At 44.5% G+C, this 72,089-nt stretch overlaps 1 protein-coding gene across 1 annotated transcript; it reads left to right on the forward strand.

Moving 5' to 3' along the window:
* The first annotated feature begins 1,932 nt into the window (after positions 1-1,932).
* On the forward strand, positions 1,933-41,366 carry snap47 (synaptosome associated protein 47). The gene is made up of 5 exons (XM_085992525.1): positions 1,933-2,679; positions 4,404-4,951; positions 18,922-19,421; positions 28,013-28,125; positions 33,871-41,366. Exons 2-5 carry the CDS (start codon positions 4,458-4,460, stop codon positions 34,015-34,017), a joined length of 1,254 nt encoding a protein of 417 aa, XP_085848651.1. The 5' UTR covers positions 1,933-2,679; positions 4,404-4,457; the 3' UTR covers positions 34,018-41,366.
* The last annotated feature ends 30,723 nt before the right edge of the window (positions 41,367-72,089 follow it).

Below are 72,089 nucleotides of genomic sequence, written 5' to 3' on the forward strand. Positions count from 1 at the left end.
ACAGCTCCCCTTACTCGGCTATGTCTTTTCCTCCCGCCCGCACGGCCCAACCGGCGCTGGGTACACCCCGTTAACGGAGGACAGTTCAGCCGCTGGACTGGCTCTCGCGCAGTCCCTCTCTCCGTACCCGGCTCTGTCGCTCTCTCACCCGCACGTTCGGTGCTACCGGCCCTGGGTACCCCGTTGGTGGAGAACAGTTCAGCCGCTGGACTGGCTCTCGCGCAGTCTCTCACCCCGTTTTCGGCTGTGTCTCTCACCCACTCCCGCACGTTCGGTTTTGCTGGCTCTGAGTACCCCGTTGGTGGAGAACAGCTCAGCCGCTGGACTGGCTCCTCGCAGTCTCTCTCTCCGCACCCGGCTCTCACCCGCACGGTTCCCGTTCGCCTCCCCAGCCCTCTCGCAGACCGGTGTTTTCCTCCCCGGCTGCGGCTGGGTTTCTCTTCCCGCGCCTACTCGCAGGCTCAGCGCTTCGTGGCTGCGGTCGCTGCCCGGATTTTTCCCGCCGATCGCGGTCCGGCTGTCACCCGACGCCGTTGGACCCGACTTTTGGCCGGCACAGCTCCCCCTCGACCGAGGTCGAGTGCTCTGCCCTTATCCTCTGGATACTTCTACACCTTCCCCTACTCACAGTCTCTTCGGCCGCCTTGTTCCCTGCTGATCGGCTCACTCCGCACCGTGGTAGAAGGGTAGTCAGTGCCTGTTGCTAATGGAAGCTTTTGTTGCTAAAGTCTTCCACCTTTCTCCTGCTGCAGCCTCGTGTTTTCTTCCAGCAGCACGACGAGGGCGGTTGCCTCTCTTCGACGCTCTTCTTGCTTTGGTAATCTTGCCGCAGGGTACGATCGGACTCGTCGCCACTGTAAAGTCTGTGGGTTGTGCAGTTAATAAATACACAGACTTCAGAAATAACAACAAACAGGTCTTTACTATTCGAAGGTCCGGGCGAATCTGCCCAATAACTCCTGGCACAACACTTATATACTGGTGTGGTCACTATCGGTATTACAGTATACAGAAGCCAAACAAATAGTGCCACACCTAAAGTAGTTCCCTTAAAGGTGAACGGTTACATTCAATAGTTCCCTTAAAGATAGACGGGTACATACACTACAATTACCATCTCCTTTTGCCTTGCACCATCATCCCTTTAGTCTCTTAATCTCTCCTGCCTTCCATCCAATCACAGACCTTCCCTTTTGTTCTGTCCTCCCCCCTTTCCCTTCCCCTTCCCCTACACTTGCTTAAAAACCTGTTCCATCTCCAACTTTTTCCAGTTCTGACCGTGTTTGTCTCTCCACAGTTGTTGCCTGACCTGCTGGGTATTTCCAGCATTTTCTGTTTTTATTTCAGATTTCCAGCATCCGCAGCATTTTGCTTTTGTATCAGATTGACCGGAGCCGAGGGAGGGGCGGAGCCAGGTTCAGATTGACAGGAGCCGAGAGAGGGGCGGAGCCAGGTTCAGATTGACAGGAGCCGAGGGCGGGGCGGAGCCGAGCCAGGTGCAGATTGACAAGGACCAAGGGAGGGGCGGAGCCAAGATCAGATTGACAAGGATCAAGGGAGGGGCGGAGCCAGGTTCAGATTGACAAGGACCAAGGGAGGGGCGGAGCCAAGATCAGATTGACAGGAGCCGAGGGCGGGGCGGAGCCTGTGGAAGATTGACAGGAGCCGAGAGTGGGGAGGTCAGGTAGGAGCGGAGAGCGCCTGTGTGACTGACAGAAGCTGGGAGACGGTTGACTAACAGGATCCGCAGAGGAGGCGGGGTTTGTGTGACGGAGAGTGGAGCGTGGCCGAGGAGTGACTGCAGGGGGCGGGGCCCGGCGGGCAGCGGGCGGGGCCTGGGCGTGCAGCGGGCGGGGCCTGGGCGTGCAGCGGGCGGGGCCCGGCTGGTTGGGGCGGAGCCAGGGCGGGGGCGGGGCCAGGCTGAGAGACAAACACTGGGTAGAGGGAGAGCGTGAGACGGAAACTGGTCGCCTGTAGTCCCGGAGATAGGGCAAGGGCCTGAGACAGGGACACGGAGCGAGTGCTGCAGGCCGGCAGAGAGGGCCTGGGCTAAGGCCCGCAGTGAGCTGACACCGTGAGGGAGCGGGAGTGTCCGGGCCAGGCACTGAGAGGGAGGGTGGGAAACCCTGGAGATTTCCTGCAGGGAGAGAGAATCTCCTGGGAGAAATCCTGCAGGAGAGAGGAGAATATTTTGGGAGAAATCTTACAGGAGTGAGGGAAATATTTTGATAAATTCCGCAGGAGGGAAATACCCTAAGATAAATGTTGCAGGGGACAGAAGAAGAACATCCTGAGATAAACCCTACAGTGCGAGAGGGAAGCATCCTGGACAGAAGAAGGTTGCAGACTCCGAGGCTGAAGAGAACAAAATGGAATAGACTGACAGGCAAATAGACATAAGAGAAGTACTAGGGACCAGTATACAGGAAAAGAAAAGCAGGGAGACTGGTGGCAGGAGTGCACAGGAGCTAGAGCAACTAAAGGAAGCCACATAGAGCAACCGCAAAAAGAAACACCGGATAGCATAGGGAAAGACAAAAACACAGAGCCCAAAAAACAGGAAATATACAGAAGAGAGCAAGGAGTAACGGATGCATAATATGCAAGAAAATGCAGAAAGGAGATTGAGTTGGAAATACAACACAATTTAGGCGAAAGGAGGTACAGAGACGCACAAAGGTAAGTAGACTGAAAAAAATAAGGAGCTTGATGTGAGGAAAAAGTGCTGAATTACAGACTGACAGGAGTTCCAAAGAGAATAAGGGAAAACAATAGGCATAGATATCAGCAATGGATGCAAAGAAATGTGCACTGTAAAGAATAGATTGTCAGCCTGCTAACTCATTGATATATAGGTCAACATAGACAAATGAAAGTATAATTACCAGGAACCTACAGACATAAGGTAGAAATGTGAGGAACTGTATTTAGACTAACAAACTAATCTAATATTCTGCACTACTAGAAAAGGGAGGGGAGACAAGTACATATGTAAGTATTGGGCTAAATCTTTTCTAACTGATTTCTGGTATTTTGTCTGCTCTTATGCATTGAAAGATCCTGACTTGGGAGTGGGGTGGGGTAGAGAGGGAAAGTTGTAGCGGAACTAAATGAAATGTCACTGGTGAGGAGGATTGCCAAGTCAGGCAAGTGCTGCGTAGAACTCACTTCTTGATGATTATGCATTCACGTTTAACTCTATACACAAAAATTCCACTGTGTAAATTTACCTAATCATATAAAAAGGATATTGTTGCTCTGAAGGCAAAGAGGTGGACAGTAAAAATGATTGCAAGGATTGGAAAATTTAAGTTATGAGGAAAAGGTGAGGTAATTGGGAATGCCCTCTTTGGAAAAGGGACTTTGAGGTGATTTTAATGGAAGTTTTCAAGACCTGAAGGAAGATGATAACTGATGGTACACGTTCAACATGGTGAAGAGTTCCAATTTTAGAAACACAAGATAAATGAGGAGGTTATAAGTAAGAAGGGAGGTCAAGTTAAATCTTTTCACCCAAAGAGTAATAGAGTTGTGGAATAAGTTACAACAACCACAACTTGCATTTATATAGTGCCTCAGACAAAAATTGACAGAGCCAAAGAAGGAGCTATTTAATGGTGATTAAAAGGTTGGTCAGAGGTTGGTTTTAATCAGGCTCTTAAGAGTTGAGAGTGAGGCAGAGGGGTTTAGGGAAGGAATTCCAGAGCTCAGGCCCTAGATAGTTGTAGGTACAACCACCAATGGTGGGGCGAAGGGAGTGGGAGATGTACAAGAGGCCAGAGTTGGAGGAACGCAGAGTTATTGGATGCTTATATGGCTGGAGGAGATTACTGGAGCGATGGGGAGCAGTGAGGTCATGAAAGGATTTGAACACCGAGATTATCAGGAAAGGCCATTGAAGTGGACAGTATGAATGGGTTTGAGACAATTTAGATTTGTTTTCGTAGAGGGGGATTGAGGGACATTGAAAGGAGGCGAGGCAGATCTGTCAAAATGGGGCAACATTGGGTTAGTCTTTTGCTGTTTCTGAATATTTTAAACATGTAATTATTGCTTTTTGGTATCTTGTGACCCCCCTGCCAGAAAGAGGCCACTCAGGTTGGCATATGGGGCAGATTTGTCTTGTGTGCCTCTTCGAGCTGGCAAACTTCCTGATTCCAACATAATGAAATTTCAGCACGGCTTGCCTCTTTAGTAGACTGCTTTCTCACTGCAGAAAAAATCCTCACACCAGAAATTCTGATCAAAATATCTAATTTTAAGAAAACAAGAACTTGTGTAATCTTTTATCGTCCTTGTAAAAGGGCCCTGACATTAAAGCTTCCCCTGTTAACCTGTTAAAGCTGATCTATGATTTCTTCTGCTGAGCACTAACTAAATTTCCCTCCCCCATCCATCCCTAGATTTCCTCATATTGATCGACACACACCCTCCTGGGAGGGGCGGCTGCTGCTGTGATGAATAAAGACTTGTGCATCCATTCCTGGCCTGGGTCTTACTATCTACCCAGTGAGAAACGATGGGTTTATGGCAAACTGTCGCTCACACCGTGCCAGCTGGCGTTCACATCCGACAAAGAGGGGCTCACGCTGACCAGCTTCAAGCTCTCCTCTATCACCGGCATCAAGAAGGAGGCATCCAGCTTCATATTCAGCTCGCTCACCGTGCTGGTGGGCGGCAGCGAGAAGCACTGGTTCAGCTCGCTGCAACCCAACCGGACGGTGGTGTTCAACGTCATCGAGCACTTCTGGCGGGCGCAGCTGCTCTCTTCCGAAGGGGTGGAGGTTGACCCCGGGCATATGACGAAGGGGAGGGAGCTGATTGGCCTGGCTTCCAGCTCTCGCCAACGCTTGGGAGACACGGCCAAAGTACTGCATCATCAGGGAGAGCAGTTTGATCGCATCATGAAAGGGCTGGACAAGATCGAGTCGGACATGGATGTGGCAAATAGGTATTGGGGTCGTGCGGTGTTTTTTTTTTAAAGAAAATGTGCAAGTTTTTTTAAAAAAAACGAGGGAGCAAGCCCCCAGAAAGGGGAGCTAAAGAGGCAGTACAGTATCCAGTAGGATGTACACTGAGTTAATGGGAACAATTCAGTCCCAAGTGCTACTGTATAGACTGCATGTCTCTGTGCCAGTTCTTACACCTTGTACAAGACACGTTGGGAGCAATTCACTCCTCCAACCTCTTCCTTATGCGTCTGCCCAGAATAAAATCTTGTCCAAGTCACTTGCAATTTCACTTTAACTGCCAACTATCTAATCTTTGACCCTTCATTTGTCACAATACTTCTGCAGCTATCAGTCTGCTCAACCATTCCTTCACCTCCAACTTTGATGCCCCCTTTGTTCCCAGTAAAACCATTACTCTTTCCCACCCTGGTCATTCCCCAGGTATGGCCCTCTTTTAACTCCCTCAAGTTCAAGAGGTACAGACTTGAGCATATCTGCAGCATAATTGGTCTAGCCATCCATTGCCATATCTGACTGGACCACATCAAGCACTATCAGGCCAAATCTGCTTGCTATTCCAGGTTCATCCTGGAAAGCAAAAATAACTGCCCCCACCCTCCCCACCGCGCTTCTCTTCTCATGAACAGTGACGTACAGGAAAAGATTGACTGGTCCATCCAGCCTGCCCCACACAACTACAGTCCCCACCCCACCTGGAAGCCATGTCATCTCCTGGGAGGGGCAAAAAAAACACATTAAAAATCCAGGCCAATTAGGGAAAATAATCTGCAAAATTCATTTCCGACCCCCTTAGGCGTTCAAAACTAGGCCAGGAGACCATCGTGGCCCTGATTAACGTCACCTGTTGTACGAGGTGATCTCCGCCCCAGCAGTATGAGGTGATCTCCACCCCCCAGCTAGAAACAGTCCAATTCCCCCAAGACACTTGCAACTGCGAGAACTCTGTGTTCTTCCAACTCTGACCTCGTGAATCCCCCAGTCCCTTTGCTCCACCATTGGCACCCGTGCCTTCAGCCGATTTTGGCCATGCACTCTTGAATTTTTTCCATAAATCTCTGGCTCTCCACCTCCCTCTCCCCCTTTAAGATTCTCCTTTAAACCCGCCTCTTTGACCAAGCTTTTAGTCACCCCTCTTAATATCTCCTCCTTTATTTCAGTGTCGATTTTTGTCCCATTACACTTCTGTGAAGCGACTTGGGCCGTTTTTCTAGGTTAACGGTGCATTATAAATACAAGTTGTTTGGTACCGTATAAGGTTGCGTGTTTTTCTGTGTCAGTACCTGCACGTGTACAACACACAGTGGGATTAAAAGAGCAATTTACGGCTCGTGTGCAATTTAGTACATGGATAGTGTAAACTATGTTTATATTGGAATGGAGGAGCTGGTATTTTGGAATAGAGCTGGTTGTGTTAAGTGTAGAGATTCAGATTTGCATCCCAGTGCTAGGGGTTGACCGGATACTTTCACTGGTTTGCAGCCAAAAAACATTTGTGCATGAATTTTTCTGTTTTTGTTTGCAACTGAACCTATTGGGACAGTGGGGTTCTGAATCAGTAACCTCTGCACCAGCAGAGCTGGGTCTGGCTATAATGGAAACTCCAGTGATGGGAACTCACCAGGGAGCCTGCAGTAGCAGCTGTGCCAGTTCAAAACAGCCCTGTGTTTGTGCTTTATCATATACTTTTATCTAATATAAAACTTAAAAGTGAATTGGCACTAAGATTGTACTTTTTAATTGTAATGATTTGACTTTTTACACTGCTTCATTTAATTTTAATATTTTCATTTTTAATAATTTAAATAACTTTCTATTTGCATAAAGTTGCCTCAAGCAAAATTTAATGGTGGGACTCCTAATATTGGGACTTGTACCACAGTTAAACTCTTTGGGTACGGTTCTGCTACCCGCTATCAGTGACAGTGCGTAAACTTAGACAGTGAATGTCAGTAGGCTATTTGACCATAGCTGCTCAATCCTGTCCAACCTGAATTATTATTCATTCTCAAGATGTGGGTGTCGCTGGCAAAGCCATCATTTATTACCCATCCCTAGTTGCCCTGCAAACGTGGTGGTGGGCCGCCACCGTCGCCTTTCTTGCAGTTTAATACGGCTTGCTTAGTCACTTCAGAGTCGACCATAGTGGTGTGGTAAAGACCAAGTAAGGTTTCCTTCCCTAAAGTACATTAGTGAATAAATTGTGTTTTTACACCAATCCGACAGATTCATGGTCACTTGTACTGATACTGGATTTTTATTTCTATTTTAAACAGAATTCAAATTTTCAAACTGCCGTGGTGGGATTTGAACTCTCATTCTCTGGATAATTAGCCCAAACCTCTAGATTACTAGTTCAGTAACATAACCACTACACCACCGTACCGTCTGAGTGCACTTTCCAGCAGGGGATCTATTGGATAGCAATCAGATGCTGGTATCCGGGCTAAGTTTTTTTTTTGAGGGGACAGAATGCCCCAGCACCACCTGGCTGGGATCCAGATTGAGACCGCCTTCATTTGTATGGGTTCGTCTCTTGCTGTGCAGCGTAGTTACTAAAAGTTTCAAAAAGACAGGCAGACTGGAACAGGAGGGGGGTAGCCCTGATAATTAACGATGATTGAGGACAGTCGTGAGAAAGGATCTTGAAGTAGAATCAGTATGGGTGAAGATAAGAAATAACAAGGGGCAGAAAACCGAAATAGTTTATAGGCCCCCTAACAGTAGCTATACAATTGGATAGAGTATTAATCAAGAAATAATAGGAGCTTTTAACAAAGATAATGCACTATACGGTAGCATAGTGTTTATGTTACTGGACTAGTACTCCCGAGACGCGAGTTCAAATCCCACCACAAGCTGGGGAATTTAAATTCAGTTAATTAAATAAATCTGGAATAAAAAGCTAGTATCAGTAATGGTGACCATGAAACTATCGGATTGTCATAAAAACCCATCTGGTTCACTAATGTCCTTTAGGGAAGGAAATCTGCCATCCTTTCCTGGTCTGGCCTATATGTGACTCCAGACCCACAGCAATGTGGTTGACTCTTAACTGCCCTCTGAAATGGTCTAGCAAGCCACTCGGTTGTACCAAACCGCTACAATAAACAATAATAAGAATAAAACCGGACAGTGCACCTGGCATCGACCTCGTCACCGACTTCTGACACAACAGAGGCACACCCAGCCCAGTCGAACCTGCAAAGTCCTCCTCACAAACATCTGGGGACTTGTGCCAAAATTGGGAGAGCTGTCCCACAGACTAGTCAAGCAACAGCTTGACATAGTCATACTCACAGAATCATACCTTTCAGCCAATGTCCCAGACTCCTCCATCACCATCCCTGGGTATGTCCTGTCCCATTGGCAGGACAGACCCAGCAGAGGTGGCGGCACTGTGGTATACAGTCGGGAGGGAGTGGCCCTGGGAGTACTCAACATTGACTCCGGACCCCATGTCTCATGGCTTCAGGTCAATCATGGGCAAGGAAACCTCCTGCTGATTACCACCTCCCTCAGCTGATGAATCAATACTCCTTCATGTTGAACACCACTTGAAAGAAGCACTGAGGGTAGCAAGGGCACCGAATTTACTCTGGGTGGAGGACTTCAATGTCTATCACCAAGAGTGGCTCGGTAGCGCCAATACTGACTGAGCCGGCTGAGTCCTGAAGGACACGGCTGCCAGACTGGGCCTGCGGCAGGTGGTGAAAAAACCAACACGAGGGAAAAACCTACTTGACCTCGTCCTCATCAATCTACCTGTCGCAGATGCATCTGTCCATGACAGTATTGGTAACCGTGACCACTGCACAGTCCTTGTAGACACGAAGTCCTGTCTTCACACTGAGGACACCCTCCACTGTGTTGTGTGGCACTATCACCATGCTAAATGGGATAGATTCCAAACATTGAGTCTAGAATTTGGGTCCATAGTTTCAGGATAAGGGGTCGGCCATTTAAGACTGAGATAAGGAGGAATTTCTTCATTCAGAGGGTTGTGAATCTTTGGAATTCTCTACCCCAAAGGGCTGTGGATGCTGAGTTGTTGAGCATATTCAAGGCTGAGATAGATAGATTTTTGGACTCTAGGGAATAGAGGGATATGGAGATTGGGCGGGAAAGTGCAGTTGAGGTTGTAGATCAGCCATGATCTTATTAAATGGCAGAACAGGCTCGTAGGGCCGGAAGACCTACTCCTACTTCTAATGATTTATGTTCTTATGTAACAGATCTCGCAGCTCAAAACTGGGCATCCATGAGGCGCTGTGGGCCATCAGCAGCAGCAGAATTGTATTCCACCACAATCTGTAACCTCATGGCCCGGCATATCCCTCACTCTACCATTATTATCAAGCCAGGGGACCAACCCTGGTTCAATGAGGAGTGTAGAATAGCATGCCAGGAGTAGCACCAGGCGTACCTAAAAATGAGGTGCCAACCTGGAGAAGCTGCAACACAGGACTACATGCATGCTAAGCAGCATGCTATGGACAGAGCTAAGTGATCCCACAACCAACAGATCAGATCAAAGCTTCGCAGTCCTGCCACATCCAGTCGTGAATGGTGGTGGACCATTAAACAACTAACTGGCAGAAGAGACCCCATGAACATCCTCATCCTTAATGATGGCGGAGCCCAGCACGCGAGTGCAAAAGAGAAGGCTGAAGCATTTGCAACCAGAAGTGCCGAGTGGATGATCCATCTTGGCCTCTTCCTGAGGTCCCCACCACTACAGAAGCTAGTCTTCAGCCAATTTGATTCACTCCATGTGATATCAAGAAACAGCTGAGTGCACTGGATACAGCAAAGGTTATGGGCCCTGACAACGTCCCGGCTGTCATGCTGAAGACTTGTGCTTCAGGACTAGCCGCACCTCTAGCCAAGCTGTCCCAGTACAGATACAACACTGAGGAAAATGCCCAGGTATTTCCTGTCCACAAAAAACATGACGCATCCAATCCGGCCAATTCTCGCCCCTTCCGTCTACACTCAATCATTAGCAAAGTGATGGAAGATGTCGTCAATAGTGCTATCAAGCGGCACTTACTCACCAATAACTTGCTCACCGATGCTCAGTTTGGGTTCCGCCAGGACCACTCGGCTCCAGACCTCATTACATTCTTGGTCCACACATGGATAAAGGAGCTGAATTCCAGAGGTGAGTTGAGAGTGACTGCCCTTGACATCAAGGCAGCATTTGACAGTGTGGCATCAAGGAGCCCTATAAAACTGAAGTCAATGTGCTGGAGTCATACCTAGTACAAAGGAAGATGGTTGTGGTATTTGGAGGCCAATCATTTCAGGACATCGCTGCAGGAGTTCCTCAGGGCAGTGTCCTAGGCCCAACCATCTTCAGCTGTTTCATCAATGACCTTCCCTCAACATAAGGTCAGAAGTGGGGATGTTCGCTGATGATTGCAGTGTTCAGTTCCATTCACAACTCCTCAGATAATGAAGCAGTCATGCGATGTGGGCATCACTGGCAAGGCCAGCATTTATTGCCCATCCTTAATTGCCCTCGAGAAGGTGGTGCTGCCTTCTTAGAACATAAGAAGCAGGAGTAGGGCAATCGGCCCCTCGAGCCTGCTCTGCCATTCAATAAGATCATGGCTGATCCAATCTTGGCCTCAGCCTCAACACCACTTTCCAGCTCTCTTCCCCATATCCCTTGACTCCCTTGTCGTTCTTGAACCGCTGCAGTCCATGTGCTGAACATACTCCCATCGTGATACTTCCTTGTAGTAATTTGATACAACTGAGTGGCTTGCTAGGCCATTTTGGAGGGCAATTAAGAGTCAACCACATTGCTGTGGGTCTGGAGTCACGTATAGGTCAGACCAGGAAAGGATGACCAAAAACTTAACTAGACCAACCGCATCAATACTGTGGCTAAAAAGAGCAGCTCAGAGGCTCGGTATTGTGTGGTGAGTGTCTCCCTTCCACCATCGACAAGACACAAGTCAGGAGTGTGATGGAATACTCTCCATTTGCCTGGATGAGTGCAGCTCCAACAACACTGAAGAAGCTCGACACCATCCAGGACAAAGCAGCCCACTTGATTGATACCCCATCCACCACCTTAAACATTCACTCCCTCCACCACCGGCGCACGGTAGTTGCAATGTGTACCATCTACAAGATGCACTGCAGCAACTCGCCAAGGCTTCTCAGACAGCACCTCCCAAACCCGTGATCTCTACCACCTAGAAGGACAAGGGCAGCAGGCGCATGGGAACACCATCACCTGCAAGTTTCCCTCCAAGTCACACACCATCCTGACTTGTAAATTTATTGCCGTTCCTTCATCATCGCTGGGTCAAAATCCTGGAACTTCCTTCCTAACAGCACTGTGGGAATACCTTCACCACACGGACTGCAGTGGTTCAAGTAGGTGGCTCACCACCACCTTCTCGAGGACAGTTAGGGATGGGCAATAAATGCTGGCCTTGCCAGCGACGCCCACATCCCAGGAACGAATAAAAAAAATTGTAGGGGACTTTAATCTTCATATAGATTGGGCAAATCAAATTGGCATGGTTAGTCTGGAGGACGAGTTTATAGAATGCATTCAAGACAGTTTCCTAGAACAATACATCATGAAACCAACCAGGGAAGCAGATCTTGTTTTGTGTAATGTGACAGGGTTAATTAGTAATCTTATAGTAATCTAGAGAAGTGATCATAATATGATAGATATTCACATTGAGTTTGAGAGTGACATCCTTAAGTCCAAAGCTAGAGTCTTAAACTTAAAGCCAATTACATAGGTATGAGGGGAGAGTTGGCTACGGTAGATTTGGAAATTAGATTAAAAGGTATGATGGTAGATAAGGAATGGCAAACATTTAAAGAAATATTCCAAAATTCTCAACGAATATACATTCCATTGAGAAATAAAAACACCACAGGAAAAGTGATCCATCCGTGGCTGATTAAATAAGTTAAGGATAGTATTAAATTAAGAGGCTCATAATTTTGCGAAGAATATTAAGTAGTAAGCCTGAGGATTGGGAGAGCTTTAGAAACCAGCAAAGGATGACCAAAAAAATTGATAAAAAGGGAGAAAATAGAATGAAAGTAAGTTGGTAAGAAATATAAAAACAGATTGTAAGAGCTTCTACAAATATGTAAAAAGGAAGAGAGTAGCAAAAACAAGCGTTGGTCCCTTTAGAGGTTGAAACAGGAGTAATTATATTGGGGAACAAGAAAATGGCAGAGACTTTATACAAATATTTTGTATCTGTCTTTACTGTAGAAGAAACAAAAAGTATACCAAAAATAGTGGGGAATCAAAGGACTAATGAGAGTGAGGAACTTAAAGTAATTACGATCAGTAGAGAAAAAGTACTTGAGAAACTAATGGGACTAAAAGCCAACAGATCCCCTGGACCTGACGGCCTACATCCTAGGGTTCTAAAAGTTGTGGCTGGAGAGATAGTGGATGCATTGGTTGTGATCTTCCAAAATTCCCTAGATTCAGGAATGGTCCCAGCAGATTGGAAGGTAGCAAATGTAACCCTGCTATTCAAGAAAGGAGGGAGAGAGAAAGCAGGCCAGTTAGCTTGACATCATTTGTTGGGAAAATGCTGGAATCCATTATGAAGGAAGTGATAACGGGACACTTAGAAAAATCATAATATGAATAGGCAGAGTCAACATGGTTTTATGAAAGGGAAATCATGTTTGACAAATTTATTAGAGTTTTTTGAGGCTGTAATTAGCAGGGTAGATAAAGAGGAACCAGAGAATGTAGTATTTGATTTTCAAAAGGCATTCGATAAGGTGCCACATAGAAGGTTGTTACGCAGGATAAGGTCCCACATAAGAGATTAGCGTGCAAAATTAAGGCACATGGGATTGGGGGCAAGGTATTGACTTGGATAGAGAACTGGTTGGCGGACAGAAAGCAAAGAGTTGGAATAAACGGGTCGTTTTCCGAGTGGCAGGCAGTGACTAGTGGGGTACCGCAAGGATCGGTCCTAGGACCCCAGCTGTTCACAATATATATTAATGACCTGGACGAGGGAATTGGATGTAATATCTCCAAATTTGCAGACGACACAAAGCTGGGTGGGAGGGTAAGCTGTGAGGAGGATGTCGTGAAACTCCAGTACGATTTGGACAGGTTGGGTGATTGGGCAGAAACATGGCAAATGCACTATAATGTGGATAAATGTGAGGTTATCCACTTTGGTGGCAAAAACAGGAAGGCAGATTATTATTTGAATGGCAATAGATTGGGAGAAGGGGAAGTGCAAAGAGACCTGGGTGTTCTTGTGCACCAGTCGCTGAAGGTAAGCATGCAGGTGCAGCAGGCGGTTAAGAAGGCAAATGGTATGTTGGCCTTCGTAGCAAGAGGGTTCGAGTACAGGAACAAGGATGTCTTGCTACAGTTGTACAGGGTCTTGGTGAGACCGCACCTTGAGTATTGTGTGCAGTTTTGGTCACCTTACCTGAGGAAGGACGTTCTTGCCATGGAGGGAGTGCAGCGAAGATTCACCAGGCTGATACCTGGGATGGCAGGAATGACGTATGAGGAGAGATTGTGTCAATTGGGCTTATACTCACTGGAGTTTAGAAGATTGAGAGGGGATCTCATCGAAACCTATAAAAGTCTGTCAGGCCTGGACAGACTAGATGCAGGAAGGATGTTTCGGATGGCCGGGGAGTCCAGAACCAGGGGTCATAGTCTAAGGATAAGGGGTAAGCCATTTAGGACTGAAATGAGGAGGAACTTCTTCACCCAGAGAGTGGTGAACCTGTGGAATTCTCTGCCACAGAGGGCGGTGGAGGCCAGTTCATTAAATATATTCAAGAAAGAGTTGGATATATTTCTTGAGGCTAAAGGGATCAAGGGATATGGGGAGAAGGCAGGGACAGGGTACTGAATTTGGATGATCAGCCATGATCCCATTGAATGGCGGAGCAGGCTCGAAGGGCCGAATTGCCTACTCCTGCTCCTATCTTCTATGTTTCTATGGGTTTGGGGGTAATGTATGGATGGAGGATTGGTTAACGGACAGAAAACCAAGTAGGGATAAATGGGTCATTTTCAGATTGGCAGGCTGTAACTAGTGGGGTGCCACAAGGATCAGTGCTTGGGTCTGAGCTATTAATGACTTAGATGAAGGGACTGAGTGCAATGAATCCAAGTTTGCTGATGATACAAAGCTAGGTGGGGAAGTAAGCTGTGAGGAGGACACAAAGCGCCTGCAAAGGGATATAGACAGGTTAAGTGAGTGAGCAATAAGGTGGCAGATGGAGTATAATGTGGAGAAATGTGAGGTTATTCCCTTTGGTACGAAGAATATGAAAACGGAGTTATAGGGGTCGATTTTCTCGAACCTGTTAGGAAGAAGGCGGGACTTCAACTTTCGGGTTTTTGACCCGCCTACATCGACGTCCGGCCAATCCGCACGATTTCCCCTTGATTGACCTTGTTGAGCCCGCCTAGCGGGCTCAGCAGGCCAATTAAGTGCCACCCGGCAACAGGTGACGTCACAGACTGAAATTTCATCTGTCAAGAGTTCTTGACAGATGAAATATCAGTGTTTCACAGCTGTTTGAAGCTGTGAAACACTTGACAGTCTGAGTTCTGACATGAGTCCTTCTGCACAGACTCAGAACTCTTACCGGCACTCAAAGCTGAAGGCTGTCACTTTTCACAGATCGCAGCCGTTCAGCTTTCAGTGCCGGGTGAGTGATGCGCTTCCGACGGATACAGGAAGAAAGGCTGTTAAGGTAAGTACAGGTAAGTAAAAGTTCTTTACACATTTTAGACACACCAAACACACTTAACCTTTGCACTCATGCACCCATCACTCACCTAAGCGCCGACATCGCGACTCCTTCAACCCGACAGCCCGACTCCTCTAACCTGGCGTGGTTTGGAGCCGTCGGGAAACCCACACGAAACCCCTCAAAATAGGGATTAGGCTAAAAACTGCCTGTTAACAGGCAGTTAATTGGCACTAATCCTTTCCCGCCTGGTTTCGGCGGGTTCCAGTGCGGGGCGGGTACCCGCCGCCCCTGAAACTTACGTGGGGCGGGGTTTTGGGCGGGATGGTGTTGGGACCCCCGAATTTGGGATTCCCCCCCCCACATGCCTGAAACCCCGCCTGATGGCTCCAGGAAAATCTAGCCCATAGTCTCAAGATAAGGGGTTGGCCTTTTAAGACTGAGATGAGGAGCAATTTCTTCACTCGGAGGGTTGTGCATCTTTGGAATTTTCTGCCCCAAAGGGCTGAGTCGTTGAGTATATTCAAGGCTGAGATAGATATAGATTTTTGGACTCTAGAGGAATCAAGTGATAGGGCAGGAAAGTGGAGTTGAGGTTGATGATCAGCCATGACCAGATCCTCGGGGAGCTATGGAAATTTGTTTTTGCTTTCTGCAGGCATTTCTAAGGTACTAAAACACAGTTGCAGTGGTGGTAGATTTAATGTGGATTTGCTGCAGGACCACGTACGTTCCTTCACACCTGCAGTCTGACCTAGTTTTTGAGGGATTGCATTGTACAAGGACAAGTTTGACTCAGTCTGTCACTGTGCCTTACCTGGAGACAGCTGCACTGTGGTGGTTAACCAAAGGGAATTAAATATTCTTTGCCCTGTGTATATTATATTTTTCTGGAATACATAAAATCTACTAATATACCTCTTGGGCTGTTATTCCTGGGCTGAGGAGGCATAAGAACGATTGGAAGAATGGGTCTGAGGCAAGCTGGGGAGCAAGTGGCAGGCAAGAGCCTAGACTTGTCAGAGTCTGGGAGATCCATTGTTTTGGGAGGGAGAGCAGGTCAGCTGTGGAGTGAAGTGCAATCTACCAGTGCAGTGTGTTTTCCCGGAATTAATTCTCTGGATATTATATTGCTTGTTTTTTGGGATGAGGGCAATGCTGGCAAGGTCGGATTTAATGCCCATCCATGGCTGTCGTGAGAAGGTGAGGTGAGCCTTTTCCTTGAACCGCTGCAGTCCTTGTGCTGACGGGCTCCCATGAAGGTGTTGGTGCAGGGTAGCAATGAGGAAGGAGCAGCAATATATGTCCATGTCAGAATGGTGTGTGACTTGGAGGTGATGCGTTCCCATGACATTGGTGGTCTTGTCCTCAGTGGCAGAGGTGACTGGGCTGGGAGGTGCTGTCAAAGTAAACTTGCACTATAGATAGTATACTGCAGGAAGAGTGAGCCAGTGTGGAGGGGTTGAATCTTGAGTCTAGTAGCATGGCTGCTGATCAAGCAGACTGTGTTGTCCTGGATAATATGGAGCTACTTGAGTGTATTTGGCTCTGCATCCATCCAGGGGAATAGTGAGTATTCCATCACATTCCAGACATGAGCCTTGTAGATGGTGGAGAGGCTCTGAGAGAACAGAAGGTGAGCCACTCATCGCAGAGTATCCAGCCTCTGCCATGCACTTGCAGCTGCAGTATTGATCAGGCTGGCCCAGTTCAGCTTGTGGTCAGTGGTGACCTCCCAGGATGTTGATGGCGAAGGACTCTCTAATAGCGGTGCCATTGAAGGTTGGGGTGGTAGTTCGACCTTTTCTTGTTGCTGATAGTCATTTGCAGACATATGTGGCATAATAATTGTAACCCGCTACTTCTCGGCCCTGAATATTGTCCAGGCCCTGCTGGAAGCTGCCATGGGCTGCTTCATTATCGGAGGAGCTGTGAATGGAGAATGGACAACTGATCATCCTATAGCCACTCTACAATCATAGTCTTCCAGACACATGTTTCATGATCTCAATAAATGTGAGAAGTCACATTGGGATTGATATAATGGAAGGGAATGATAAAGGGTTTGTTTGTGCTTCAGTCAGAGTGCTGTGTTCATCTGGATTTAATTACTTTTTTTATCTTTGGAGAGACACATTTCACTTCAGTGATCCCTGAATGCAAGGATTTTTTTCCCCTGCCCTGACTAAATATGTTTTTTTGTGTGTAACTAGTGCTGTGCCAATTAAAGGAAAGGTGCGAGGGAAGCAGTTGCTGTACAAACTTTTACCCTGTCCGGTGTACATTAGGGGGCACACAGGCTGACAGCTGACATGTCTGCAGCACTCCTCATGGTACAGAAATATGCCTGAGCACTTCACAGGGCAGAAGGAAAAAGTGGACACCGAGCAGGTGGGGAAAGGTGAAAGGATAAAAACGCAGTCAGAAAGAAGGGTATTTAGGAGGTTTTTTGAAAGCAGGGAGTTCGAGGGAAGGGACTGAAAGAGAACACACCACTGATGGAACTGAGGATGAGGAGGGTACGGTAGTGTAGTGGTTATGTTACAGAGCTAGTAATCCAGAGGCCGTGATTTCAAATCCCACCATGGCTGGCCTATATGTGACTCCAGTCCCACACCAATATGGCAGACTCTTCACTGCTCTCTGAAGTGGCCTGGCAAGCCACTCAGTCCGGTCAACCAGGGATTTCCAGCAACGGCCACAGCCCGGCAGTGATTTTTTTTAAAAACGGCATTGAAGGAGCGGGAAGTGACTGCAGGGCCATGCGCTGAAGGAGGCTCAGACAAAACCAGTATGAAAGTCAGGACAAAGATCTTGTCGCTGCAGCAGATTAGGAGGAAACAGAGACCCAAAATGGCAGGCCACAAGGAACCCGAAAAACAGACTACAAAAATTGTAGGTTGAGATTTTAGGAGATTGGGGATGATTTTATGCAGAAAGCATTCCTTCCAACCTTCCCATTCTCGTTTTACCTGAAGACGCTAAAACTGTTGCATTCTGCTATAAATTCAGTCTAGTGGTGTTTCGTGCCTAGAAATATGAGATTTAGTTTAGTCTCTGCACCTTGAGATTTAGTCTAATTTTATTTAATAGTTTTCAAGTGAAATCTATTTGTAATTTTATTCCAATTTTTATTCCCCAATAGTCAAAAAATGTTGTTCCAGGTACGGAAGTGTAATGGTTATATTGCTGGACTATTATTAGAGAATATGAGTTCAAATCCCACCATGGCAGTTTAAGAATTTGAATACAGTTTTAATAAAAAGCTGGCACCGGTAAAAGTGACCAAGAAGCTGTTGGATTGTCGTAAACAGAACTGGTTCACCAATGTCCTTTTAGTGAAGGAAACCTGCTGTCCTTGCTGGTCTGGCCTATACACGCCAGTGTGGTTGACTCAAGTGACTGAGCAAGCTGCATCAAACCGCAATAAAGAAGACGGCCCACCACCACTTTCTCAGGGCAACTAGGGATGGGCAATAAATGCCAGCCTTTGCCAGTGATGCCCACATCCCAAGAATGGATCGAAAAATGAATTAAGAAAAAAATATGATTCTGAATTTGGTTTCAGTTTTAAGAAATTTACTGATTGATCTTAAAATTTAACACTGAGTGAGAGTGCCTTATCATTTTTTGTTTTCGGGATGTGGACGACATTGGCAAGACCACATTTATTGCCCATCCCAAGTTACCCTGAGAGAATTAAGGGAATTAACCACGTAATGTTGGACTGGAGCCACATGTAGGCCCAAGCCAGGTAGGCGTTGCAGGTTGCCTTGCATGAAGGATGTTGGTGATCCGGTTGGGTGTTTACAACAAACTGACAGCCTCCCATGGTTATTTTTTTGGTGCAAACCCACAGATTTATTGAATTCAATTTCACAACTTGCCATGCTGACTTTTGAACTTGTGACCACTTGATGCTAGTTCAGTACCGTAACCACTAGGTTAAAATAATTAGTTAATGCTTGCTCTAAAATATTGCTGTCAAGTGTTTATGTCTTTTTACCAGGGGATGGAGGATCAGAAGACCTACCCTTAATTTCTCATTTTATTGAGCATTTTAGTCGAGTTCATGAACACTGCTTGAGGCATTCTGCGAAGGTTGACACGAGGCTTAAATCCTCTCTTTGCCCCTCCATGCTTGTGAATCGAAACTTCTGTAATAAGATGACCAGTGAAAAATCTTTCTTTAATTTCCTCGTGACAGGCTGCTAACTGAGTTGGAGTCTCCACCATGGTGGCCGTTCAGCAGTCGCCTCCGAAAGACTCAACAGGAAGCGAAGAATCAGCCGGAATCCCCGCCCTCTGCCTCGAAGGCTTTTGGGAAGGAAGGCTTGATACTAAAAGTCCCTGTCCTTTACTCCCAGGGTCCGGACCCCAACCTCAAACAAGGAGCACTCGCGGTCCTTTGCTCGGGGCTGGAAATCAGCGATTCAAACTCGCAACTTGTGCACAAGTACCGACGGGAGGAGGTTGATGACGTTAAAGTGCAGAGCCCTTATGAGATGGTTGTCCGCCAGAGGTTCATTGGGAAGCCCGACATCTCCTTTACCCTGCAGTCTGCAAGGATGACTGATGTTGTTTCCATTGTCGAGATACAATATTCCAAAAAAGTGCAATTCAGGGAGGACCTGTTGGGACTCTTCAGACCAGAGGACTCCCCTGTTTCAGAGAACCTCGGCATGGGTGGCTCCATATGGAATGCAGGTAGGGAAAATTTCAGTTCTTAAGGGCCATGGTCACTGTGCTTGTGTATAGAAGAGTTGCCACAATACAATGGCGCTTCTGAATAAAAGGTTATTATGAAACTAGGAACATGTGAGAATATTTAGAGACAGGACAAGCCCTTGGACTCAAACATGCCTACCTATTTTATATAGATAAACCCCACTGATCCGCTGCCTTATTGCAATATTCGAACCCTACTCCCTCTAGACTAAAAGTCGTCTTTTGAACTTGTATACTGTTTGCTTCAACAGCCTTCCCATGGCAACTTATTCTACAAGCTGATTACCATTTCTGTAGAAAAAGGTCTGTCTAACATCACCTCATACTCCCAACATTTTAATTTTTAAATTGTGTTGAGGGAATGAGCCATAAAACCGATTCAGAAAAATACACCATCTTATGAAAGAATTCTGGCCTTATTAAAACAGGACAAACTGGGTTTGGAAATTTAGAAACCGAACGATGAACTAGCTGTGAAAGCATTCTGGCTATTGAGATAAGGTAGTTGTTGACCCTGAATAAATAACCTTATTGAAACAGAAGGTGCATGGCTCCGACAGGCTGACCCTTTTGGAAAAAAACAATGGTTCACCCTGGATAAGGTGTTCTAATTTACACTTCGTAAAGAAGCACATAAAGTAAGGAACATCTGCCCTCGTAAAGATGACATCAAGTAAGAACCACCTGCTGTCACACTGTTTTTTACATGGTAAACTTAGAACACCTTGAGATGAGACACGAGTCTGGCAGGGGTCAGCCGAAAAATTACTAGAGATAATTAGCTTACATCAGCAGGAAACCTTAAAGGAAATACCACTGGAAAAGGGTATAAATATTGAACTCTCAAATGGGATAACAGACTCGCTTTAACCGGGCAAAGCGATTCTCGGCTTCAGAGGCGGCTCTGTAAGTCTCCAACTCTTTGTACCTCGGGGATCAAAGGTATTTAATTTTGGTGGATATCCTGTAGAACACCAAGAACTGTAAAACTGTAGCGATGTTAAGATTTGAAAGTAAGGTTCTCTGATAAGATTGTAAGCTTTCTCTTTTTGGAACTGTTAATGTTGCGATTGACTCACCAACTGTAAATTACATGTCGGTTCTTTAATAAATCTATATATTTTTAGAATTGTCTCAAGACTTCTGTATCAAGAACTTGTGAACTCAATCTCTGTACACTCTTTGGTGAGGAGTTGCAGAATTCTGGGGGAGTTTCCGGACCCTCATAATATCCAGAACGTTACAGTCTAGCTAAACTTATTAAAAGTGCTATCTGGAGGACAGTAACATTCTCTGGTTGTTCCTTTCCTTTAGGGGGAGAGATAGTCCAGACCTTTAGACCCAATTAAGCGTCTTTAGGATTCGGCTACCTCAAACTTTAGTTGAAAGTGAACTTCTTGAGAAATACGCCTGATCCGGGGTAGCCCTAAAGGGGCTAGGACTGGTAATTATCCCTTCAGTGTTGCCTGGTGTTTAAATTCATAGAATCATAGAATGATACAGCACAGAAGGAGGCTATTTGGCCCATCGTGCCTGTGCCGGCTCTCTGGTAGAGCTATCCAATTAATCCCACTCCCCTGCTCTTTCCCCAGAGCCCTGTAAATTTCTTCCTTTCAAGTATTTATCCAATTCTCTTTTGAATGTTACTATTGAATCTGTTTCCACTACCCCTTCAGGCTGTGCATTCCAGATCACAATAACACGCTGTGTTTTTTAAAAAAAAAAAAAGTTTCCTCATGTTGCCTCTGGTTCTTTTGCTTAATTCTGAGTCCTCTCTGGTTACGACCCTTCTGCCACTGGAAATAGTTTTTCCTTATTTACTCTATCAAAACCATTCATGATTTTGAACACCTCTATCAAATCTCTTCTTTTTCTCTGCTGTAAGGAGAACAAACCCAGCTTCTCCAATCACTCCACGTAACTGAAGTCCCTCATCCCTGGTACCATTCTAGTAAATCTCTTCAGCACCCTCTCCAAGGCCTTAACATCCTTCCTAAAGTGTGGTGCCCAGAATTGGACACAATACTCCAGCTGAGGGCGAACCAGTGTTTTATAAAGGTTTAGCATAACTTCCTTGCTTTTGTACTCTATGCCTCTATTTAGAAAGCCAAGGATGCCTTATGCTTTTTTAATAGCCTTCGCAACTTGCTCTGCTACTGTCAAAGATTTGTATACGTACACCCCAGGTCTCTCTCTTCCTGCACCCCCTTTAAAATTGTACGATTTAGTTCATATTGCCTCTCCTCATTCTTCTTACCAAGATGTATCACGTCACACTTCTCTGCGTTAAATTTCATCTGCCATGTATCTGCCCATTTCACCAGTCTATGTCCTCCTGAAGTCTTACACTATCCTCCTCATTGTTTGCTATATTTCCGAGTTCCGTATCATCTGCAAACTTTGAAATTATGCCCTATATACCCAAGTCCAGGTCATATATATCAAGAAGAACGGTGGTCCTAATACCAAACCCCGGGGAACACCACTGTATACCTCCAGTCTGAAAAACAACCATTTATCACTACACTCTGTTTTCTTAGCCAAATTTGTATCCATGCTGTCACTGTCCCTTTAATCCTATGGGCTTTAATTTTGCTAACAAGCCTATTATGTGGTACTTTATCAAACACCTTTTGAAAGTCCATATACACAACATCAACTGCACTGCCCGCATCAACCCTCTGTTACTTCATCAAAGAACTCGATCAAGTTAGTCAAACATGGTTTGCCTTTAACAAATCCGTGGTGATTTTCATTTATTGGCCCATACTTTTCCAAATGCCAATTAATTTTGTCCCGAATTATTGTCTCAAAGTTTCCCCACCACCGACGTTAGGCTTACTGGCCTGTAGTTGCCGGGTTTATCCCTCTCTCTTTCTTTTAAACAGGGTTGTAACTTATGCAGTCCTTCAGTCCTCTGGCACCACCCCAAAATCCAAGGAGGATTGGTTGATTGTGGCCAGAGCCTCACAATTTCCACCCTTCCTTCTCTTAGTAACCTAGGATGCAACCCATCCAGACCGTGTGACTTTTCTACTTTGAGGACTGCCAACCCTCTATTTTTATCTTATCCAATATCGCTGCAACCTCCTCCTTTACTGCTACATTGGCAGCATTCTTTTCTCTAGTGAAGACAGAAGCAAAGTATTCATTTAATACCTCAGCCATGCCCACTGCCTCCACAAGAAGATCTCCATTTTGCTCCCTAATCGAATCTGCACCCCCCCCCCCCCCACCACCCCTTTCTGTGACTAACTTTTACTATTTATGTGTTTATAAAAGACTTTTGAGTTCCCTTTTATGTTGGCCACTAATCTATTATCATACTCTCTCTTTGCCCCTCTTATTCCCTTTTTTAGATAGCCTCTGCACTTTGGATATTCATCTTGATTCTCTTCTGTATTATGAATCTTACAATTGTCATAAGTCTCCTTTTTCTGTTCCATTTTAACCTCTATATCTTTAGTCATCCAGGGAGCTCTAGCTTTGGATGCCCATCCTTTTCCCCCCATGGGAATGTGTCTACTCTGTACCTGAACCATCTTCTCTTTGAAGGCCTCCCATTCTTTACCATAGTGAAGATTCAATGTAGAGTAAAGGAATTTGGTTCACAATGAGCTGACATCATCGACTCCCTACAGCGCCTTTCACGACCTCGGCAGCGCAAAGCGCTTTCCAGCCAATGAAGCACTTTTGAAGTGTAGTCAATGCTGTAGTGTAGGAAACATGGCAGACAATGTGCGCATAGCAAGGTCCCACAAACAACAATGAGATAATCACCAGATAATTTGTTTTAGTGCTGTTGGTTGAGGGATAGATATTGGTCAGGACACCAGGGAGAACTCCACTGCTCTTCTCCGAAATAGTGCCATGGGATCTTTTATATCCACTTGAGAGGGCAAACGGGGCCGCGGTTTAACGTCTCATAAAAGTACTCAGTACTGCACTGAAGTGTCGGCCTAGATTTTGTGCTCACATCTCTGGAATGGGGCTTGAACCCACGACTTGGAGGCGAGACTGCTGCCACCGAGCCATGGCAAACACATATATATTTGAAGTAATGGAGTGTAGCTGCCGAGGCCAGCTCGTGTTTTTCATAGAAGCCCATTTCAGGCAGTATGGATGAAAATTTGTACCAGGATGACTAGCTTTTTGGCATGAGGGGGAGACGGGTTGTTAATGTGAATTGGGAGGGGTCATTTGGGAAGGAAGAAGTGGAGAATAGAGAGTGGGAACTGTTTAAATGCAAGTTCCTTTGTTTTTTAACAAAGCTCCCTCTTTCCATCCAACTCGTTGCACTACGAGGATTTAAAATCCATGCATATGTTTTGCTGTTGCCTTGCATTCCAGAATGAGGGTAGACATACAGCGAGGGAGATGGAGAATGAGGTTGTAGGGTCACTAGTTGGCACTCACTGTCTGGGCTGACGCATGAAGAATTTTCGCTTAGACATGTTATTGGAGGGTGCCTAGCAATTGTGGATCCCTATCTCAGCGAGAGTCTGTAATTTAGTTTAAAAATGCATTTTAAGGTAAGGCATTGCTTTCCCCGGGGAGAAACCGAAATTTTGAGTGTGTGCATGCGCATTTAGACTGTAACCTGACAACTGGGGAAAGATTATGAAACTATAAACTTGTTTATGGAACTATCGCCTTCCTTCCCCATCTCCCATCAGTTGTGATCATTGTTGTCACTAGGTACTAAAAAGGAAAATTACACCTACGTCACTTCTTTTATGATGCTCTTATACCATAATTTCAAATTGCTTCTATAATTATTAGCACCTTTTGTGACAGACCTGTAATTCACCTTTTATATTACACAACTCAGAGTACTCTCTCCAGGCACAATCTGATTTGGGATGGACAAAATCTGTCATTGTACTGCTCTGACACGCCTTCCTTAAATCACCCCCGCCTCAGCACCTCTTCCTCCTTTAAAGAGCCTGATAAAAATCCACTTCTTCGATCGTGCTTTCGGTCTTACCCACTAACTTTTCTGTTTTTCCTTCTTTTCTTCTGTGAAGCACTTGAAGATGTCTATCTATGTGAAGACTGTTACAGAAATGTAAGTTGTGACTGGTTATAACCATTGATGTAGATGTAGTGTGAAAAGGTCACACGCTATTAAAATACAAGTGTTCATGTCCTCTTGTTCTGCAACTAAAGACCGATCGAAGTTTACAGCACAGAAGGGGGCCATTCAACCTATCCTGTCTATGGCAGCTCTTTGCTGGAGCAGTCTAAAAACTAATCCCACTGTCTGCTGTCTCCCAGTTGCCTCATGTTTTAATCTACTGTAAATGTTTATCTACTCTTCCTCTAAAAGATGCGCTGATTTCTGCCTCAACTACTCCCTGCGGGAAAGCATTCTATACGCTTAACTCTGTCGAGGAATTTCTCCCAACTCCTCTCTCCGCTCTCTTGGTCTCTTGGTAGCTTATGTACACTTGAACCAACCCTTTCGGATAAGACATTAACTGAAGTTCCTCATCACTGACTTCCACAGCCAGATGATGGGGTGAATAATAAAAGGCTTATTCACCCTATCAAAAGCCTTAGTAATTTAAAAAACCCTCCAATAAATCTTAGCCTTCTCTGTTCCAGTGGAAATAAATCTAGTGTTTCAGGTCTCTCCTCATAAGTATAGCTTCTCATTCCTGGTATCATCCTGGTGAATAAGTATTATTGGCCTTTTTTTAATGGCTTTATTATCTAGTTGCATTCACACTTTCAAGGAATTATGTATTTGAATCATTGGATCTCTCTGTTGTTCCCCACCTTTCGGTGTCTTTCCATTGAGTGTGTACACCAATTCCTTACTTTTCCTCCCAAAATGCATGACTACACTCTTCTTCACATTAAATTGCATTTGCCACCTGCTTACCCAGTCTGGTAACCTATCTATATCCACAGTTTAATCTGGTTACGTACACTTGAACCAACCCTTTCGGATAAGACGTTAAACTGAGGCTCTGTCTGCCCTCTTGGGTGGATGCATGCTTCCGTGGCACTATTCAAAGAAGAGCAGGGAGTTCTCCCTGGTGTCCTGGTCAATATTTATCCCTCAACTAACGTCACTGCAACAGATTATATGGTCATTATCTCATTGCTGTTTGTGGGAACTTGCTGCCCACAAATTGGTTGCCATGTTTCCTACATTACAACAGAGACTGCATTTCAAAAGTAATTAATTGGCTGTAAAGTGCTTTGGGATGTCCTGAGATCGTGAAAGGTGCTATCTAAATGCAAATGCAAGTTCTTTATTTTTATCTTTTCTTTTCCTATCTTCCTTTTCTTTTCTTTTCCATTCTTTGAACAGCATTGGGGTTGGGGCTATAATGCATATAGGGGGAAAAATTCAGTATCACCCCGTTTGGGGCGCCATTATCGTCCGTGCGCAAAGTTTAGCGCCTGGTGCTAATTATCGCTTCCAAGACCAAACTTGGCTTTTATCGTCCCTGGAGGTGATTGGAGTGCTAAATCGGGCGCTTCACACCTGTCTTAAGATGCAAAGGCTGAGGAGCGAGGCGCTACCTCACCGCTGGCGAAGCAAGGAAGGGCAAATCAAAATAAATCTGCAAAGTGCTGCTCAGTACTCAAAACTCCTTCACACAGAGTTGAATCTCTCCAGAAGTTTCTCTCTCTCAGAATACGTGGTGCAAAAATGTCAGCGACCAAAAAAGGCAGGAAGCGGTCGCCTTTAAGTAGCGCTCCCCCAGTCCCTTTCTGACAGCAAAACGCTCCCCTCAACCTGTCGTTGCTAGCGGCAGGCAGTAAGGCAGGAGGCGCCACTCGACTGACGTCACAATCTGCCGGCGCAGGAGATCGTGGCGGTAGTGTTTAGCGCCGCTGCAAAAAGTCTAGTTAATTTCATGAGCAGCGCAAACATCGCCGCGTCCGGGCGCTAGTTGCTTTGCGCCCCATTAGCGCCCTCTTAAGGTGCTAACGGGAGGCGCAAACAACTGAATTTTCCCCCCATAGTCTGTTATGCATATTCCACTGCCCTGAATTTGTTTGGAAGATTTATACTGTCCAAGTTGACAGAAGTCTTGTGCTGAGGAATAAGATTTATCTTTTCTGCTTTGCATCAGGAATAGTACAGGTTATGTTAGTGTTGCTTATAATGATGGTCAGGGGAGGGGATAATCCAGAGGCTCACCTGCATTCTTCGGTAGGCAACCTGCTCCATGTATTTTTGTGTTTGAATTAGTATTGGTGCCAGACTTGGATAGATTAAAATCTGTAGAAACAGCCCTTGCAGGAGAAATTTGAGAAAGTCTTGGCAACAATTGTTTGTATGATGTGGCTACAGAAACGGGCCAGTTATTCAAACATTTTCATAATTGGCGAATGGACTAAATTCCCATCCATTCAGACCTGGTATACATAGGAAAGTACAGAACCAGAAAAGGCTCTGCACTTCATCTGGCCAAAAACTAATACCTTATAACCGCTGATTCCCTCAAATACCTTTCCAATTCTTTCTTGAATTTTTCTGCAACATCTGCCTCTCAGACTCCATTTCCACCCTCTGTGTAAAGTAGTTAAACCTAAACTGTCTGGGCATCATCCGTTTTCTAACTTTGTCCATTGGCTCTCGAGTTTGTGGCAATCTCGAACATATTATTGGGGTTTGATTGCTCCATTCCTTCAAGAATCCTGGATAATATCTGCACTGAACCTTCTATCGAGAAAATGTGCTCCTGAATAAGAGAGAGAGAGAGAATAAACCAGGATGAGGATTGTAATATTGTTACTGTGCCAGAGTTTGTGGGATGGAGCTAGGGCAGTTGGCATGGGGAATTTTGGAGAAGTAGGGCCTGGAGGTGCTGAAGGTATGGATGAGGGTTTGTGTGGTGGAGATGATTTATGGAGGTGTAAGTAGTTGCAGTCTTGGTGATGGACAAGATGTGAAGTTTGAAGAGAAAATGTTAATACTCCTGTGTGGTGCAAAGGAATAATCCCTCGGCATCATTTTGACAGTGCTTCTTAATCCCCGTTTTCAAAGAAACACTTCTACTTCAAGAGTGGACTTTTGTTTCCTCTAGCAGCGATCCTTTTTTAAATATCCTTGTGTCGTCAAGCGGATAGATGTGGACTTTGTGCAGTAGTGTAAAACTATTGATAACGAATTGGCAGGCGATTTTATATATCTCTCCATTTTTATTTCCATTGACTTCAATGAACCAGTGGTCAATTCTACGATAATCACCGTGTAAACAGTGTCCCGACTTCAGTCCTCAATTTGCCTTTCACTGGCTTGGACTGTTCCCTATCCTCCTGTCATGGTTTAACTTGAAGTAGTGTTGTATACGTATCTTTCTATACTATGTACTGTCCTGTGAATGCTATAACATCCTCTCTTCGTCACCACCTTTCAAGTTTCTCCTGCCTTTCCTCACAACTCCATGCTAGCAATCGGCTCTGCTGGCATTTCTCTGCACTGCCTCCAGGGCTTGGTTGTGTTCCTTGTGTCTGAGTGACCGAAACCAGACACAGTTACTCCAGGTGCAGTGTGATCCCATGAAATAGCAGCAAATGACCTGTGTTTGCATTTCTTTCTGCAGCGACTGGCTTCTTGGACAGAGTGATGCATCCTGTTTCAGCGAGCGGTGGACAGATGTCCCAACAAATGTCTGAACAGACGGTCTCTGAGGCCGAAGCTCAAGAGCTGAGACAGGTGAGTGCGTTCCGCTCAGTTATTTTCCATTTATTGACTTAACGCTGTGTGATGGACAGGCTCTTAAACCTCAACCCCAGTTCCATTTTTCATGTAGACTGTATTGATTAAGTAACTAAGTGCATTGTACATTTTTGAGATCATTGTTACTTTTGTTAAAGTGTGATAACTAATTTTCAGAGTTGTACATTTAGCCCATGTAAGAAGGAAGTGACTGAAAAATGAGACTGGATAGTGGGCCATGATCCTGAAACCATGGAGCAAAATGCTGGTGCAATTATCTGCTGCTCAGCCTCTCTGCTTGCCTTCACTTAGTGAAGAAACAAAATCACACAGTAGAGAGTTCTTGCCGCTATGCTTTCACTCTCTCGTGCAGACTTTTTCATTCTCTCTCTCGTTCGCGCGTGCTACCTTGCGGGCTTTCTCATTCTTTCTTTCTCTCGCTCACTCACTTACACTGTTTCTTTCTTCCATTAGATCAAAAGGGCAAGAGCCTGTATACTGTTTTTCTTGTATGAAATATCTAAAATAAATATATATTCATATAATGCCATTCTGCATCATCGAAACATCTCAAAACACTTCACACCACTGATTATTGATGGGCAGTGACTGTTGTTATGGAGGCAAACACAGCAGCTATTCTGCAGCAGCATCTTGCAAACAGCAACCAGTTCATTATCTACTTGTCACCCTCTTTTCATACTTGCTTTCTTTCATTTGCATACAGGTTCCTCCTTGCGGAATTCCAGATGTGGGATTAAGAGGGTGTGTGAGCTTTGTCTTGCCCCTTGTGCCCTTTGCCCTTCTGAATATGTGTGCTCTCTCTCCGGCTGTCTCTTGCTCATTTGCTCTTTCATGCACAGTCCCTCTGCTGCTCTTGTGCGAGCTGTGTTTCGTATGCATGCTTAGTTTCTGTCTTGTGCAAACTTGCCTCCTATTCAAAATGATTTTTTTTACACTGGAGAGTTTCTGGTGATTTGACTCTTCTCTGGAAGGCACTGCCTCCTTCTGAAATAGGAGTTGTCTTCTGATACCATTCCCGAGTGGCTATTCTTCATCTGTGAATCTAGATAGTGAGTGTCGAAGGTACTATACTGTGCATGGCGTCTCAATTGAGCCCAATCCTGTCCAACACCTACACATAGTATGGGTCACTGGAAACTAATCAGGAGCTAGAACCCTGGCTAATTGAATTTTTTTCCCTCTCCAGTTCAGGGTACAGAGGTCAATTGTCTTGCCACTCTTGCTAAAATCTGATAACTCAGGATGATCTCTACTGCTATACCACATTAGCACTTAGGACCTGAAAGCAGTTTGATTTCCCATATAACTCTTCTGTGTGTCTCGTTCCTTCAGTTAAGAGAGAAAGACTTGCATTTATATAGTGCCTTTCATGACCTCAAAGTCCAAAGCACGTTACAGCCAATGAAGTACTTTTGAAATGTAGTCACTATTGTAATGTAAGGAAAGGCGCAGCCTATTAGTGTGCAACAAGCAGCAGTGAGACTAATGGTGTTGGTTGAGGGATAAATATTGGCCAGGACACTGGGGTGAACTCCCCTGCTCTTTTTCAAATAGTGGCATGGAATCTTTTATGTTCACCTGAGAGGGTAGACGAGGTCTCCGTTCAACATCTTATCTGAAAGCCAGCACTTCTGACAGTGCAGCATTCCCTCAGCACTGCACTGAAGTCTCAGTCTGGATTATATGCTTAAGTCCCTGGAGTGGGGCTTGAACCCCCAACTTTCTGACTTGGGTACGAATACCACTGAGCCACGGCTGACATTTTGTTATACATGTGTGAGTAGTTTTTCGGGTCACAAGTATGATTACTGTCCTTTTTATCTAGCAGAGAGTATTTGTGACAGTTTCTTTTTAATGGTTTTTAGCAAAATGTCTTTGGGTATAAGGGTAAGGGAGACACCGTCTGCCCTCTCATGGACATAAAAGATCCCCTGACATTACTCAAAAGAAGAGCAGGGTAGTGGGACTAATTGGATAGCTCTTTCAAAGAGCCGGCACAGGCATGTGCTGTAAGATTCTATAAGAGCAGCGGAGTTCTTCTGGTCCCTTGCCAACATTTATCTCTCAACCAACACTTTTTTTTAAATGTAGATTATCTGATTAGCTATCTCATTGCTGTGTGACAATTGGCTGCAGGTGTAATACATTTCCCTACATTACAACAGTGACTACACTTCAAAAGTACTTAATTTGCTGTGAAGCGCTTTGGGACATTCTGAGATGGTGAAAGGCACTTTATCAATGCAAGTTCTTTCTCTTCAGCTCTTTTTTCCCTCTTGCCCCTTTTGTGCTGTCTCTCTCCCTCTTACCCTTGAACTACATCAGTTTCTGTGAAGAAGTGATTGATAAAACCAGACACCAGAGGGCTCCAAATGCATTCCGTAAGCAGTCCTGCTGAAACACTGAACCTTTTTAATGTGCTGCAAATCTTGGGATGGGCTGCACTAAATTTTTCCTCTCGCTGAATAACTGAAGGATTACGAGAGCCGTCTTGTTTGCAGAATCGTTGGGTACATCCAGATCGCACTGTGCTGAGCTGGAGCTCTTCACCCCTATTTAAAGCTACAGTACTGTATTTAACTCGACACAAAAGATACTTCTGAGAAATGAGCCTGCAGAGAATTTAAAGAGACGCTCCCATATTCAGTCCCTCCTGTAAAAATCCCAACTGAACAATCAAAAAGTATAATATACAAGTACCATCTCTCTTTGTTTAAACTGGTTAGGCACTGAAAGGAGGAGATGGAAAGCACTGAAATAGTATAAGAGCCATGTCACTCATTGGCCGGAGAGGCTGAGATCTGATGATTCGGCTATTTAAAGAGCTAGTAAACACCAAAACACACAAGAACAGAATATGGGAGGTAAAATCCTGAGTGGCCCAGCTAGGGGATACCTGTTTAAAATTGATGAGAGCTGATTGGGGAGGGGGTTGCGGGGGGATGTTCAGATTTTCTGTAAAGGTTATGGATTCGTGGCCGGCTCGGTTTGAGCATTCCGCCTGCTCGGTCCCTGCAGGTGGCTTCTGCTGGTACTTCATTTTAAAAGTGCTGGGTTTCCTGTGGTGTAACTCTGCGCGCGCGAGTCGGAGGATCTGGTAGAAGCTTCTGGGAGATGTGAGACGCACAATGACGTGGGTGGGGAAGAGGGTTTTCTTGTAGTGTGGCTGAAGTTTTGTTTTGCGCTGCACACCTATTCATAGTAAGATTTGCTGCTAGATTTGTAGGACAATGATGTGGTATATCGGCTGTTTTTAAAAAAAAAACACAGATCTGATTGGAGTGGAAAGAATACGAGAGGAGGAGGTCTTGAATGCAAATAGTTTTTTCTGTAATCAATGGGGGTTTTATTTTTCTTTCTCCTGTGTGTCAGTAACCAGAGGACACAGATTTAAGATAATTGGCAAAAGAACCAGCGGCGATATGAGGAGAACTTTTTTTTACGCAGCGAGTTATTATGATCTGGAATGCACTGCCTGAAAGGCTGGTGGAAGCAGATTCATGAATAACTTCCAAAATGGAATTGGAGGGCTATGGGGAAAGGGTGGGGGAGTGGGACTAATGGGATCGCTCTTTCAAAGAGCCGGCACAGGCACGATGGGCTGAATGGCCTCCTTCTGTGCTATACCATTCTATGACTCTTGCCGCTCCTCCCCTGTGTGTGTGCTCCCTCCTTTCCTTTTCTCTCTCCTCCCCCTCCCAACAGGTGCCTACCTCTGTCGCCCCTTTTTAAAGCACTCGGTGGCCTCTGCATGCACAGGCCGGATTGATATTGGTGGCAGCAGCAGGTGCTGACTGACAAAAAGTATTTGAGACAGAGGTGCTTTCATCCATCTCGCCCTCCCATTCATCTTCCGAGAGTCCGATGAGGAGTAGCACAGTGTGTTCCTCAACAGCAGCGCTTTTGTTTTCTATATATTTTATTTTATTTTGTTTCAAAATCTTTAGTGTGCCAACGTTGATGTGTAGTTCTGCTCTACCGCTCCTAAATACAGACCACACAGTCCAACAGAGGAGAGGCACTTATTTTTCTGAAGGTGCTGAGTCCCTGCTGGGGCACATTTCCACAGGTGCCCACTGTCTCCTGCTACCTCACCTAAAGTGATCATTCTTCATGCACGAGCCCAGACAGTGAGTGTCCACAGGCCATTCTACTAAGGAAGACATCACATATCATTTCCGATTTCCATCCACTTGTATGCATTCCAGCGAAGGTCACTAGAGCAATCAGAAGCAGCAGCCACAACTAAGATTTTAAAATGTCTTCACTGAGGAATTGTCTTGCCACACACTCTGGCTAAAAACAGATATAAGCGACTCACATTACATTCACTGAGACAAAGAGGACTACGTGGAGATTTAAGAGGTTGTAAATTCTGAAAGGTTTTGATAAGGTGAATAGAGAAAGACTATTTGGTTGGGGAGGCAGTGATGAGGGGCCATTTATTGAAAAATCATGTATCTAAATCCAAATTATTTTTATACAGTGATATTGTTTCTTCGCAACACAGGCTTTACTTGGGCAACAACCAGCAAAGAAACCGTACCTTTGTGACTTATTGTTGTACATCATGCCAGTGCTTTCTTGGAAACTGACCGCTGAAGCAATCCCCCAATGGAATTTAAAACACTGACATATGTACTCCTCCACAGCAAGCACCCTTCGAGCCTGTACCCCATATTGCTCTGCTGCCCTGTTTTAATTGTGACAATGAAAAGCAGCTCCAGAACATAAGTCTCTGAAGCTGGCAAAGCCAGCTGGTTTTACCCCAAAAGGCAACTTCCCACATTGACAGCTAAGCAGTACTGAGTCATTGGTTTGTTAGTCCAGTTTCCACCGCCCCCGAAAGTACTCTGTCTCACTGTGGTTACAGTTCCATGGTGTTGGTATTTCTCCAGTACCTCATCCAAGTACCGTCCTTTATAAGTGAGCCTAGATAATGAGTGGGGCGTAGCACAGCACAACTCTAGCCTTAAAACCCACCTCTTTCACTAAGCTTTTAGCCACCCTCCTATCATCTCGTTCTTTGGCTCGGTGTCCATTTTTGTCTGGTTAGCTTTTGTGAAGTGCCTTATGATGGTTTTCTACATCAAATAAATGCAAGTTGTTGTTGAATGCTATTGCTTTAGAATATTTCATAGCTTGTGGTATTCCAGCACACTGGGGAAAATGGAACAGTTTGTTCATTATCTGGAATTATACAGCTTTTGAATCTTGCTGTGAGCTCCTGTACAAGTGTGGCAGACATTGGGAAAATACACTCCGGTCTGGTACTGTACAGCTCATGTGGAGCCTGCTACAGCTCATGTGGAGCCTGCTCCAGGCCTATGTCCCAGCTTGTACCCTCCACACTTCTGAATCCTGAGTATTGTGCTCCGCCTCCTCTCTCTCTCTGCTTCAGTCAGCCCTGCAATCTGGAATTCCCTTCCTAAAGCCCTCTGCCTTTCTACCTCTTTCTCCTCTCCCCTCCACCTCCCAGAAACCTTTTACAATCTCATCTTTTCAACTGTGCTTTTAGTTACCTTCCCCCAACTCAGCCAGCTCTCCCAAGAAGTGCCTTGCGATGTTTTGTTGCATTAAAGTCAGTTGCCAGCTCCTGTAGGCTACGAAGTGGATGAAAATGAACAATCCACTCCCGTGTGGTACTGTACATATCTTGTGTCCGTCTGTGTTGGTGCACACCTGGAACGATTCACTTGCATCCTGCTTTCATTTTAGATCCTGCGGAAGCTGAAGAGTATCGCACTGGACACTGAGGACGAGCTGGAGCGCCAGGACGAAGTTCTGGATGTCATCAGTTCCTCCACAGACCAGGCGACATCCCGGATAAACATGAGTCACAGGCGAATGCGGAAACTCCTGTAGGACTTGAGCTGACCAAGTGCTGCAACACTCAGTCATATTCGGTGAGGCTTGCTCTTCTTCAGAACCTCAGCATTTGGAGAGAATGCTTCGAAGTGCTGGAACAGTGGCTCAGGATGGCAGTCGATCAGGTGCACTTTACTCGTCCTGTCCTTCGATCGGTTCGCCCAGTCCCTAAAGCTTATAGGGAAAGACATGTTTGTCTGTACTTGGCTTAGGACTGTTGACAAACTTCATATAAATTGTTGCAACAATCTGTGGCGAGTCTGCAGTTCTAGTGTCTTGGCCGTAGAAGACTCCTCACCACCTACATGTCAACATTCAAAGAGAAGCTAGGAAAATGCTCTTGTCAATCAGAGACAATTTCCATGGCAACTGTCTTACAGTCTAATGCTCATCTTGTTTTAGAACACTATAAAAGTCTAGCCAATGGTAGGAAAGCTTGCAAAATACTTTCAAATTCAGATGCTGATTTGCAACCTGTAATATGTAGCTTGTTTAAAAACATAATTAATTGAATGTAGAATTTTTATTAGTGCACTAATATCGGCTGATTTTTTTTTTTTTTAAAGGAATATAGATCGAAGTGCCCCTGAGGCAGTTTACCTGTGTGTTGAGAATGCCTTTCCTCCCGTTTACAAATTTACAGCTGACACCCCACAGCTTTAGCATGCAGGGGGAAGTCTTGCAGAGCTGTTGAGCGTGCCGATAAGTGTCCTCTTATAGCTTGAAGCTTGGACAAATTCCACCACCGCATCATTGCTGTCTCCTCTGGCTTTTCCTGGTCAATCCCACCCACCAGAGATCAATAGAAAGTGCCAATAATACACAGTTGGTGAAGCAGCACATGGAAGAGAAAAAGATTAATTTTTCTGATGAGATCCATCACCAAAGATGTTTCTCTTTTGAGATACTGATGAGATTCTGCCTTTAATTTCAGATTTCCAGTGGTTGTGGCTCTTCCTTTCATCTCGTGCCTCAGAGGACAGGTTTGATTGGTCATAATTAGGGCTGTAACAAAGCTCTGTTTAGGGGGCTGGGGAAGAGAGAGTTGAATTTTTGGTCATTGCTGTATGAGTGAGTGGTGGAGCTAGAATTGTGAAGGATCAGAGCTAGAATAATGGGAAGTGTGTTTGAGAGGGAAGGATAGTAACCAGGCCTAAAATCTGACACTATTGGCAAAGGATCCTTAGCTAAGTCAGTCGTTACAGACGCAGTTTTGTGTCACAATGGTAGCACCCATTGTAAGGCGAGTTCTGTCTGTTGGCCATCCCGTCAGTTACAGCTTGTGGGTGTCTTGGCCTAGCCTGCACCCCCACAGTAAGGAAAATCCAACAAGTCAACCTGGGCCATACTCTGCAGTCTACAATCAACCGCTAATTGGAAGCAAAAAGTCAATGCAGTAATGATGTTTATCCCTCCCTAGATATCTCTAGTATGTGAACATAATGTCACTAGGATTTCAGTAAATGGTCAGTGGGTGGGTGACATTTTCACACTATGCATTTGAACTGTGGGGAAAGAAACCCAAAATTACAATTACCGATTTGTGCCCTTTGAAATTTGGGTTGTTCCTGAAGAGAGAGTTTTGTGGTATACAGCACAAGGGTGAAGTACTTATGATTACAGCTCTACCACTGCCACTGGTGACAGTAGTGGTGAAGCAATTTAAGATGAAGAATTGAGCATATCACACAAGATATCTAAAACAAAGTAAAATGTCTTGCTTCAAGTATATAGTTTATTGGTACCGATATGCTAAAAAAGCACTGTAGTATTTACTTGGCAAGCTAGTGACATCTAGGGTCAGTGTGTCAATACTACATCGACCTGTATGGTTCGAGCAGTCTCACCAAGACAGCTTGGGTCCTTTCTATGGCGTTCAACTGGAATTTTGTTCATATGCTGGGGGATGTGTGCTGTCTCTTGGGCGTTTCCTCTATTTGCTATTTCTTTATAGGCTTAATTTCCTGCCTATTCCTACTAATTGTTAGCTGCAAATGCATTTATTAGGATGGTGCATGGCCTCAAAAAAGCTTTACTAGATTGCCAATACATACAGGATTTACTGGTGAAGTTGTAAGCGTACTGTTCATACCCCAATATAATGTAATGCTAGTTAATATATTCTCCTTTTGATGATAATTGTCCTCCATGGTACTTTTGTGCATGGTATGTAGTCAGCGCGTGAGTGCTCGCAGCTTTGCTTCGGAGATGTAAAGGAAAAAGTAGGAGAACCGATGGGGACTGGTGCACCATCACAGTCTGTGATAAAGTCCAGGGTATAGATTGCGCTTTGGTTTTAGTGAGTATAAATGGAGCACTTTGTATGCTGAGGGGATATATACACTGGCATGGCATATTTGGTGGGATCTCCTATATAACTTTAAAATGTCTCTTAACTGCTTGTTGTTGTGAATCATAATATACTAGGAGTAGGAAATGCCAGAAATGTGCAATAGATAGAAATGCTTAATATTAGGATGTTGGATTGGCATTGTTTACAGGGATATATCTGTGCTGCAATATAATCATCTTGGTTTTTGGATGGGTATGGGGGTGAGCTGAACTCTCTCTCATTCCCACTCCTACTGCTTCCAAATTGGGAGATGAAATACTGTGTATAGAAGCACTTTGGATAATTGACATTGAGAGGGGTGCCTACCCATGTGCTATGATGTGCCAAGCCTGTTCTTGAATGGAATGGGGGTGGGCAGTTAGGTGCGGAGTGAGGACCAATTACTCATACTGACCCCACCCTCCACGCACAAAGCCATGAGAGGAGAAGGTGGTGCAGGAAGGAGAAAGACTTCAGACAATGACTGAAAATGGTTGAAGCTCTGGCAGCTTGTGCTTTTAGGCATCGATTGGTATGAGTAAGGGAGCAGGTAGAGAGAAACAAAATGGATATGAAGTTGACCTGCATATGTTTACTAGTTGCATGTCAGGTTTTATAGTGGGAGGAACCAAAGTTATAAGTTTTGCTACGAAAGTGGATGTTGCTGTGATCCTGGCAGAGCCTGTAGTAGGTTTCTCGGTCTCCCTGGAGCAACATGACCCTTGCACAGAGATTATGCTTTTCAACTCTGCAAAGTGCATTAGCAAGCTGCTGCTGGTAAATGGTGCCTAATCTGCTGTTACTCACTGGAATCCAGTGCAAGTTCTTGACTTCCACTAGTTCAGTGTTTACTATTGATAGTCCCACCAAGCTGATAAACGCCTGAGATACGTGGGTCTTAATTGGTCTTCAACTGTACCTTATCTATATATCGCACCTTATTTTCCCATTGATCTCGGCCTTCATAAATACCAACCCTACCATCTTCTCATTACAGCATCTGGCTGTGAAACCTGAATTCTGTGTCCTGGCCCTAACAACTTTTCCAGACAACCCATTACAACCTCTATTGCAAAGAAATACTTCCTGATGTCAGTCCTAACCTTGCTGTTCACAATCCTGACCCTGTGTATTTTGTCCTGCAGCCCCGGCTTATATGAAAGTATTGTTCCAAACTTGCTCTTTGTCCTGTTCTCTATGGTCTATATAATGGCCCACAAATTCGGGTCGGGGGCTTCCCGCGGGTGCAAGCCCCCGACCTGCACTTACCTTGCGCGCCGGCCGTTGAGCTCTGGACCCCTGTGGAATTCCGATCCGGGGCCTGGTCCAGCTGCCAGCGTGCAATGTTTGCGTATCCCAGGGGTGCAGTTAGTTCGATGCGTCCCCTGGGATCTCGTGGGCCATGGAAAGCCAATCGGAGCAGGGAATGCTCCATTCATAAGTCTGACAGGAAGTGCTGTCAAGACTTCTAAATACTACGGCCCCAAAATAGCACTAAATCTTCAAATAAATTTAAAAAAAAAAAAAAAAACATCATTTTTTAAATAAACTATAAATTACATGAAATAACTATTTTAAACAATTTAAATTTTTGAAATAAATAATTTTATTTTCTAACGGGGCTAAAAATAAACTTACCTTGCTTTAAAGTATTTAAAAATAATAAACCTGTGGAAAAAATGTTTTAATTTTAATTAATTCACCACTTACCTTGTAAAAAGCAGGCCTTACGCCTGCTTTTTACATTTCTAACTTCTGCAGGCTTATGCTCCGGGGAAAACCTGTTTATAAAAAAAAAAAAACGAAGTTCAATACGCACGTGCAGCCTCCCCCGCGCACGCGTTCGGCCTCTGAACCTCTTCGTTCAGAGGAACGGAAGTGCCGGTTTCCCGTGCATGCAGGAAACCGGCACTTCCATTGGGCCTACGGGTGAGTACCCCGTGCATACTCACCCGTGGAGACCTGAATTTCTGGGCCATTAATGTGTTCTCAGAGACATCTATCTTCAAGATGCCCATCTTATCTAGATCCTCAGGTCCTGCTTCTAACTCAAGGGATCAGCCGTGTCTCATTTTTGTCTGTCTCACTGTGTTTGTCTCTTGTTGAGCTACACATTTGGCTGCAACAGTAAGGGGAGTGGAATGAAGCTGGAAAACTTTTTCTCGAGCCACTTGAATTTGCACAGCTATGTCCCTTTTTTTGTAATTTTGTTTTTAATTCTTAACATGCTTGCTCAGTGTAAGACGTCCATGTTTTATACCTGGTATCAGCCTGTGGACCTCCCCCTATCATATATAGCAGGGTTTAGATGTAAAGTTCCCACCTACTCTGCCCCAACAAAAAGTGCCTTATTCCTAAATTCAGAAGAATCCTTTTTTCTTGCACCAACTGTGACATTTCCATTTCCCCACACCCCGTGGCCTCAGTGAGTGAGATTGCCAATTCAGCGATGTATGTGGGTAGTGTATTGTGCTCTTGCAGCCACCAGGAAACAGTTGTAAACTGTCCAATCTCCTTTCATCTCTAACCTGATCAGCCAAGAGAGAGGCACAATTCAGCCTGGGCTGGATTGGAAGCCAAGTGTTCGAGTTGAAGGGACTCCCACACTACCAAGTTCCCTCACTGTTCACTTTTTGAAGTTTATTTTTGTGAAGAGAGTTGTTGAAATTTCCATTAAAAAAAAAATATATGTAGTTAGTTTGGAGATGTACAAACTATTCGCTAGAGTTTAGAAGAATGAGAGGGGATCTCATTGAAACTTATAAAATTCTAACAGGACTAGACCGACTAGATGCAAGAAGGATGTTCCCGATGGTCACAGTCTAAGGATAAGGGGTAAGCCATTTAGGACTGAGATGAGGAGGAATTTCTTCACCCAGAGAGTGGTAAACCTGTGGAATTCTCTACCACAGAAGGCAGTTGAGGCCAAATTATTAAATATATTCAAGAAGGAGTTAGATATATTTCTTAAAGCTAAAGGGATATGGGGAGAAAGCGGGGACCGGGTACTGAATTTGGATGATCAGCCATGATCTCATTAAATGGCGGAACAGGCTTGAGGGGCTGAATGGCCGACTCCTGCTCCTATCTTCTATTTTTCTATGTAAACTATGATCCATTGGTCCCTGGCTCTCTGGCCAAGAAGAACCGGGTCCTTGGTCTCTGGATATCTGGCCGTGATGTCTCAGTCCATGGTATCAGGATATCACAGAAACCCCACAGTGCAGATAGAGGCCATTTCGGCCCATTGAGCCTGCACCGACACATATCCCACCCGATCCCCGTAACCGCTACATCAACACATATCCCACCCTATCCCCGTAACCCCACGTATTTAATCCCCCTAACACTAAGGGTCAATTTATCATAGCCAATCAACCTAACCCGCACATCTGGCTGTGAAGCCTTAATTCATGGTCCCTGGCTATCTGGCTGCAATGTCCTAGATCTGGATATCTGGCCGTGGTTATCTGGCCACGAGTCTCCGGCCTATGGTCCCTGCCTATCTGGCAACGAGTCTCCGGTCCATGGTCCCTGCCTATCTGGCTACGTATCTCCGGTCCATGGTCCTTCGCTATCTGGCCACGAGTCCCTGGCTATCTGGCCAGGAGTCTCCGGTCCATGGTCCCTAGCTATCTGGCTATGATTCTCTGGTCCATGGCTATCTGGCCACGAGTCTCCAGTCCATGGTCTCTAGCTATCTGGCCACGAATCTCCGGTCTATGGTCCTTGGCTAGCTGGCCACGAGTCTCCGGTCCATGGTCCCTAGCTACCTGGCCACGAGTCTCCGGTCCATGGTCCCTAGCTATCTGGCCACGAATCTCCGGTCTATGGTCCTTGGCTAGCTGGCCACGAGTCTCCGGTCCATGGTCCCTAGCTATCTGGCCACGAGTCTCCGGTCCATGGTCCCTAGCTATCTGGCCACGAGTCTCCGGTCCATGGTCCCTAGCTATCTGGCCACGAGTCTCTGGTCCATGGTCCTTGGCTATCAGGGCACGGGTCTCTGGTCCATGGTCCCTGGCTATCTGGCCATGGGTCTCCGGTCCATGGTCTTTAGCCACTTGGCCACGAGTCTCCTGTCCATGGCCCCTGGCTGTCTGGCCACGAGTCTCCGGTCCATGGTCCCTGGCTGTCTGGCCACGAGTCTCCGGTCCATGGTCCCTGGCTATCTGGCCACGAGTCTCCGGTCCATGGTCCTTGGCTATCTGGCCATGAGTCTCCGGTCCATGGTCTCTGGCTTCCTGGCTATCTGGCCACGAGTCTCCGGTCCATGGTCTCTGGCGACCTGGCAACGAGTCTCCGGTCCATGGTCCCTGGCTATCTGACCACGAGTCTCTGTTTCATGGTCCCTAGCTATCAGGCCGTGTGTCACTTGCCCTCCTCCAATCCTGAGACAGCAGAGCAAATTCAGACAGTTTAAGTCTGTAACTTATCTTGTAGGCGGACATAGGATTTAATTTGTTAATTACAAAAGCTTTTTTTTTTTTTTTTAAGTCTTTCAGTTATCTTCTGGGAGATTTGATTTTATGCGTATTCCTTGAGTTCAGCATTTTGTTTTCTATTTCTTATTGTGTGGCCCGAGAGACTCCATGGTACGCAGCCCACAAAAATAAAAGTTTGGACACCCCTGACTTAACTTGTACTCGATGCTCCTGAGAAGTGCACTGCCAGACCAATGAAGGAAACAGAATTCCTGCCAGACAGGGTCATTCTGCAAATTACAGCACTGATTTTTAGCTGGAATTATATACATGTAGTCATTTTTTTTTGTTTGTGTGGTCTTTAAGATCAACCGTTGATTATAACGATAGAGGGAGTCGAATTTCAAGTGGTTTCAGGTAATTGTCTACAGACTCTCCGTGTTTACGAAAAGGGTTTGTAATGGGAGCAGGCATATTAAATCTCTTGCTTTCAGTACCATATTACTGATTTGCTGTATGGAAATGTACACTCTGCCTGTGTCATGTTTGCTTTGTACAATAATTACCGAAATAAATCTACAAACCACATTACAGAGGCTGCGTTGAAAGTTTTTGGATGTGTCCGTTACGGCTCCCTTGCCTATGTGTTTACACAGTTCTCCTGTGTTGTGTTCTGGGAGGCATAGCAACAGGGTACATTGGGAGGCTACTGACTCCATCTCTGTCTCAAGAACACAGAAATAGTTGGAAGATTTATTAGATGCTCCCAAGGGTAGGCTCAGAGCCTTCCCCTGCGAGCCCCAATCATTCTCCGTCAACCTTGGTCCGGCAGGTGCTGGTTGATTCTGCATTTCCGTGTGTAAGGAACAAAGTTTTAAAACCAAAAAATTATTTCCACTATAATTATATCCACTATAAGCCCACTGACTCCCACAGCTACCTGGACTACACTTCCTCCCACCACGCTTTCTGTAAGGACTCTACTCCAATCTCCCAGTTTCTCCGTCTCTGCCGCATCTGTCCGACGATGCCACCTTCCATACCAGTGCATCCGATATGTCTTCCTTTTTCCTCAACTGAGGATTCCCCTCCACCATGGTTGACGGGGCCCTCGACTGTGTCCGTTCCATTTCCCGCACTCCTGCTCTCACCCCTTCCCCTCCCTGAACCACGATAGGGTTCCCCTTGTCCTCACCTTTTCACCCCACCAGCCTCCACATTCAACGGATTATCCTCTGCCATTTCCACCACCTCCAGCATGATCCCACCACCAAACACATCTTCCTCCCTCCACCTTTCATCATTCTGAAGGGCCCATTCCCTCCGCGACACACTGGTTCACTCCTCTATCACCCCCAACACCCACTCCCCTTCCCATGGCACCTTCCCATGCAAGCGCAGGAAGTGCAACACCTGCCCTTTTACCTCCTCCCTTCCCACCGTCCAGGGCCCCAAACACTGCTTCCAGGTGAAACAGCAATTTACTTGTACTTCTTTCAATTTAGCATACTGTATTCGCTGCTCACGATGCGGTCTCCGATACATTGGGGAGACCAAATGCAGATTGGGCTGGGCGACTGCTTTGTGGAACACCTCCGTTCAGTCTGTAAGGGTGACCCCGAGCTTCTGATCACGTGTCATTTTAATTCTCCGGACCCCTCCCACTCTGAGCTCTCTGTCCTCGGCCTCCTACACTGTTTCAATGAAGCTCAAGAAACGGCACCTCATCTTTCTATTAGGCATTTTACAGACTTCTGGACTCAACATCGAGTTCAACAATTTCAGATCATAACCTCTACCCTCATTTTTTCGGACGGCAGCTGTTGTTGATTATTCTGCCATTGCCATTTACTCTTCATCTAGACCCATCTTTTGTTTCTTTACTTGTCCCATTACCAGCTCCTTTTACCTTGCACCATCATCCCTTTTGTCATTTAATCTTTCCTGCCTTCCATCCTATCACAGACCTTCCCTTTTGTTCTTTCCTCTGTATTTACTTAAAACCTGTTACATCTCTAACTTTTTCTAGTTCTGACGAAGGATCATCGACCTGAAACGATAACTCTGTTTCTCTCTCTACAGATGCTGCCTGACCTGCAGAGTATTTCCAGCATTTTCTGTTTTTATTTCAGATTTCCAGCATCCGCAGTATTTTTCTTTTGAATTATTTATTCTCATTGCTTGCAAGACTGGTATTTATTGCCCGCCTTTAGTTGCCCTGAGAAGGAGGTGGTGGGCCACTTTCTTGAACTGCTGAGTAGCAGTTTGATACAACTGATTGGCTTGCTAGGCTCCCTCAGAGAAGTTGAGAGCCAACCTTGTTGGTGTGGGACTGGAGTCACATATAGGCCAAACCGGGTAAGGACGGCAGGTTTCCTTCCCTAAAGGACATTAGTGAATCAGTTTGTTTTTTACGACAATCTGACAGCTTCATGGTCACTTTTACTGGTGCCAGCTTTTTTTAATCTTTTAAACTTAATGCAAATTCTCAAACTACTGTGGTGGAATTTGAATTTACTGGATTATTAGTCCAGATAATCTGGATTGCTAGTCCAGCAATGGCACCACTACACTGCCGCTCCTGAAGAGCAGTGACTGACTCCTTGTTGGGAGGGCTGGCCTGATCCAGGCTTTGCCAAACTTCCACACACGAGCACTTTTCAGCAGGAGTCACTGGAGAGCAGGAAGCCTGGGGAGTTTCTTGTCAGTTGATCAGTTGATTCAGGATTAAACCTGGGACATAACTATTCCGTGTGGCTCAGTATCATAAGGGGCAATGAGTTTAACCACTGGCCCATCAGAGAAGCAAAAGGAACCGAGTTAGGATTATAACTATCTAGCAGAGAGCTCCAGAGACACGGAGAAAGGGTGCATGAAGCTTCACAGCTGATGTTTAGTGGTAAGATGCAGCTTATTCCTGGAAATTTCCTTGGGGGGGGTGTGGGGGGTCTCCCGATTGGCTGCCGTAACTTTAGATATTCAGGCTTTCCACTGAAGTTACAGCAATCGATAGGTAGACCCCTTCCACTCCAAATAAAAATTCCTGACACTCATGGTCTTGGCATAAACGTTAGGATTGTCTTAAAGAAGATGGAAAGTCTTGAGTGGTGAAAGGCGGGGAGTGTGGGAGGGCGTGTGTTCTGTATATAGTGTTAAAAATCACTTGCCAGTAGGAGAAAGCTTCAGTTTGCACATTTTCCCTTCCCATCCAGGACACCAAATCTACTCACCACTCATCTCTCACAATTTTCCTCCTCGAGGCATAATATGAATGTTTATACCGAGAAAAAGAAGGCTCAGATCTTATTGAGGTGTTTGGGTTAAAGTTAAACTGAACCCTAATAAAAATGCTCGTAATCATCAAGGGAGCATAGACTCCACCTCAGAACAAGGAAGAACAGACAGTTTGGACTTAACTACTTTACACAGAGGGTGGTGAATGTAGAGGAGCAGTAGAGGTGGATAATACTGACAGATTTAACAGGGAACTGGGTAGATATTTGGCAGCAAAAGTGTAATGAGGGAAATGAGAGATGGAGAGTAGTGTATGGTGCTTTTCAAACTTTGAGGCAGTTTGAGGATGTCTCCGATGGTATCAAATATAGGACTGATGTCAGGAACATCATTCAGCACATGGAATAAACTTCCACATATGGTCATAGGATGTCTTGATGGGGAGGACTGTAGGGTCTTTCTGGACAGTTGAACTAAGATTGGCCAAATGGCCTTCCTTCATTGAATCTTACAACACAGAAGGAGGCCATTTAGCCCTGTGCTGGCTCTTTGAAAGAGCTATCCAATTAGTCCCACTCTCACCACAGCCCTGCAAAGCTTCTTTATTTATATATATATACAATTCCTTATCTGACACTCTATTTTGTGATCTGGTCCTGATCGTTCCTATATAAAAAGAGCTCGCGTGAATTCTGAAGCAATTCTATTCGCTAACGTAAAACACAGTGCTGCACAAAGCCAGATAAAGTTCCTATGAGTTGCATACTGCTGCAGGCTCTGCCACGGTGTAAGTTTGATGCACTGACTTCTGATTGATGAACAGGGCTGTTTTAGAATGTGTGGGCTGCCTTGGTAACGGCATCCAAGCAGTTCCCAGAGTAGGTGGAGGCCTGAACTCCCATTACAAAACCTCTTTTATTAGTTCCAGTCCTTCTCATAATTGGATTTTGGTCAAGATCTTTGATGAAGAAGTTGAGCAGTGACATTTTATTGGGAACTATTTCATACATTTACGAGAACAGGGAAATACCGCCAGGTCGACCTAGCCTGTCCCTTTTTGATGGTTTCGAGCACCACTTACCCACCCATGCCCCTTAGTCCCTGCTCTCACTAGAAATAGCCCTTGAATCCATTTACACTCTTTGCTTCAACGGCCCTCCTTTCCCTGGAGGCAAACCATTTTTCTAAGCCTCTGTCACTTGTTCATGTCTTATCTCTCAATCTTGTCATTGTGGTTCAAGTAAAATAGTAAGGACACAGGAATGTACGGGGCTCCGAGAAATCAGTGTTGTCAATCTGCCTGCTTCCATCCCTTTCTCTGCCAAATATCTATCCAGTTCCATCTTTAATTTGTTGTCTCTACCTCCACACTCTCCGCACAGTCTGTTCTACATATTCACCACTTTCTCTGTACAGTGGTTAAATTCATTCACCTTCCCTATTCTGAACTTGAGTCTGTGACCCTAGTTATAAAAGTGCTGGATTATTTTTAATTTGTTCTTGGTTGACACTGGCAAAAGCCACATTTTTTATTGCCCATTCCTAGTTACTTTAAGCAGGTGGAGTAGTCCCTCTTCTTGATAGTGATGGTAATGAATCAACTACATAGTGTAGGACTGGAGTCACATGTAGGCCAGACCAAGTAAAGGTGGCAGGTTTCCTTCCCTGAAAGACATTAGTGAACCGGTTAGATTTTTGTTCAAGGCAAGTCCACAAATTACCAGATTTATTAAATTCAAGTTCATAACTTGCCACGGTGGGATCTGAACTCGTGACCTCTGGTAGTGAACATAACTATTATGCCACCATACCCAATTATGGCCAGCACTTTATACAACTCGAAGCAGGTTAAAAAATAAAGACCTGGATCATGTCTCTCACCCCATCCCTGCCTTTTCTCCATTGAGAAAAAAGATCTATCAAAGGAAATCTGCTCTAAGCACAGTGCAATGTTAAACAGTCCAATGATCAGGAATCCTATAGGACATAATGGGCGTGCATTATACTGAAATGCGCCAGTTGAGCAAACTACCAGAGCCAGCTCACACCTTAGCACCTTCAGGGGAGGAACAGGTTGAAAAAGAAAACTTTTTAAATAAAATGTGCTTATGTCTGGTCCATTAATTGACCCCAGGGCTGATACATGGGGTTTTTAAACCCTTTAACTCGAGAAAAATATAAAATGGCAAAGCTGCAGTTAGACATGCGGACCTAGAAATTCATCTTGGGCAGTGGCGCAAAATGGGCGGTATCGGATCGGCTGCCTGTTACGCGTAGCACCTGATATTCAGTTCCATTTTGTGTCATCGCCCGAGATGGATTTCTCAGCCCTTACCTGAGATGATCTGATCTTCAGGTTCCAAACATTTAGAACTGAAGAGAAACCTTGATTGTACTTTTAGGACCCGGGCCCAAATTCAGTGTAGGACACCCCCACGAGCCCCTACCCAATTCTCCCTGCCCAGAACACCTTTCCTGTGTAGTAGTTGGTGATCCACCTTGAAGAGCTCACTACTGCTCGCTCAGCCGCCTTCATTACACCAACAGCCTTTATTCCTCTCCACTCGAGCCACCTTAAGAGTCCCCCAATATGCCCTCCCACTTGACCTGGGAGCGCTAGATCCTGACACCATGAGGCTGAAATGGGAAAGTGCGACATTTCCTGGTACTAACCTCCCTTCACCTCGAGGAGCACAAAATGCACCAAAATAGAGCAAGAGTAAAATAAAACCTTGTTTATATAAAAGGAACAGCTCACTCTGTTCAGGAATTGAAATGACTTGGTGCAGAATATGTACAGGCACCAACCTCACTGAGGTAACATGTATGATTACTGTTCGGTGGAGTAGACCTAATTTACAGAAAAACATCTCGTGCAATGCTTGGGTTGTTGAGGGGATTCCCTGGTTTTATCCAGATGCTGGGGAACCGATGACCTCCTCCAGTCACTGCTGAGTCCAAACTTCTGCCTCCGTGACTCATTGACCCAGTAAATATAAATAGATGCTTAAAATTGTCAGGAAAGAACTCGGGTGGGGAGAGTGCCTTTACCACAGGCGTTCAATGGTAGGGGTGTGTGCCAGCACTGATTAAATATTAACAAAATATAAACATAGACCTGTTTCTTCTTAATTTCCGCTGCTCATCCTGTAGATCGACCCAATCTCTGCACGTTCTTGCTCTTCACTGTATCACTTTGTTCAAAGGAAGACTCGTTGGATAGTATTGGACCCAGAGTCTGATTCTTCAGATTGATTGATCTGCCTCAACTATAGAACTCCTTATGTTCTTCCTCTTACAATTTTACAGGATTTTAAACCACTGATTCACTTAACCACTACATATGCTTTGAACCTTGATGTTATTCTTTAGTTCATTCTTTATATTTTCTAACCTACAAAAATGACAGGCAAGAAAAGACCAGTTGGCCCACCAAGCTTGCCCCATATGCATGGGTGCTTGGAGCATCGTGACTAGACACTTCCTTACATCCCGCCCCCAACAGCCATGCCATCTGGGAGAGGCAAAAAAAGGGAAAAATAACAGGGTCAATAAGGGGAGAAAAAAACTCCAGAAAATTCCTCTCCGACATCCTCAGGCGATCAAAGCCAGTCCAGAAGATCACATTAACCATGCGTATACTAACTGTTAATCCATTTAACTTCTATATGATGCTATCTCTGCCCCAGCCGTGAACTAGTCCAGCTCCCTCTTGAAGGCATGCGGAGTGGCAGCAGACACCGCACCAACCGGCAGCGCATTCCAGAGGCTCACTACTCTCTGGGAAAGGAAGAACTGCCTAATGTTTAGCCTATTCCTAATTTTGCTTAATTTAAATGCATAATCCGTGGTCCTCTCCAATCTGTCAACCTGAAATAATCTATCAATAGGCACACAATCTGTCAACCTGAAATAATCTATCAATAGGCACACAATCTGTCAACCTGAAATAATCTATCAATAGGCCCTTACATTATTCTACGCTTTAGGCCTTGACCTTCAATAGGTGTCTCAATAAAATAAATCTCTAATTGAGCTATGTTTCCTTTCTGCCAGGCAAGTTTTCAACTGTCCTCAATCCTCGGGTGAGTACTGTTTCTTTTTTTGGATTGACCAACTTGCCTTCAGTCCCCTGGCACGCAACTCGACCCGAGGTCTCATCATTAACCCCCACCAGTCCTCCACTTTTGATATCAAACTGCAGGAATGATCCTTCACATCCACCTGTCCTCAATCCCCTGACGCCATCCATTTAGCACAGAATTTGAGTAGGTGGAAAAGTACCCACTCTGCTGAAATGCACTTCTTTTCCACGAGGGGGCACCAGCGTCTTACTGTGCTGGATACTTCAGTGCAGGGAAAGCCCTCAGTCTGGAGCAAGCTTAACAGCACAAGACTGTTTTTAAAGAAAATAAACAGACCCAGAGAAGCCGTGTACTTAAGACCAGTCCGCACCCATCCACCTACAGGTTAAACTGTTGTTGGTTTGCAGTCAATATTTTTCAGACTTTTTAACAAAGTTCATTATTATAAAACCATTCAATATTTTAAAGATTTTTTAGAAAACCATCAGATATAGTTCTAAAACTGTAAAATGCTACAAAGCTGCAATTTATTTAAATATTTTACAATAAAAAAATGTCCACTCTTTTCCCCCAAGCAGTTTATACCTAACAGATGTGTAAATAAGTATGCCAAGGTTTGCATTAAGGGTTCCCGGTGATGAGGTTTAAGTTCCAGATCCAGTTTACAAACACTTTGTAAAATTGACTTCATTTTACAGTGTGCCCATCAGTCTAACCCACAACTCAACTCCATAATTGGCAACATTTGGACACAGGAAGCACAACCTCTGCAGGGGGCAATACAGTAGGTTGGTACTGTCAGTCTAACGTTTTGTCTGCCCTTTTTGTCATTCTTCTCTGTTCTCACTTTTTATTTTATCTTCTCACTCTCTATTGCTCTCTCTCTATTTATTTGCCTTTCTCTCGATTTCTCTGTTACTATTTATATTGCTGTCGCTCTCCACCTGTTTCTCTATTTCCCTCCTCTGTGTTCTCTCTTTTTGTCTCTTTATTTCCCTTTCTCCAATTCTCTCTTCTTTAGTTCATTCCTTGTTTCATTCACTTTTTTTTTCTCTCAATCTTTCTCTTGTCTTTTCCCACATTCATTCTTGGCAGAATTAGTTAGTATGTCATTGTCACAGTTTGGGATCTTTTAACCATTTGTCCACAGAAACTCTTTTTTTGAAGTATTTTGAAAGCATATTGTATTTAAAAAAGGAGTCTTAGGTGGTAGGTAATTAAGATGCTAATGAAGTCAGTTTGATGTTGTTTCCTCATAGACTGTAAGTAATAAGCAATTTGGTAGTTTGTCCCTGTAGTTGATAAACACCTTACACTCATTGGATTGGAAGGGATTGTAATCTCTTTCTCACTGTGAATAGTTAGGAAATAAAGCAGAATATCAGTCACTAAAGAGTCAGCCTAACTTTTGCACCAGAAATGGCAGCTTGAGGTACGATAGCTAGCTCAAAAAAGGCAAGATGCAGTGGGAGTTATTTTCTTTAAGTTAAGTAAGTTGACTCACTGAGCTGGTATGGTGTAGCGTGTCAGTTATTTTTATATCATTCGCAAAGATAAGTTTTTCCAATTGATCTAAGGGAATCTGATCATAACTATTGCTCTTACTGTGGAATAAAGAACCTTAATGATTCAAACCAAGCTTCGCCTCATCCAGTGTTAACTTGGTCTGCCTTCGAAGAGATTGAAGAAATAAACGTGCAAAAGACTTGGATATCTGTTTCAGGCCACAAGGGAGGCTCATTGTTACACCCCTGGGTCCCGCTATTGTACAAGTGTATATAGGTCAGTATGAGTCAATTCCTATGAAAGTAAAACACTCGAGCACTGACGAAAGTGACATGACACCACTGAACTTGAGAAGGTATCTATGGTAGATCCAAATATATAACAGGCATTCTCTTGTTTTAAATGTTCTTTCTCTTTCAAAAAAAAAACATTTTTATAACTTTTCCAATATTTTTTCCTCGGCTCCTGAAGGTGCTGATTCTTTGTTGGGATACAGTTCCACATATGCTGCTACCTCTCCGATACCTCACAAAGTGGCTATTTTTAATTCATTAACCTAGATTGTCAGTGTCAGCAGACTATTTGACTGTGGGGAGCAGCACAGCCAAGGTCTTCAAGTGCCTGTCATTGGAGAGCAGGAACCCTGGCTAATAATTTCCCCTATTCCCATGGAGGCCAATTGAAGGCCAACCTGCTGCCCTTAAGAGAACAGTTGACCCAGCACCGACCAGGCATTGATTTTGTGACTTGGTGCTGCTCCACACAGTGCATTTACCCGCAAAGTCAATGGAAAAGTCTTTGGGGAAAAAAGAACGAACTAGTGTGTATATATATATTATCTTTCACAACCTCAGGACATTCCATATACGAATGAGCCTGTTTCACCCCCCCCCCCCACTTTTGCTTGTAAGGAGCCCCTTAAATTTAGAAAGAAAGAAAGAACTTGTATTTCTATGGTGCCATTCATGACCTCAGGTTGCCTCAAATCGATTTATGGTCAATGAAGTACTTTTGAAGTGTAGTCACTGTTGTAATGTAGGAAACGCAGCAGCCAATTTGCGCAGAGCAAGGTCCCACAAACAACAATGCGATAATGACCAGATAACCTGATTTTAGGGAGGGTCATTGTCTATTTTTTTTCTTTCATTTCTGTTTGTTTTACTCTCATTCTCTTTTTTTCTATTTCTCTTTTTATTTTCCTTTTCATTCGTTGAGTTTGCTTCCTGTTACTATCCGTGTTTCTTATTTAACATTTTATCCCATTTTCTAATTGTCTTTTTTTCATGTTCCTTTTCCAGTTTCACTTCTCTCTTTTTATCTTGCTTTTCCCTTCCTTGCCTGTCTGGCTTAATCTCTTTTGTGATCATGAGGTTAGATATGGATGAAGAAGTGACATTTGGCCCATATTAGATCATATGTCTAGGAAAGTTTACATTCCCCAATTACAAACTGGTCCTTAAATGATCCCAGGGTTTTCACCAACATTATCCTACCCATATGTACAGAAGGGCATGAAAAGATCATCCACACATGTTCCATAGAATTATACAGCCCAGAAGGAGGCTATTCAGCCCAGCGTGCCTGTGCCGGCTCTTTGAAAGAACTAGCCAATAGGTCCCACTCCCCCACTCTTTCCCCATAGTCCTGCAAGTATTTATCCAATTCCCTTTTGAAAGTTACTATTGAATCCGCTTCCTCCACCCTTTCAGGCAGTGCATTCCAGATCATCGTAACTCGCTCTGTGTAAAAAAAATTCTCCTTGGCTCCCTCCTGACACTTTTGCCAATTATCTTAAACCTGTAAGCCAGAGACCTCATTTCTTCACCACCTCATCACACAATCTCCTAGAAGAAGCAAAACCCCAGATGAAAGACCAGCGTCCATTCCACGTGTTGATCGTTCTTTGTGTGAAGAATTTCCTGTCATCACTAATATATTTCAGCAGCTTGTGTCCCTTTATCATGGTTTAATGTGAACTCGTATCGCGTTTTCTACGTTTACTCTCATGTATCTCTCTGAGGTCCCTGTCATAAATCGCAACTTCTACAAGAAGTAACTCGGGAGGTACTACTGAACGGCCAGCTGGGGGTGCCGTCCGAGGAGCATAAATACTCGGGTGTGGGCCCACCTTGGCCAGAGACAATCTGGAAACAGGAAGCTAGTGACTACTAACTAGACCTCCATGTTTTGTTACAAGTTGATTAAAGCCTTGCTTTATGTACAACCAAGTGCGTAGTGAGTCTTTATTACGTCAGTCCCCATTTCTTTTTATTGCCAGAGCACAATTTTCTCCATTCTTTCCTCATGAGCACCATCTCTCTCCCTCTCTTTGGATTTTTTCCACTTCTGCTGTCCCTGTAGCGTGAGTTATTATGGCTCATACAATTTTTCACCAATTTACATTATTTTGTGTTCTCAGGGTGTGGATGACACTGATGTATGACACATCTGCAGCAACTGCCAGGACATTGAGAGGACATTAACAGTCAAGCTCCTCACTTGTAGACCAGATCAGATAAGGGTGACCGTCTCTCTTCCCTGAACTAGTTTTTTTTTATAATACTCCAGCAGTTTTTATGCTCATTTTTTTCTGGTGCCATCCCACAAATTTATCAGATGTATTGAATTCAGCTCCACAATTTGCTTCTGTGGGGTTTGACTTCACAATCTCTGCATTGCTCGGCCAGTCCCATAACCAGTACAAGACCATACCCTATATTCGGCATTAGGGCACTCCGTGGCGTGACAACAACAACAACTACTTACATTTATATAGCACCGTTAAAGTAGTAAAACATCCCCAGGCATTCCACAGGAGTGTAACCAGACAAAAGAATTGACACCGAGCCAAAGAAGGGGACATTAGGACAGGTGATCAAAAAACTTGGTCAAAGAGCTAGGTTTTCAGGCTCATCTTAAAAGAGGAGAGCGAGGCGGAGAGGTTTAGGATGGGAATTCTAGAGTTTAGGGCCTACACAACTGAAGGCACAGCCACTAGTTGTGGGTGAAGGAAGTTAGAGATGCACAGGAGGCCAGAATTTGAGGAACGCAGAGTTCTTGGAGGGTTGTAGGGCTGGAGGAGGTGACCGATGGGGAGGGGTGATTAGAAGTAATATACCCTATAATTAGATTGGCAGGGCTATCAGGATTTATTTAATTAGATATAGGGATTCCTTTAACATACCATGAAATATCAGGGTTTCTATATTTCATCCATCTTCTATAATATATTAGAAGTTTTGCATATCAAGTAACACTACCTGTAACACTATCCTATCACATCTATTCATATTTTCATGCTATTTCTGTTACACCTGTCTGTCATGCTTTCCTGTCATGATTAAATGTTTTTGTGTTACTTACCACTGGTTGAGTCTTCAAAGACTTGTCTCAAAGGTAGGTATACCGGTGGTGCTTTTGTTCAGTTGCCTGTGAGAACTCCCAGCTGTACCCACCTTGGAACTCCAAGATCTGGCCTACTCACAACTCCCTCCCGCCGCTGCCTTTCCCTGCCCCCCAAGCTTGAGTTACAATCCCCTCGGATTGTCCTAGAGTCTCTAGGAATTGAATATTAATCTTCTTGACACTGCTGCGAACAAACGGAGAAAAATCATATGGGCATTCAAAACAATTGTGTGTGTATGTTTTCCATTTTCTTTTGAACACTTATTTATTAGCTATGATAATATTGGAGAAGGGAAAAAAGGCCAATTGACTGACGGTCACGAATCATCCAATTGGGTAACAAAGAGTCTGTTCATTTTCCAATTAGTGTTCTGACAAAGGGTCGTCGACCTGAAACGTTAACTCTGTTTCTCTGCCGCAGATGCTACCTGACCAGCTGAGTATTTCCAGCATTTTCTGTGTGATGTATCACAAGTCTGGAGGTGTTAGATAATACAAAACTTTTTGAATCCTTTCAATCTGACCTCTGGCTTTCCCACAGGACTGAGACTGTCTTAGTTAAAGTCACTACTGACATACTCTGTGACTATGACTGTGGCACATTACTCTGGCCTTGTTCTCCTTCTTGGTCTTTGCCTGGCATTTAACACAGTGAATCACCCTGTCTTACAACATCCCCTCTCCTCTATGGTTGATCTCCAGGGGTCATCTTCCACTCCTACCTATTCCATCATAGGACACCCCCAGCAATGGCTTGCTCCCCTTCCCTCCCCACTGATTAGTCCTCTTTCCAGTACCTTAAGGTCCCATTCTTGACCCCCTCCTTTTCCTCATTTACATGCTTCCCTTTGGCGACTTTACACCATGGAGTCCGTTTCCATATTTACCTTGATGATATCCAGCTTATCTCTCCACCACCGACCTTGATTCAATGACTATCTCTGACCTATCTGATGTCAAGTCACAGATGAGCCAGAGCTTTCTCCAATGACCCTTGTAGAAACAGAATCCAACCATTATGGCTCCCGTCATAAATTCTGTGCCTTTTCACATGCACTCTTTTGTCATCTCTGCTGCTTCAAGCTGAACTGGGCAGTGCTTGACTTTGGTGTCCTAAGCTGTACTTCAAATTTCATATCCTATCCATCTCCAAAACTGCTTCCTTTCACCTCTGCAATGTTGTCCACATCAGCCCTCAACCCTTAACCACAATTTTGTCACTTTGACTTGGTTTCTGCATTGACCTCCGAGTGACCCTTCCAAGCTCCACTTTATAGAAACCCCAACTTGGCCAAAATTCTGCATCCTGGATCCCGTGCCACACCAAGTCCCAGTCACCTATCACCCTGGATCCTGTGCCACACCAAGTCCCAGTCACCTATCACCCTTGCCCTTGCTGATCTTTAATGGCTCCCTGTCACAGTGAATCCAAAATCCTTGTCTACAAATCTCTTCAAGACTTCATCCGATCCTACCTCTGGAACTACGTTTTGCCTTATGTCCTAAGCCCAGTCACCTATCACTCTGGCCCCCTGTGTGTCCCCTCTTTCATCGGTGGCAATGACCTTTATCCAACTTCACTCTCCTCTCTGTAACTCCATCCTTAAACCCTTCTGTCCTACCTGCTCTCCCCCTGCATTCAAAAATCTCTTCAAAACCTATCTCTTCGTTGTACTTAATGTTGGCACTTGGTTCCTGAAATGGAAAGTGTTCAAGTTACTTAAACTCACAAAACCTTCTGCAGAGGCTACATTACTTCATAGTCTGTATAAAGTTATTCATACTGTTCAAAATTAAGACCTGCACACCTGAGCCAGGCAACTCCAGGCTGCTGTTGATGATTGACCAGACAGTCCGGCTCTTTGGCGGGACTTGGAGGAGTAGACTCATTGTCAGGGGCTTCTCACTCAGGTGTTGGCAGGCAGTGTGAAAGAAAGGAAAGAAAGAAATTGCACCTTTCACAACATCAGGATGTCCCAAAGGACATTGCAGTTAACAAAGTATTTTTGAAGTGTAGCCACTGTTGTAATGCAGGAAACTTGGCAGCACGGTGGCATAGTGGTTAGCACTGTTGCCTCACAGCGCCAGGGACCCGGGTTCGAATCCGGCCTCGGGTGACTGTGTGGAGTTTGCACTTTCTCCCCGTGTTTGCGTGGGTTTCCTCCGGGTGCTCCGGTTTCCTCCCACAGTCCAAAGATGTGCGGGTTAGGTGGATTGGCTATGATAAATTGACCCTTAGTGTTAGGGGGATTAAATACGTGGGGTTGCGGGGATAGGGTGGGATATGTGTTGGTGTAGGGGTTACGGGGATCGGGTGGGATATGTGTCGGTGCAGGCTCGATGGGCCGAAATGGCCTCTATCTGCACTGTGGGGTTTCTGTGATTCTGTGAAATTGCACACAGCAAGGTCCCACAAACAGCACTGAGATAATGACCAGATAATCTGTTTTAGTGATGTTGGTTGAGGGATAAATATTGGCCAGAACACTGGGAAGAATTCCCCAGTGAAATAGTGCCATGGGATCTTTTAAGTCCGCCTGAGAGGGCAGACGGGGCCTCGGTTTAACATTTCATCTGAAAGACGGCACCTCCGACAGTGCAGCACTCCTTTAGTACTGCACTGGAGTATCAGCCTAGATTATGTGCTCAAATCTCTCAAGTGGGACTTAAACCCACAAGCTTCTGACTCAGACGAGAGTGCTACCACTGAGCCACAGCTGTCACTCTGTTCGCCTTCTACTATCTTGGCATTTACAAGAGAAATGCAGGGAACAGCACCAACTACTCTACATGGCCTTCTTTGATCTCACAAAGGCCTTCGACACTGTCAACCGTGAAGGATTATGGAGTGTCCTCCTCAAATTCGGCTGCCCTCAAAAGTTTGTCACCATCCTCCGCCTGCCTCACGACGACATGCAAGCCGTGTTCCTGACCAACGATTCCACCACAGACCCAATTCACGTACGAACCGGGGTCAAGCAAGGCTGTGTCATCGCACCAACGCTCTTCTCGATCTTTCTTGCTGCAATGCTCCATCTCACCCTCAGTAAGCTTCCACTGGAGTGGAGCTAATTTACAGAACACACGGGAAACTGTTCAACCTCCGTCACCTCCAATCCAGATCCAAGGTCGTCCCATCCTCTGTCGTCGAATTACAGTATGCAGACGACGCTTGCGTCTGCGCTCACTCGGAGGTCGAACTCCAAACCATCAACAACACTTTCACCAAAGCGTACGAGAGCATAGGCCTTGCACTAAACATCCGTAAGACAAAGGTCCTCTACCAAACTGCGCCCGCCACACAGTACTGCCCTCCCGATTATCAAAACCCACGACAAGGCCTTGGACAACGTGGACCACTTTCCATACCTCGGGAGCCTACTGTCAACAAGGGCAGTGCAGCCTTCGGTCGCCTGAGGAAGAGAGTGTTTGAAGACCAGGACCTCAAACCTGGCACTAAGCTCATGGTCTACAGGGCAGCAGTGATACCCGCCCTGCTGTATGCCTCAGAGACATGGACCATGTACAGCAGGCACCTCAAAGCACTGGAGAGGTACCACCAACGTTGCCTCCGCAAGATCCTGCAAATCCATTGGCAGGATAGGCGCACCAACGTCAGTGTTCTTACTCAGGCCAACATCCCCAGCATCAAAGCTTTGACCACGCTCAATCAGCTCCGATGGACAGGTCACATTGTCCGCATGTCCGATACGAGACTCCCAAAACAAGCGCTCTATTCGGAGCTCCGGCACGGCAAGAGAGCCCCAGATGGGCAGAGGAAACGCTTCAAGGACACCCTCAAAGCCTCCTTGAAAAAGTGTAACATCCCCACCGACACCTGGGAATCCCTGGCCCAAGACTGCACAAAGTGGAGGAGAAGCATCTGGGAAGGTGCCGAACACCTCGAGTCTCTTCACCGGGAGCAAGCGGAAGCCAAGCGCAAGGAGCGCACGTCAACCCAAGCACCCCATCCACCCGCCCCTTCAACCACCATCTGCCCCACCTGTGAGAGAGACTAGGTCCCGCATTGGACTCATCAGTCACCTGCGAACTCATTTTTAATGTGGAAGCAAGTCATCATCGGTTCCGAGGGACTGCCTAAGAGAAGAGAAGAGATTTACATGATACAATAATGGAGTTGTTGACTAATCATAGCAATCAATCTCTAACAATTAATCTACAACAGACCCAGACATGACGTGAGGAAAACCCCCAGTGGTGGAGAGCTTTAGGAACCTTGGGTCCAAAGTTACCTAGTCCTTCTAAGCATGGTACACTTACCATGTGTCATGTCCCAAATCACTCATATACTATATCCCAAAATGGAAGGTGGCTGGTATTTGTGGAACAGTACTGCAATGTACCTGATGCCTTCAGGAGAGGAGCAGAGAAAATTGGAAAAGGAAATGGAGATCACCAATACATCCCATAATAACTGCATTAGGGAACTCTGAGAAACTATGCAACTCTTGACTGACTACATAAACATCTGGGACTGAGGAATCACAGTGACTTCCCAGCCACAGCTGCACTGTTTCCAGACAGACCCTTCATCATTAGGTAGCATAGTTGGAATTAAACACAGTATCGAGTTAACAGAAACACGAGAAACAATGTTAATTGATGATAACATCATTGTTTTAAGGGTAGAAGGTACCAGACCACCCTGGTTACATGAACTTGATGATATCATACTGGAAGCCAACATCCTTGGGTTGACCGAAATCACACAATTATCCGCTCCCCCACTCACAACTCCCTTCCCCGCCATACAAACAGCCCTATGTTTCCAGCTACACCCATTGTATTTATGACTCAACTCTTAACTGTAAAAATTCTCTGTTGAATTATGACATTCTTCCCAGATTGCGCAATTTATTGTGTTTTCACATATCCTGTCTTTCATTCTAATGTAATTATTTTTCCCCTTCAATTTTCTTCGCTCTTCTCCTGACGGTTCTAACTTGTGCTGGGAGAAGGCTCCACAAAAATAAGTTTCCCCCATTGCCTAACTCAAATGTGTCAGCCTAGACATTGAACGTCAGGAGTCCATTCTATTGTTGGCGGGGTGGGGTGAGGAGGGTGGAATTCCAACCGAGCTTCATCCTCTCACCCAATGTAGGGACTACTAGATAGTAATCGGGAAAGGGAACCTAGCTAATTCCGCCCACGCAAAATTCTGTACTTCAAGGGTGTGAGTGCCAATTGCCATGTTTCAACTCCCTCCTCAGCTGAGATCAGATAATTCAATGCAGACCAGGTATTGAATATGGCTCGGTATTGAACTGGGCAGTGCATTCACCAACGGAGCTGTCTGTGCCAGCTGGGATCCAAAATTATGTCTAAATGCCATAAAGAAGGAATCTTGCATTTATTCACTGAGGGGAGGGCTAATCCTGTACAGCTATACTGCTTAACATATTACGAGAGCAGAATGTCACGATAAGAAGAACCTGCAGAAAATGTTCTACTCTCAGGGCTGCCTCTGATCAGCATCTTTAAAGCATTAAACAGAGGAAATGGAACGGGAGGAACAGGGCACTGCGAGGCACTAGTAAGGGCACAATTATCTCTGTTAAATGTACAATCACGTCCAATCAGATGGACACCCACAATAAGAGAATCAAGTGTTGTAGATACTTCTCCAATCAAGAAAAAGAAAATGAAGTGCAGTGTAAAACGGACTGCTGATTCATAGAATCATAGAAAGTTACAGCACGGAAGGAGGCCATTTTGGCCGATCGTGTCCGTGCGTCCAACAAAAAGCTATCCAGCCTAATCCTACTTCCCAGCTCTTGGTCCGTAGCCCTGCAGGTTACAGCATCCCAAGTACACTTACAAGTACTTTTAAATGTGGTTAGGGTTCCTGCCTCTACCACTCTTTCAGGCAGCGAGTTCCAGACCCCCACAACCCTCTGGGTGAAGACATTTCCCCATAAATCCCCTCTAAACCTTCCACCAATTACTTTAAATCTGTGCCCCCTGGTTTTTGACCCCTCTGCTAAGGGAAATAGGTCCTTTCTATCCACTTTATCTATGCCCCTCATAATTTTATACACCTCAATAAGGTCTCCCCTCAGCCTCCTCTGTTCCAAGGAAAACAGACCCAGCCCATCCAGTCTTTCCTCATAGCTAAGATTCTCTACTCCCGGCAACATCCTTGTAAATCTCCTCTGTACCCTCTCTAGTGCAATCACATCTTTCCTGTAATGTGGTGACCAGAACTGCACGCAGTGCTCTAGCTGAGGCCTAACTAGTGTTTTATACAGTTGAAGCATAACCCCCCTGCTCTTGTATTCTATGCCATGGCTAATAAAGGCAAGCATTCCATATGCCTTCTTAACCACCTTATCTACCTGGCCTGCTACCTTCAGGGATCTGTGGACATGCACTCCAAGGTCCCTTTGTTCCTCTACACTACTCAGTGTCCTACCATTTAATGTATATTCCCTTTCCTTGTTGGCCCTCCCCAAATGCATTACCTCACACTTCTCCGGATTGAATTCCATTTGCCACTGTTCTGCCCACCTGACCAATTTATTGCTATCTTCCTGCAGTCTACATCTTCCTTCTTCAGTATCAACCACACAGCCAATTTTAGTATCATCTGCAAACTTCTTAATCATAACCCCTATATTCAAGTCTAGATCATTGATATATACCACAAAAAGCAAGGGACCTAGTACTGAGCCCTGCGGAACCCCACTGGAAACAGCCTTCCAGTCACAAAAACACCCATCAACCATTACCCTCTGCTTCCTGTTTCCGAGCCAGTTTTGAATCCAACTTGACACATTGCCCTGGATCCCATGGGCTTTTAACTTTGTGACCAGTCTGCCATGTGGAACCTTATCAAAAGCCTTGCTAAAGTCCATATACACTACATCAAACGCACTACCCTCATCTACCCTCCTTGTTGCCTCCTCAAAAAATTCAATCAAGTTTGTCAGACATGACCTTCCCTTAACAAATCTGTGCTGACTATCCTTGATTAATCCGTGTCTTTCTAAATGAAGATTTATCCTGTCCTTCAGAATTCTTTCCAATCCAATAATTTTCCCACCACCGAGGTTAGGCTGACTGGCCTGTAATTACTCGGTCTATCCTTTTCTCCCTTTTTAAACAAGGGTACCATATTAGCAGTTCTCCAGTCCACCTGAAGCCAGAGAGGATTGAAAAATGGTGGCCAGGACCTCTGCTATTTCCTCTTTTGCTTCGCTTAACAGCCTGGGATACATTTCATCCGGGACTGGGGATTTATCCACTTTTAAAGCTGCTAAACCCCTTAATACTTCCTCTCTCACTATGTTTATTTCATCTAATATTTCACACTCCCCCCTGCTGATAGCAATGTCTGCTTCGCCCCTCTCCTTTGTGAAAACAGACGCAAAGTATTAATTAAGAACCCTACCGACATCTCCCGCCTCCACACACAGATTACCCTCATGATCTCTAATAGGCCCTACCCTTTCTTTAGTTATCCTCTTACTCTTAATATATTTATAAAACATCTTTGGGTTTTCCTTGATTTTACTTGCCAAGAATTTTTCATGCTCTCTCTTTGCTTTCCTAATATCTTTTTTAATTGCACCTCCTCTAAAGATTCTGGAGTATTTAGCCCTTGGTATCTGTCATATGCCTGCCTTTTTTTCTTTATCTTACCCTGTACCTAGACATCCAAGGGGCTCTAGATTTGTTAGTCCCACCTTTTTTCTTTAAGGGCACATATTTGGTCTGAACCCTCTGGATCTCCTTGAATGCTTCCCACTGCTCTGACACTGATTTACCTTCAAGTAGCTGTTTCCAGTCCACTATGGCTAAATCCCCTCTGAGCTTAACAAAATTTGCTTTTCCCCAATTTAGAATTTTTATTCCTGGTCTATCCTTGTCCTTTTCCATAACTACCTTAAATCTAACAGAATTATGGTCACTAGCACCAAAATGCTCCCCTACTGATACACTTTCTGCCTGCCCAGCTTCATTCCCTAAAGCTAATTCCAGAACCGCCCCCTCCCTTGTTGGGCTTGCTACATACTGGCTAAAAAAGTTCTCCTGGATGCATTTTAGGAATTCCGCACCCTTTATACCCTTCACACTAATTTTATCCCAGTTAATATTGGGGTAGTTGAAATCCCCTCCTATTACTGCCCTATAGTTTTTGCACTTCTCAGAAATTTGTCTACATATTTGTTCTTCTATCTCCCTCTCATTGTTTGGGGGTCTGTAGTACACTCCCAGCAGTCTGAGCACCCCTTTTTTGTTTTTCAGTTCAACCCTTTGATGATCCCTCCAACATATCATCCCTCCTCACAGCTGAAATAGTTTCTTTAATCAATACCGTGACAGCCCCCCTCCCTTTTTACCTCCCTCGCTATCCCGTCTGAAAATCCTGTAACAAGGAATATTGAGCTGCCACACCTGCCCCTCTTTCAGCCACATCTCTGTAATAGCTAATTCACTCTGAGGCCATTTCGCGCTACTGGCCTAGACCAATTTTACCCCCCTGTCTCCCACCATTTGCTTGTAAGGCCCCTCAAATTTAGAAAGGAAGACTTGCATTTCTATTGCACTTTTCACAACCTCAGGACATCCCAAAGCACTTTACAGCCAATGAAGTACTTTTGAAGTGTAGTCACTGTTGTAATGGAAGGAGACATGGCAGCCAGTTCATGCACAGCATAGCCTCACAGGCAGCAATGAGATAATGACCAGATAATCTTTTTTGTGATTTAGGGATAAATGTTGGCCAGGACAATTTAGTAAGAATTTTGAAACCACTTTTACAGCAATGTGCAACTGTTTATTCTTTTTGCCAACAAATGTTCAATAATATGAATCATAGAGTATTAAAATGAGGGACTTAGTTTGCTCTATGATGCTATGAATGGCCAGTTAATCTACTTTTGGTGGTGTTGGTTGAGGGATGAATGTTGCCCAGGATATTGGGAAAACTCCACTGCTTTTCTTCGAAAAAGCGCCATGGGGATCTTTCACATTCACTTGAACAGACAGTAAGGGTCTTGGTTTAACTCTCATTTGACAGCACTTCCAACAATGTTGGCACTGAGTACTGCACTGATGTGTCAAGCTAGAACACATGCTCAGATCTCTCTCTCCCTCTCTCCTTTTCCCTCCCATAACACTCTGAGGAATCACTGGATAGTAATCAGGAGCAGGAACCCTAGCTGTGTTTAATGTCCCCCATTGCCTAGGAGTGCTGTGACCAATTGTAGTAGCCTAGTATCTGTGGGCCACTACTGAATTAATGGTTTTGCACAGTAGTTTTGTACTTTGGACATTTTAAAGTGACACATTTTTGCTTTAAATCTCCTATGTACAACTATATTAACTGACAGAACAACAGGAGATAAAGTGAACAATCTAGTTTATGCACGATGTGGAGATACCGGTGTTGGGCTGGGGTGGACAAATGTAAGAAGTCACACAATACCAGGTTATAGTCCAACAGCTTTAGTTGAAATCACAAGCTTTCGGAGCGCTAGTCCTTTGTCAGGTGAAGTGAAGAGATGCATATAGGCACAGCATATATAGTCAGAGAATACTGCCAGATGATTACAGGTAATCTTTCTAACTGCCCTTTATCACACCTCGGCAGAGAGATAATCACAGCAATCAAAGGTGTGAATGGTGACCTGTTTGGACACCATTCACACCTTTGATTGCTGTGATTATCTCTCTGCTGAGGTGTGATAAAGGGCAGTTAGAAAGATTACCTGTAATCATCTGGCAGTATTCCCTGACTATATATGCTGTGCCTATATGCATCTCTTCACTTCACCTGACGAAGGAGCAGCACTCCGAAAGCTTGTGATTTCAAATAAAGCTGTTGGACTATAACCTGGTGTTGTGTGACTTCTTAGTTTATGCACAGAAGTGATTTGTCGCATTAATTGACCGAACTTTAGTCTACCCTATCATTAAAAGCAATAGTGGCCCACAACCGCAACCCGGCTCCCATAGATCATCAAACTCAGTCTCACTCACCCTGTTGGAAAGAACATAAGAACATAAGCAATAGGAGCTGGAGTAGGCCATTTGGCCCCTCGAGCCTGTTCCACCATTCAATAAGATCATGGCTGATCTTCTACCTCAACTCCACTCATCTGCACTACCTCCATATCCCTTGATTCCCTTAATATCCAAAAATCTATCGCTCTCTGTCTTGATATACTCAACGACTGAGCCTCCACAGCCCTCTGGGGTAGAGAATTTCAAAGATTCACCACCCTCTGAGTGAAGACATTTCTCCTCATCTCAGTCCTAAGTGGCCGACCCCTTATTCTGAGACTGTGACCCCTGGTTCTAGACTCCCCAGCCAGGAAAGTTTTTGGGTGTATATCAGTTCAAACCAGTTTAGCAGTTGACCTGATGTCCCTAATCAAACCAGTTATGGTAGGATTACAATATTATTCCCAACTAGTGTGAAAATGCCCCAGGTTTGGAGAGGGTACAGAGGAGGGTAAATAAACTGATAATCAGGGATTAGGCACCTGAGCTACAGGGAGAGACTAAAGAAACTGATGACCACCAGACGTCCCAAAGCACTTTACAGCCAATCAAGCACTTTTTGAAGTGCAGTCACTGTTGTAATGTAGGAAAGGCGGCAGCCAATTTGCACATAACAAGCTCCCACAAACAGCAATGTGATAATGACTAGATAATCTATTTTAGTGATGTTGATGGAGGGATAAATATTGGCCAGGACACCGGGCATAACTCCCCTGCTCTTCTTCAAAATAGTGCCATGGGATCGTTTATGCCCGCCTGAGAGAGCGGACGGGGCCTCGGTTTAATGTCTCATCTGAAAGATGGGTTGAAATCTTGTGTCTAAACAAATGAACTGCAATGGCGTTTTCCAATCCTGTAAATTTCTACTTCTAATATATAAAGGAATGGGGCCAGGTGAAAAGAGTGAACATAGTACAAGGGGTTATCTTTTAATAATAAGTGGGAGGACAGCCTGTTTTAAATTCAAAATGATTCCTTCCCTCAATAATATAATCTTTGATGAAATTTCAGTTGGTGGGAGAACATTCTTAAGGGGAGGGTCCATACACGGACTATGCAAGGAGCGAGCTTGAAGGGCCAAATGGCCTTTTCTCATTCAAAGATTTCTTATGTTATTATGCCTAGATGTGTCCTCTGCTCTACTTATACAGGGTTTCTCCTTGTTTCTCACTCCCTGTACTTCACCATCAGTGGCTGCTTGTTCAGCTACTGCAAACTGGTCCTCTGAACTCATTGGCCTAGATACCTCTGCCTTGCCATCTCCCCACTTAAAAAAAACTCCACTTCAAAACCATATAGAAAAAGTGGCCCATCAAGTCTGTTCTGGTGCCTTTCTCCACTTGAGCCATCTAGTCTAATCCCACTCTCCTGCTCACTCCACGTACCCTTTAAAATCCCACCTAGTCTAATCCTACTCTCCTGCTCACTCCCCATACCCCTTAATATACCACCCAATCTAATCTCACTCTCCTGGTCACTCTAAATAACCTTTAATATCCCACTTACTAATATTAGTAATTCCATTTCCCTGCCCCTTCTCCGTATCCTTTTGTATTCTTCCTTTTCAAATACTTATCTAATTCCCTTTTAAATTATGTTATAGGCAGGGAACCCTTGGACGGAAAAAAATCTTAGTTGTCTCTGTGCGAAATGGAAACAGTGAGATGTAAGCCCTCTAGAGGTCAGATATCTCAACACTTCAACATGTAAAGATAAGTTTCTCCCCAGTGGGTCAGCGTCCAAAAGGTCAGTCCTTAAGGCTGTGAAACAGGAAACCTTGAAATCTGCCTGAACATCATTTCCTGGTGATACTTGCTATGATTCCACATGCTTTTCAATTTTTCCAGATTAAATCTTTGATCCTGAGAACATGGGAGGTACGCCGCCTGTGCCAAACCAAACTCAACCCTTGGGCTTAGCTTCCTATCCTCCACTCCTGGTGTTTCCCACCTTACAAAACGACGAGTCTGGGAAAGAAAACGCCCAGTCAGTTTGGAAGCGACGAGCTTATAGAAGCTTGTTTTATTTAGTTCCTCTGATCTCAGTCGTGGTCTGAAATTGCTTTTCCCTTTTCTAGCATATGGATCGAGGGTTAACTGGGGTGAGGAATGCTACACTGTGTCACTTCACCACTGGTGTTATTTTCTCATTTTTGCTTCTCACAGATGTGTTTTGAAGATTGATTATGCTTGGAGAGGAGAGTTTTCTCCTTTCCTCCTGGAGCTCTTGTAGATCCCCATTAATAGCAGCCATTCGGTACCTCACATATTCACCTAACAAGGGGACCCATGTGTACGAAAGCCTTTCCTACTGATCAGCTTAAATGAAAAAATCTTAGACCTATTTGTCAGGCATTGCAGCTTCTTATGGAGCAGGAAGTTAGTATTTTATACGTGCTGACTGGTTTGACAGACTATTTCACACACACAGAAAACTGGAAGCCAGTGTGAGGAGAGAAGACTGCTGGGAAAGGAGATCAGGAGACTGAGAGAAGCCTGGAAGAGGGGAGAGGAGACTAGGGGCACTGACAGAGGAGACTGGAAACTAGACAGAGGAGAGCCTTAAGGACTGACCTGAGAGGGGAAAAGAGACCAGGAGATTAAGAGTGTGGTGTATGTAACCTGTTCCACCTTAAGAGAACTTAAGCCTGTTCCACCTTAAGAGATGTACTACTTTCTCTGGCTGCTGTATACGTAATACCGGTGGTGACCACCGGTATATAAGCACTGTGTAGTAAGATTGTATTTAGTATAGTCCTGACCTCCAACCAGTAAAGACCTGTTGAACTTTAATCTTGTAGTCTGTGTGTTATTAATTACAACTAGAACACACAGACTTTACAAAGAGGAGCCTGGAAGATGGGAGAGGAGTGTGGGGGGACTGAAAGGAGAAACTGAGGATAAGAGACCAGGAAACTAAGAATCTGAGAGAGGAGACTCGGAACCAGAAAGAGGAGTGAAAAGTGAGAGCAGAAAGGAGGCCATGAGTCTGAGGGCTTGAGACAGAGGAATGGGAGCTTCAGAGAGGGAGGAAAAGACTTTGTTCCTCTACCCCATTTAGATTCTTATTTTCCAAGTAATATGTAACCTCCCTATTTTTCTTACCAAAATGTAATACCTCACATTTATCTGTGTTGAACTTCATTTGCCAATTATATGCCCATTCTGCAAGCTTATTAATGTCTCCTTGTAATTTGTTGCAGTCCTCCTCAGTATTGCCTCCCCCGCTCCCCCCCCCAATTTGGTGTCGTCCATAAATTTAGAAATTGTTTTTGATTCCAAGGTCTAAATCATTAATATAAATTGTGAACAACAGTGGTCCCAGCACTGATCCTTGTGGAACACCACTTCCTACCTTCTGCTACTCTGACTAGCTACCCTTAACCCCTACTGTCTGTTTTCTGCCTTAAAGCCAGCTAGCTATCCATTCTGCTACTTGTCCCCTAACTCCACATTCCCTGACCTTATTCATTAGTCTATTATGCAGTACCTTATCGAAGGCCTTTTGAAAAATCTAGATAAATTACATCTACTGCACTATCCTTGTCTACTCTCTTGGTTACCTCTTTAAAAAATTCAATTAGGTTGGTCAAGCAAGAGTCCATGCTGACTATTATATTTTTCATTTCTAGATGTTCTTCTATTTTCTCCTTTAGTAGGGATTCCATCATTTTTCCTACCACCGATGTTAAGCTGACTGGCCTATAGTTCCCTGGACATGTTCCACCTCCCTTCTTAAATATAGATATTATTACATTAGCTATCTGCCAGTCCTCTGGCACTACATCTTTTTCTAATGAATTACTGAATATGTGTAGTAATGCTTCTGCTATTTTTTTCCCTAGATTCTTTTAAAATGCACAGATGTAATCCATCCGGACCAGGGGTTTTATCCTCTGAGTTTGATTAGTTTAGTTAATATATCCCTTTTTAAAAATTTTAAATGCAGTTAACTCATTATTAATCTCATCATCCGATGTCATCTCCACCTGTTCTATCTCCCCAGTAAATACTGAAGCAAAGTAATTATTTAATATCTCTGTCATCTCCCTATTGCTGCCTGTGGTATTATCTTCTCCATTCCTTAGTGGTCCTATTCCCATCCCGACCTACCTTTTTTTATTTATCTGTCTGTAAAATATTTTACTATTTTGTTTTAAGAACATAAGAAATAGGAGCAGGAGTAGGCCAATCGGCCCCTCGCGCCTGCTCCGCCATTCAATAAGATCATGGCTGATCTGATCCTAACTGCCAATCTATTATCACTGAACCATCTCCTGAATCTAACAGAATTAGACACACAAAATAGGAGCAGGATCAGGCTACATGGCCCCTGGGCCCGCCCCGCTACCCACAGGGCCATGACCGATCCGAACCTAGACTCATGTCCAAATTCCTGCCCGTTCCCCATAACCCTTTATTCCCTTTACTTCTAGGAAACTGTCTATTTCTGTTTTAAATTTATGTAATGATGTAGCTTCTACAGCTTTTTGGGGCAGCATATTCCATGGACCTACCACCCTCTGAGTGAAGTAGTTCCTCCTCATCTCAGTTTTGAAAGAGCAGCCCCTTATTCTAAGACTATGCCCCCTAGTTCTAGTTTCACCCATCATCATTTATGTTCCTTGATAATTTAATTTCATAGTTCCTCTTTACCTTCCTAATTGTTTTTTTGATTTCTCTCCTAATCCCTTCATATTCTCCCTTATGCTCTCCCCTGCTGCCTATGTACTTAATGTATGCCTCTTCCTTACCCTCAATTTTTCCCTTATGGCTTTATTCATCCAAGGTGTCTCATTAGTGTTTAGCTTGTTCTTGTTTATTAGTGGAATATATTTTTCCTGGACTCTGTTGAACATCGTTTTAAATGTTTCCCATTGCTGTTCTACATCATTGTTTGCCAATACTGTTGTCCATTTTATTTTCCCAAGTTCTATTCTCAGCCCCTCAAAATCAGCTTTTCTCCAATCTATTACCCTGGTCTTTGTCATACCTATGTCTTTCTCAATTATTATCTCAAAGCGTATTATATTATGGTCACTATTGCCTAGATGTTCCCCTACTTTTACTTCTCTTATCTGCTCTGGTTCATTCTCCATTACTAGATCCAAAAGTGAATCCTCGCTTGTTGGGCTTTTTACATATTGAGTTAGAAAGGAGTCCTGTACACATTGTAGGAGCTCCATTCCCTTATCCCCTTTACCTTCCTCTTCTGTCCAATTAATATCTGGGTATTTGAAATCCCCCATGATTATTATTCTATGTTTTTACTCATTTCCCTAATTTGTCTGCATATTTCTTCCTCCACCTCCCTTCCACTATTAGGTGGTCTGTAGACTACCACTATTAGTGTGGTTATCTCTATCCACATGGATTCTATTTTTGTCTTGCTGTTCGCTGCGTCACTTTTTTCTACTGCCATTATGTTATCCCTAATAAGTACAGCTATTCCACCTCCCCTTTTCCCCCTCTATCCTTTCTAAATATGTTATACCCTGCAATGTTTAATTCCTAGCCATGATTTTTCTGTAGCCATGTCTCAGTAATCCCTACTTTGTCTGATTCCTTGCAACACATAATTGCCTTCAGCTCCCCTGTTTTATTACTGACACACTGTGCATTGCTGTATAGACAGATTAACTCATTTTTAATAACAGTTCCTCTCACTTTATTTTTAACCATCTTTTTAAACTCTTGTTCTATAACTCTATTTATTCCCTGGCCATCAATGTCCTCCCTTACTTAACTTTTTCCTATGCTCTCCTTTCCTGTTTTGTTTATATCTAGTCTGGTTTCATTTCTAGTAGATCCCCCCCCCCCCCCCCATTTTACTAGTTTAAAGCCTTTTCCACCTCCCTATTTACCTTTTCCTTCATCTAAGTCATTTATAAATATAGTAAAAAGCTGAGGCCTCAGTACAGATCGCTGGGCGACTCCACTAGTCATATCCTGCCAACTTGAGTACATACTCATTTTGTCTCCTACCTTCTAACCAATTCGCTACTCCTTTGACCAAACTTTTGGTCACCTGTCCTAATGTCTCTTTCTTCGGCTCAGTGTCAATTTTTGTCTGATTACAATCCTGTGTAGCGCCTTGGGATGTTTTATGTTAATGCTGTTATATAAACAAAAGTTGTTGTTATAACCTTCACGTCCATTTTTGATTAGATATTGATCCAGCTCCTTTTTGAAGGAACCAGTCAGCTTTGCAATACTTGCTTTTGCTAGGAATCCATTTCACTAGTTTGGGACAAAAAGAAGGAATGTTTCCTAATTTCCAGTCTCGCCGGAAGCTTGTTCATTTTGAACTGTTCAGGCTTGAGATTGGGTAGGTGTGGTCTCTATTCATAGACTGCCAAAAAAAGACATCCTCAGAGACATAAGAACATAAGAACATAAGAAATAGGAGCAGGAGTAGGCCAATCAGCCCCTCGAGCCTGCTCCGCCATTCAATAAGATCATGGCTGATCTGATCCTAACCGCCAATCTACTATCACAGAACCGTCTCCTGAATCTAACAGAATTAGACACACAAAATAGGAGCAGGATCAGGCTACACGGCCCCTTGGCCCGCTCCGCTACCCACAGGGCCATGACCGATCCGAACCTAGACTCATGTCCAAATTCCTGCCTGCTCCCCGTAACCCTTAATTCCCTTTACTTCTAGGAAACTGTCTATTTCTGTTTTAAATTTATGTAATGATGTAGCTTCTACAGCTTTTTGGGGCAGCATATTCCATGGACCTACCACCCTCTGAGTGAAGTAGTTCCTCCTCATCTCAGTTTTGAAAGAGCAGCCCCTTATTCTAAGACTATGCCCCCTAGTTCTAGTTTCACCCATCATCGGGAACATCCTCCCCGCATCCACCCGATCCAACCCCTTCACAATCTTATATGTTTCAATAAGATCGCCTCTCATTCTTCTGAACTCCAATGAGTAGAGTCCCAATCTACTCAACCTCTCCTCATATGTCCATCCCCTCATCCCCGGGATTAACCGAGTGAACCTTCTTTGTACTGACTCGAGAGCAAGTATGTCCTTTCTTAAGTATGGACACCAAAACTGTACGCAGTATTCCAGGTGCGGTCTCACCAATACCTTGGACAACTGAAGCAATACCTCCCTATTTTTATATTCTATCCCCCTAGCAATGAAAGCCAACATTCCATTGGCCTTCTTAATCACTTGCTGCACCTGCATACTAACCTTTTGAGTTTCGTGCACCAGGACCCCCAGATCCCTTTGTACTTCAGTACTTTCCAGTTTATTGCCATTAAGATAATAACTTGCTCTACGATTTTTCCTGCCAAAGTGCATAACCTCACACTTTCCAGTATTGTATTCCATCTGCCAAATCTCTGCCCACTTACTTAGCCTGTCTATGTCCCCTTGCAGGTTTTTTATGTCCTCCTCACTCACTACTTTCCCTCCCATCTTAGTATCATCTGCAAACTTTGATATGTTACACTCGGTCCCCTCCTCCAAATCATTAATATAGATTGTAAAGAGTTGGGGACCCAGCACTGACCCCTGTGCAACACCACTAGTTACTGATTGCCAGTCTGAGAATGAACCATTTATCCCAACTCTCTGCCTTCTGTTAGATAGCCAATCCTCTATCCATGCCAGAATATTACCCCCAATCCTGTGATTTTTTATCTTAAGCAATAATCTTTTGTGTGGCACCTTGTCAAATGCCTTTTGGAAGTCTAAATACACTACGTCCACTGGTTCCCCTTTATCCACCCTACATGTTACTTCCTCAAAGAACTCCAGCAAATTTGTCAAACATGACTTCCCCTTCATAAAACCATGCTGACTTTGTCCTATTAAATTATGATTATCCAAATGTCCTGTTACTGTCTCCTTAATAATGGACTCCAAAATTTTACCTACCACAGATGTTAGGCTAACCGGTCTATAGTTTCCAGCCTTCTGTCTACTGCCCTTTTTAAGTAAGGGTGTTACATTAGCAGTTTTCCAGTCTGCCGGGACCTTTGCTGAGTCCAGGGAGTTTTGGAAAATTATTACCAATGCATCCACAATCCCTACCGCCATTTCCCTCAAGACCCTAGGATGTAAGCCATCAGGTCCAGGTGATTTATCCGCCTTGAGTCCCATTATTTTACCGAGTACCACTTCCTTAGTGATTTTGATCGTGTTTAGCTCCTCCCCCCCCCCATAGCCCCCTGTTTGTCCAGTGTTGGGATATTCTTAGTGTCTTCTACTGTAAAGACTGATACAAAATATTCATTGTGTTTTTGCCATCTCCATATTTCCCACCATTAATTTCCCGGTCTCATCCTCTAAGGGACCAACATTTACTTTAGCCACCCTTTTTCTTTTTATATAACTATAAAAACTCTTACTATCTGTTTTTATATTTTTTGCTCATTTACTTTCATAATCTATCTTCCCTTTCTTAATCAATCTTTTTGTTATTTTTTGCTGTCTTTTAAAGTTTTCCCAATCCCCTATCCTCCCACTAGATTTGGCTACCTTATATGCCCTTGTTTTTAGTCGAATACTATCCTTAATTTCTTTACTTAGCCACGGATGGCTGTCTTTTCTTTTACACCCTTTTCTTCTCAGTGGAATATATATTTTTTGGAAGTTGTAAAATAACTCCTGAAATGTACACCACTGATCATGTATCGTCTTACCCTTTAATCTATTTTCCCAATCCACTCTACTCAATTCCACTCTCATACCTTCATAGTCTCCCTTATTCAAGCTTAGCACGCTTGTTTGAGATCCAACCTTCTCACCCTCTAATTGAATATGGAATTCAACCATGTTATGGTCACTCATTCCAAGGGGATCCTTTACTGGGACATTTTTAATTAATCCTGTCTCGTTACACAGGACCAGATCTAAGGTTGCTTGCCCCCTGGTCGGTTCAGTTACATACTGCTCAAGAAACCCATCCCTAATACACTCAATGAACGCATCCTCAAGGCAGCCCTGCCCAATTTGATTTGTCCAATTAATATGATAGTTAAAATCCCCCATAATTATAGATGCTCCCTTATTACAAGCCTCAACTATTTCCTGATT

Source organism: Somniosus microcephalus, chromosome 7, assembly GCF_052327205.1.
Source record: "Somniosus microcephalus isolate GS21.2 chromosome 7, FLI_Smic_1.0, whole genome shotgun sequence".
NCBI classification, from domain to species: domain Eukaryota; kingdom Metazoa; phylum Chordata; class Chondrichthyes; order Squaliformes; family Somniosidae; genus Somniosus; species Somniosus microcephalus.

Coding starts and splice junctions, on each gene's coding strand:
- snap47 (XM_085992525.1), top strand. CDS start 4,458: ATGAATAAAGACTTGTGCATCCATTCCTGGCCTGGGTCTTACTATCTA. Junction 19,422..28,012: donor TGGCTCCATATGGAATGCAG/GTAGGGAAAATT, acceptor TTCTTTCTGCAG/CGACTGGCTTCTTGGACAGA. Junction 28,126..33,870: donor AAGCTCAAGAGCTGAGACAG/GTGAGTGCGTTC, acceptor CTTTCATTTTAG/ATCCTGCGGAAGCTGAAGAG.